General features: G+C 39.8%; 1 protein-coding gene and 2 pseudogenes across 1 annotated transcript; 1 reads left to right on the forward strand and 2 right to left on the reverse strand.

The window, feature by feature from the left end:
• Window positions 1-1,270: 1,270 nt before the first annotated feature.
• Window positions 1,271-1,730, forward strand: LOC129052485 (immunoglobulin heavy variable 3-72-like; annotated as a pseudogene).
• Window positions 1,731-14,739: 13,009 nt separating this feature from the next.
• On the reverse strand, window positions 14,740-15,606 carry LOC129047382 (HEAT repeat-containing protein 5B-like). Its single transcript, XM_054543005.2, has 2 exons — window positions 15,499-15,606; window positions 14,740-14,996 (listed from the first exon to the last, which is right to left on the reverse strand). The coding sequence occupies exons 1-2, from the start codon at window positions 15,572-15,574 to the stop codon at window positions 14,755-14,757; spliced, it is 318 nt and encodes a 105-aa protein (XP_054398980.1). The 5' UTR covers window positions 15,575-15,606; the 3' UTR covers window positions 14,740-14,754.
• A 2,126-nt stretch (window positions 15,607-17,732) lies between these two features.
• Window positions 17,733-37,769, reverse strand: LOC100432278 (uncharacterized; annotated as a pseudogene).
• Between the last annotated feature and the right edge of the window lie 12,885 nt (window positions 37,770-50,654).

Below are 50,654 nucleotides of genomic sequence, written 5' to 3' on the forward strand. Positions count from 1 at the left end.
TTTAGTTTTCAGTCTCCTTTCCTCCCTTTTTCTTTCTTTCTCTCACATACACTGACAAACACACGGGGTGTTATAACTTTAATTACCTGATATATTAAAGCAAATTGATTCATTTGCAACTTGACCAGTTTAGCAGTTGTTAATGTTGTTGTAAGATTAAGAACATGTTTCTCAGCTGTGTACTTCTCTGAGCTGAGCAGCAGCTTTATTTGAAATACACAGAAACTGAAAATCCAAATATTAATCAGCAGCTTTATCAGTAAACAAATTGTGGAAAAGTCATTTATTGGAATAGTACCCATTACTACAATCAATTAATGTTGGATATGATCAACAGTGTGGTTCAATTTACAAGTACACATGATAAGTATAATGAGTCAAAGCACATACATATGACTCCAATTTATAAAATGTACAAAGTGAATACTCATTGCAAGTTACATAACGAAGATACCTAACTGACTTCTACATGGTAAGAGGAGGAAAGGTGTAGAAAGGGAAATTTCAGGAGAAAAAGAGAAAATTGTGAGGCTAACTGATTTGTTTTCACTGTGAATGGTGATGATTATGTCAATATTTGTCAAACTGAGAACATATTAGGTGAAGACTACAATTTGTCAGTATTACCTCATAAAAAATAAAAATGTATAATTTGGTAGAAAAAGATAAAGAGAGATAAAAATAATACAAGAAAAGCCATAGACTTCTGAATACACATGCGAATGAATCCTCAGTTTTTCTATATTATTTAGAAAAACACTAAGATACAGCCAAATAATATGATATCATTATATTAAGAGTATTTTGTAAACCTGCCTCAGAATTCTTGCTCTGTCCTAGAGTTAATTTAGGCAGCAGCTGGATCCAGTCCTGAGAAACACAGGCCAGACAGTGAGACTGGCTCTTACCAGATGTGAGCTCGTAGACACATCACATGGCCCCTCCATGCTTGGGAGTTTATGTTCACATTTGTAAATGAAGGAAAATTTGACTCTCACGGAGCATAATTCATGTGCATCTAAAAGTAGACATGCTAATGATAATTAATTATTTATGACATATAATCGCTCACATCCACTCTGGGACACAGCCCACTCTGAGGCATCCCTTCCAGAACTCGCTATATAGTAGGAGACATGCAAATGAGCCCCTTCCATTGCTGATGAAAACCAGCTCAGCCCTGACCCTGCAGCTCTGGGAGAGGAGCCCCAGCCCTGAGATTCCCAGGTGTTTCCATTCACAGATCAGCACTGAACACAGAGGACTCACCATGGAGTTTGGGCTGAGCTGGGTTTTCCTTGTTGCTATTTTAAAAGGTGATTCATGGAGAAATAGAGAGATTGAGTGTGAGGGGACAAGAGTGAGAGAAACAGTGGATTTGTGTGGCAGTTTCTGACCAGGGTGTCTCTGTGTTTGCAGGTGTCCAGTGTGAGGTGCAGCTGGTGGAGTCTGGGGGAGGCTTGGTCCAGCCTGGGGGGGTCTCTGAGACTCTCATGTGCAGCCTCTGGATTCACCTTCAGTGATCACTACATGAGCTGGGTCCGCCAGGCTCAAGGGAAAGGGCTAGAGTGGGTAGGTTTAATAAGAAACAAAGCTAACAGTTACACGACAGAATATGCTGCGTCTGTGAAAGGCATATTTACCATCTCAAGAGATGATTCAAAGAACACGCTGTATCTGCAAATGAGCAGCCTGAAAACCGAGGACTCGGCCGTGTATTACTGTGCTAGAGACACAGTGAGGGGAGGTCAGTGTGAGCCCAGACACAAACCTCCCTGCAGGGGCGCGCGGGGCCACCAGGGGGCGCTCGGGACCCACTGAGAAAGGGACAGGTCCCAGGAGCAGGGGCAGGGGGCGGTTTCCTTTCTCAGATGCAGGAGGCGGGTTTGTTTTTCCAGGACTCTGGAGTTTTATGAGGTAGCGATATCTTATTATTTTTACTTACGATGTATTTTTATTGATATTTGTGTTATTGTAATTTTAAAATTTATATGTAGGGATATTTTTTAAAGATACATAACTTCAAGAAATAATTCTTCCTAATTACTCTTATTCTTCTAGAGTTTTATTAACGTCTGTTGACATCAGCTACTACACAGCTATAGAGACATTAATTTACATCCTAGACATACGATTAAATACACAAACCTATGCATACATGTGTAGTCTCTTATATTTAACATTATAACAGAACAATTCTAAAATATGTCCTAAAGAATCAAACTTAATGAAAAACAAATATAAATTATTAGAGTAATCTATAATTGATTTCAATGATTCTCTATGATTCACATAAATCGATGTCTATTTGTAAGCTTAAACATAGTGTATTGGTCATTTTAAAATAGCCAAGAAATAATTTCAAATATTCTTGTCACAAAAAGTGATAGGGATTTGTGGATTTGAGGTAACATATATGTCGATTAGCTTGATTCAATTATTCCATATTGTATTCACAAATCATAACATAGCTTTGCAGGCCATAAATATATACAACCAAAATTTCTCAATTTTCAATGGAAATTTAATTATATTTGTTAATCTACCCTAGGTAATGAATTTTTCCCCCTGTCCAGATCTGATTGAATTGTCCTGAGGAACCCATCCATTCTCATGTCTCCCAAAGGCTTCAGGAAGTAGCTCCTAGATGGGTAGAATCAGGCAAACCGTGTGTGTCCACAGGTCCAGGAGCATCTCTCTCCTTGGATTAGGCCTCCTCCTCAGGATTACAGGTCTCTTCAGTTTTCTCAACATGCTGTTGTTGTACCAAATAAACACAAAAACACTTCCTTTTATTATGCTTTGGTTTAATTTTTCAAAACAACATAAAGGTGATAATTTTAACAATAAACATATTACAACCTACCATACATGAGACTCTTCCTATGATTCAAGGTTTCTTATCAGGACTTTATATGTATTACATATTTTCAATTTCTTTCTGATATGGAATGCTGATGTCTCTTTATTAAAGATTATTCTTTTATGTATTTATTTATTGTTATACTTTAAGTTCTGGGATACATGTGCAGAACGTGCAGGTTTGTTACATAGGTATACACGTGCCATGGTGGTTTGCTGCACCCATCATCCCATCAACTACATGAGATGTTTCTCCTAATGCCATCCCTCCTCTTGCCCCCCAACCCCAATAGGCCCCAGTGTCTGATGTTCCCCTCCCTGTGCCCATATGTTCTCAGTGTTCAACTCCCACTTATGAGTGAGAACATGTGGTGTTTAGTTTTCTGCTTCTGTGATAGTTTGCTGAGGATGATGGTTTCCAGCTTCATCCGTGTCCCTGCAAAGGACATGAACTCATTGTTTTTTTATGGCTACATAGTATTCCATGGCGTATATGTGCCACATTTTCTTTTTCCAGTCTAACATTGATGGGCATTTGTGTTGGTTCCAAGTCTTTGCTAATGTGTATAGTGCTGGAATAAATATACGTGTGCATGTGTCTTTACAGTAGAATGATTTATAATCCTTTGAGTATATACCCAGTAATGGGATTGCTGAGTCAAATGGTATTTCTGGTTCCAGATCCTTGAGGAATTGTCACACTGTCTTCCACAATGGTTGAACTAATTTACACTCCCACCAACAGTGTAGAAGTGTTCCTATTTCTCTACATCCTCTCCAGCATCTGTTGTTTCCTGACTTTTTAATGATCGCCATTCTAACTGGTGTGAGATGATATCTGATTGTGGTTTTGATTTGCATTAGTTTATCTCTTAAAATTAATTTTCAAAAGACCTACTGAAAACCTGGGTATTATTAGAACTTTTAGGTATAATCATTGTATTAACTTTGAGAATAAATTCAATTTATTTCACATGTTCTCAAATATCCTTTTCTCTTTAAAAGTTGTTCATAGTTGTCATATCAAACAGAATATTAGTAATTTATACTTGTGACACAGGTTAAAATATTGTGTAAATAATTTAAAGACATTTGATTAGAAAAAAGAATACATGTTCCATATATGTCCTATTTTTGTCTTCTCTATGAAATGTATGCTTTTTATTTTTTATGTTATAGATGTTACCCTTATCTTTTTGGCTTCAGGAATTTAATTTGCTAGGTATACTTGAGTGTACTTTATTAATTCATTTAATAATGTTCATATTTTATATAAGGCTTTAATATTATTTTTATTATTTGCTGAATTTTAAAGTATTTTATACATTTTTATTTCTTGTTTTATGAAATAAAATTTACATATAAGAAGAAATGCATAGATCTAAAATGTATCACTAGAGAGTTTCTGGCAAAGGTGAATACCCTTGTCCCCAACACCTAAGGTAGCTGAAGAGCAAGTCCACCCCCAACACAGGTCTTCCTCTGTGCCTGCGGTCAGCTCCTGCATGGGGAAATGTTTTTATTTCTGACACTATAGATCCATGTTTTTCTGCTTTGAACTTCACATAAATGAAATATAACATTATAGGCTTTTTTTGGTGATGGCTACTTTTGCTATATTTGAGGTGTATTCATGCTATTTGATGTACAAAATTAGATCAACATATTGTCATTTATTCAATTAATGAACTGACTCTGACATGAAACCTCAAAGTTTTCATGTATATATGGAGACAGAGAGAGAGAAAGGACAGAGATTTTATGTCTGAGTCAGCCCATTAAGTAAATAAATGACAATATATTGATCTGTTTTTCTGTTGATGCACTTTAAATTTGTTTCCAGTTTATGAATATTGTAAGCAAAGCTGTTGCAAATATCTTAACATAAGTTTTTCTATGTTCTCTCATTTTTATTGAGAAAATATGAAGTATGCATTTCTTTATTATAAGAGTAAGTTTAATTTTTTTCACTTTTATGGGATAGTTTAGATCCCACACTTAAATGAGATTGTGCAGCATTTGTCTTTCCGCGTCTGGCTTATTCCACTTAGCATCATGTCCTCCAGGCCCATCCGTGTTGTTGCAAATGTCAGAATTTCCTTCTTTTCAAAGCCGAATAAAATTCAGTTTTGTGTATACACATTTTCTTTATACATTCGTCCATTTACAGTCATTAAGTTATTTTACAAATCTACACAATTATTTATAATCTTGCAATGAACATGTCTTTGGCAAAATAATTTTATTTCCGTTGGATGTATAACACGAAGTGGGATCACCAGATTATATGATAGCTTTATTTTCAACTTACGGAGTAACCAATCCCACCACAAAATATTCCCTTTTCCCCACATTCTTGCCAACATTTGTCATCTTTTACCTTTCTGATAATAGCCATATTAACTTGTGTGAGGTGATATCACATTGTGCTTTTGATTTGAATTCCCCTGATAATGAGGAATGTTGAGAATATTTTCATTTTCTGTTAGCCATGTGTTTGGTCTTCTGAAAAAAAAATCTATCCAGGATTTTGCCCTTTTTTATCAGTTCATTCGTTATTTGCTATTGAGGTATATGGGTTATTTATACATTTGGATAGAACTTCTTGTCAGATACATAATTGCACATAGTTTTTCCTGTGCTTTGGTATTAAATTCAAAGAAATCAGTTCTGAATCAATGGGAGGAAGATTTTTTTTCCTCCAAGTCATTTATGAGTTTATGGTTTCAGTTATTATACCCATTATTAGTTGATTTCTATATGGAGTTAGAGAAGGCCTGATTTTATTTCTTTTGCATATGGATGCCTGGTTGTTACACCATTATTGAAAAGACTGTCCTTCCTCTACTGTATGTTCTTGGCACACACAATCAGGAAGAGACATAATGACAAAAGAAAATATCAGATGAATATTCCTGATGTACGTAGACCTGAAAGTCCTCAACAAAATACTAGCAAATAGAATCCAGAAGCACTTTAAAATGTGATACATCATGGTTAAGTGGGCATTGCCCCTGGGACGCAAGGCTCATTCAATATCCACAGTAACTGTGATTCACAATGTAAACAGAATAAACCCAAAAACCAGATGATTATGTCAATAGATGCTGAGAAAGCTTCTGATAGGATCCAACATCCACTCATGATAAAAACCCTAAACAGACTAGACATCAAAGAATCATACTTCAGAATAATAAGAGCTATCTATGAAAAACCCCCAGTCAACATCATACTAAATGAGCCAATTAAAACACTTGTCTTTATAAATTACCCAGTCTCAGTGGTTTCTTTACAGTGCGAGAATGAACTAAGACAGCATCCAAATAGGAAAGGAAGTCCACCCGTCTGTCTTCACTGATGATGCAATTTTATAGCTAGAAAATCCTAAAAACTCTGCCAAAATAATTGTAGAATAAACAACTTTAGTAAAGTGTCAGGATACAAAATCGATAGACAAAAATTACCAGCATTTCTATACCCCAACCACATCCAAGCTGAGAGTATAATCAAGAACATAATCCTACCCAACTTACAATATCCGCAAAGAAAATGAAATGCCTAGGAATACAGATAACAAACAAGGTGAAAAATCCCTACAAAGAGAACTACAAAACACAGCAGAAATAAATCATAAATGACAAAAATAAATGGGAAAACATTTCATGCTCATGGATTGGAAGAACCAATGTTGTAAAAATTGTCATACTGCCCAAAGGAATTCACAGATTCAAGGCTATTTACATAAAACTATCATCATCATTATTCACAGAATTAGAAAAAAAACCATTCTAAAATTTATATGGAACCAAAAAAGACCCTGAATAGCCAAAGCAATCGTAAGCAAAAAGAACAATGCTAGAGGCATCATGATACTGACCTTAAACTACACCATAACGTCTTGCTAACAAACACATCTTGGTACTGGTATGAGAGCAGACACGCAAAAAAAATAGATCAAAATAGAAAACAGAAATAAAGTTGAACACCTGCAACCATTTGATCTTTGACAAGGCTGACAAAAACAAGCAATGGGGAAAAAACTCTGTATTCAGTAAATGGTGCTGGGATAACTGGATTCTGGCAGATATGAAGAATGCAAGAGTGAAGGAGCCTGTGCAGCTTCTACCTAGATTTCAGATGTGTAGAGAGCCCTGCATGCCCAGGAAGAAGCCTGCTGCAGGAGTGGAGCCACCACTGACAGCCTCTACTAGGGCAGCACCAAAGATGGGGAGAGATGGAGTAGGAGCCCCCATTCAGAGTCCCCACAAGGGCACTTCATAGTAAAGTTGTGGGAATGTGACCACAACCCTCAAGACCCCAGAATGGTAGGGCCATGGGCAACTTGCACCCTCAGCCTAGAAAAGCTTCCAGCACTTGACTCTCACTTGTGAAGGCAGCCCCGTGGTCTGTGCCTAGCAAAGCTATAGGGATTGTCTGCCTGAGGTTTTGGGGACCCAATCCTTGTTCCATTGTGCCCTGGTTGAAGTACATAAAGTCAAGAGAGATTATTTTGTAGCGTTAGGATTTAATATCTGCAGTGCTGGGTTTTATATGTGTGTGGGGCCTGTTGGTTGTCCCTTTGGCCAATTTATCCCTTTGGGATTGGAATTATTATTTTTTATTATTATGATTATTATTATTATTATTATTATTATACTTTAGGCTCTATGGTACATGTGTGCAACGTGCAGGTAAATTACATATGTATACATGTGCCATGCTGGTGCGCTGCACCCACCAACTCGTCATCTAGCATTAGGTATATCTCCCAATGCTATCCCTCCCCACTCCCCCCACCCCACAACAGTCCCCAAGGTGTGATGTTCCCCTTCCTGTGTCCATGTGTTTTCATTGTTCAATTCCCACCTATGAGTGAGAATATGCGGTGTTTGGTTTTTTGTTCTTGCGATAGTTTACTGAGAATGATGATTTCCAATTTCATCCATGTCCCTACAAAGGACATGAACTCATCATTTTTTATGGCTGCATAGTATTCCATGGTGTATATGTGCCACATTTTCTTAATCCAGTCTAATGGTGCTGGGAAAACTGGCTAGCCATATGCAGAAAGCTGAAACTGGATCCCTTCCTTACACCTTATACAAAAATCAATTCAAGATGGATTAAAGACTTAAATGTTAGACCTAAAACCATAAAAACCCTAGAAGAAAACCTAGGCATTACCATTCAGGACATAGGCATGGGCAAGGACTTCATGTCTAAAACACCAAGAGCAACGGCAACAAAAGCCAAAATTGACAAATGGGATCTAATTAAACTAAAGAGCTTTTGCACAGCAAAGGAAACTACCATCAGAGTGAACAGGCAACCTACAAAATGGGAGAAAATTTTCGCAACCTACTCATCTGACAAAGGGCTAATATCCAGAATCTACAATGAACTCCAACAAATTTACAAGAAAAAAACAAACAACCCCATCAAAAAGTGGGCGAAGGACATGAACAGACACTTCTCAAAAGAAGACATTTATGCAGCCAAAAAACACATGAAAAAATGCTCACCATCACTGGACATCAGAGAAATGCAAATCAAAACCACAATGAGATACCATCTCACACCAGTTAGAATGGCAATCATTAAAAAGTCAGGAAACAACAGGTGCTGGAGAGGATGTGGAGAAATAGGAACACTTTTACACTGTTGGTGGGACTGTAAACTAGCTCAATCATTGTGGAAGTCAGTGTGGTGATTCCTCAGGGATCTAGAACTAGAAATTCCATTTGACCCAGCCATCCCATTACTGGGTATATACCCAAAGGACTATAAATCATGCTGCTATAAAGGGATCGGAATTATTTACCCAATGCCTGCACCATCATTGCACCTTGGAAGTAAACAACTTTCATTTTTTAAACTTGCAAGCTCACAGATGGAGGGAAATTTCCTTAAGACTCAGATGAGACTTTGGACATTTGAGTTGGAGGTTGATCAAGTTAACATTTTGTGAACTATTGAAAAAAAAAGGTGATTATATTTTGCAATGTAAGAAGAATATGAGAACTTTGGGTCCGAGAGTGCAATGATATCATTTAGGGGTTTTCCCCTCCAAATGTCATGGTGAAATGTGACCCACAATGTTGGAGGTGGGGCCAACTGGGTGGTTTTGGGTCATGAGGAGATTTTTCAGGACTGGCTTGGCATCCACCCCGTGGTAATTAGTGAATTCTTGCTGTATTAGCTACTGTGAGATTTGATTGTTCAAAAGAGTCTGGCAACCCTCCTACCCTCTCACGTCCCCCCTCCTCACCATATGATACAGCCTCCTTCCCCTTTGCCTTCCACCATGACTGTAAGCTTCCTGAGGCCCTCACAAGAAGCAGATGCTGGTGCCATGCTTCTCACACGACCTGCAGATCTGTAAGCCAAATAAGCTTCTTGTCTTTGTAAATCACTTGGCCTCAGGTATTAATCTATACCAATGTAAAATAGACTAATACACTGCCCAAAGCAATATACAGAGTCCATGCAATTTATATCAAGTAACTAATATAATTGATTACATATTTTTAAAAATCCTAAAATTCATACAGAACCAAAAAAGAGTCTGTATAGCAAAAGCAATCTTAAGCAAAAAGAACAAAGCTGGAAGTACCATATTCCCTGACTTCAAATTACACAACACAAATATAATAAGAGAGGCAGCATGGTAGTCGTAGAAAAAAATCAAGAACCCAGACATATAGCCAAATATCTACAACCAACAGTTCTTTGACAAAACTGACAAAAATATACACTGGAGAAACAACCCTCTGTTCAATAAGTAGTGCTGGGAGAATTAGATAGCCTTATGTAGAAGAATAAAATGAGACTTCAATATCATCACAGACACAAATTAACTGAATATGGATTCAATGTTTAAATTTATAAACTCATAAAAATGCTTGAAGAAAATCTAAAAAAAATCCTCTAGACATTCGCGTAAGCAAATAAAATATGACTAAGACTGACTTCAAAAGCAAATGCAATGAAAACAAAATTAGACAAACAAGATTGATTGAAACAAAGATTGTCTGCACAGGAAAAGAAATAACCAACATGGTGAAAAGACAACCTGTGAACAGTAAAAAAAAATTTGCAGTCTATTCATCAAAGGACTAATACATAGAATCTACAAGGAACTCAAATAAGTCAACAAGAAATAACAAATAACTTCATTAAAGAGTGAGCAAAAACCAGACATTTCTCAAAAGAAGACACAGACGTGGCCAAAACAAATAAGAAAACATACTCAGCATCACAAATCATCTGATAAATGTAAATTACAAACAACATGATATAGCATCTTCCACGAGTCACAATGGCTGTTATTACAAATAAAAAACAGCAGGTGTTTGCAGAGAAGCATAGGAAAAATAATGCTTTTTATATGCTTGGTGAAAATATAAATTAGTACAACCTCTATGAAATACAATACAGAAGTTTCTCAAAGAACTAATATTAGAATTACCATTTGACCCAGTAATCCCTCCCAGTGGGTATATTCCTCCCAAACTTTTATATCAGAAAAAGTCTCCTGCATTCCTATTTTTACTGCAACACTATTTTCAATAGAAAAGTCAAGTAATCTAAGTGTCAATCAGTGGATGATTAGATAGATAAAATATGATAGATGTAAATTGTGGAATACTATGCAGCCATAAAAATTGAAATTGTGTCTTTCACAGCAACATGAATAGAGTTGTAGGACATTAGCCTAAATAAAATAACTCAAAAAGATCTTCTCTTTTATAATTGGAAAGTAAACAATGGGTACACATATACATAGATAAAAAACAATAGACACTGGGAACTGCAAAAGTGGGCACGGTGAGAGGAATGTGAGGGTTAAAAAATCACCCACTGGTTCCAATGTTCACTAGTGGGCGATAGTTACACCAGAAGCCCAAACCTCACCTTTATGAAATATATTCATGTTACAAAATTGCACAGGTACACCCTGATTCTACTGCAAAAAAAAAAACAGAAATAAAACATGAACAGAACTGTTAGACTGCTAGCTAGATTTATCAACAAACAAGAAAAATGCAAAATGAGCAATTCTCTGTTTTGGAACCCTTTCTCATTTTCTGGTACGATTAGAAATTGTAGACTAATCCCTATATTCTCTTCTGAAGCCCTAGCATTAGCCATTTCTCAAAGACATGCTGGTTCCTTTTTTTTTTTTTTTTTTTTGAGACAGGGTCCAGGCTCACTGCAACCTCCACCTCCTGGGTTCAAGCGATTCTCCTGTCTCAGCCTCCCAAGTAGCTGGGATTACAGGCATGCGCCACTATGCCTGGCTAATTTTTGTATTTTTAGTAGAGACGGGGTTTCGCTATGTGGGCCAGGCTGGTCTCAAACTCCTGACCCCAAATGATCTGCCCACCTCAGCCTCCTAAAGTGCTGGAATTACAGGTGTTAGCCACCGCACCCGGTCACTGGTTTCCTTTATAGAAGAATAGTATTAAAAACTCAAATCTTGATTCTGGGTGTATTTTTTGTTAATGTGCACTCATTTCTTGTAGAAATTCTCAGGTAAAAAATCTAGGAAGTATGTGTTGTGTATTAACCCATATATACACACACATCTAAACTATTTTTATCTAATATATGTATCTATATTATGCTAAACTTGCAAATAAAATGACATGTCCACTCTAAGTTAATACCACATGAATGTTTATCACATTCCTTCTATGCCTGTCACTAACCTTGCATTCCAACAATGAGGAACCCCATTTCCCCACACACCATCCATTCTCTTTGTAGTCCAATTCCAAGATTCCTGTGGAGTGTAACCAGATGTGTAAGTTGTGCTCTTTTGTGGAAGGAACATCATCAATTGCGGTATAATGCTGATGTGCAGTTTCTTTTTTCTTTAATCTTATTGCCAACACCATTTCTGAATCTACTTAGTACCTCTTTTGAATTCATACATTTGTAATGGAATTAGATATTTTCTATATTATCTGCATTCCATCCTGGAATTCCTAATCACCTATTTTTTAAAAAATTTCTTTTGAAGTAAGATTGTATTAGTCAGGGTTCCCTAGAGGGGCAGAACAAACAGGATATATATACACACACAGGATACACACACATACACACACACACGGAGTTTATTAAGGAGTATTAACTCATATGATCACAAGGTCCCACAACAGGACATCTGCAAGCTGAGGAGCATGGAAGGCAGTCCGAGTCCCAAAGCTGAAGAACTTGGAGTCCCATGTTCGAGATGAGGAAGCATCCAGCATGGGAGAAAGATGTAGGCTGGAAGGCTAAGCCAGTCTAATCTTTTCATGTTCTTCTGTTTTTTTTGGTTTTTTTTTTCCTCTGGCCACACTGGCAGCTAATTAGATTGTACCACCCAGATTAAGAGTGTGTCTGCCTTTTTCAGCCCACTGGCTCAAAGGTGAATCTCCTTTGGCAACACCCTCACAGACCCACCCGGGATCAATACTTTGCACCCTTCAATCTAATCAAGTTGACACTCAGTATTTAGCATTACAAGTGCACCGCATCGACTTGAAACCATACACATCTCCTGAGATTATATATAATCTTCAAATAAAGACAATAATAAAGTCATAATTACACTTAATATAATACAACTTTATTCGTACAACTGGAAATGCATCAATCCCCAATCCAAATGCTATTACGTATGGTCCACTCCCTCAAGGACACAGCCAGGATCATCCTATGACTTGGTGTCTAGAAGACTCATGCACTTTTAATTTTGCCTCCAATATTAGACTCCACTTTATCACATGCAGACAGCGCAGAATATTTTAAGACATTGATGTCTTATGCCGAAAAATTCAACAGTACATAAAATTGCCTTCCCACCACAGCCAGTGGTTACTACTGAACAAGGATCTGCCATCCCCTAAGGAGGTGCTATAGTGGATGGTGTGCACTATTAGTAGCTATGGAAATTGATCCATTGTGGCAAATGACAGCATCTTTCTTTTATAACATTAAGCCGTATTATATTGTATACACACACCACATTGTCTTTATTCATTTGTGTATGTGCTGACCATCAGATAGTTCCCATATCTTGGCTGTTATTAATAGTGTTTCAATAAACATAGGATGCAGATATCTTTACAAGGTGGTAATTTCATCTACTTGGGTATACTCCCAGAAACAGGATTTCTGGTCATATAAAATCTCCAGTTTTAATTAATTTAGGAGGCTTTATATTGCTTTCCATAATTGTGGAAATGTAGAATTGTATAGCCATTATGAAAAACAGTTTTGGTTTTGAGTTATGATCCATAAACAGTGTTTGCTTATGGCTGTCAATGAGAGTTTCTACTAAATATGATGGAAGGCCAGGAAGGATTCTCCCTTAAAGCTTGGATGGATTATGAATTTACCTCTTATTTCCTAAAAGCAAAACATTGGAAGCATACATGATGGAGGCTGTTGGCAGGTTTCAGGATGATCTCATAAGAGGAGAATCTGTTGGATAAAAATGTTGGGTTTTCAGTCATAGACACATCTACGCTCAATATGAAATGATGAAGTCAAGTTAGGATCTAGAACATGTTCACTTGAAGCAACAGCATATTCTCAAAGGAACTTATTGCTGCATCACAAGGGCGATGAACTTCTGAAACCAGTAAAGTGTGAGTGCACAGTAAGTGATAAAGTTATCATGTTTACATGAAGTTTGTTTAATGTGCCGAGGGCTGGTACAGATTAATCTTACACAAATATATGCAATATGTTTTTGCATGCATAGATATCTAGAGGATAATCCTCTTAGCAAAACTTCTTCAGGTTACAGAAATCTGTGTAAGTTGTAGATCTCATGGGGAACTTTCTCTTTATAAATACTGGTCTGTTTTTCAAGTCAGGAAAAATGATCTCTGTTGGAGTAGGCTTCCAATTGTGTAGACTTCTGAATTGCTTCTTGAGTTGTAACAAATGAACCAAAAAATTTGACTAACTGGAGTTTTGAACTCCTGACCTCAAGTGATCCACCCGCCTCAGCCTCCCAAAGTGCTGGGAGGTAATTACAGGCATGAGCCACCGCACCCATCCTGTCTCTTTTAAAAATATGTATGTGAGCTCTGCTGCTTCTTATACACAATGAAATAACCCAAAAGGCATTTTCAATTCATAGATGTCAATATTGTTAACACATACAATTTGTCTTCAGATATTTAAAAAATGACTGGGTGATGAAGAGACAACAAACTATAGGATAAGGAATCTGTTGCTCTATCACATCTCAATTTCTCTGGGTCTCTTCAACTATGAAATGAAGTTACTGGGTCTGATGGTCTCTTTGTAAATTCCCTATAATGTCAGATTCAGGGGATACATGGTGTAAAAAGTTTACAAAAGATAAAAAATAATGAGATAAAAATTGTTTCCATAATAAACAATTTTCACCTTTTCAAAAATACCTAATAGCACTTCTGAAATTTGAGAGTTTGAAATCTACCAGGGCATTCCTGAATTCTGATACTCTCCATGGCTGGGGACAGCAAAGCTCACTTTATTTATATGCCTTAAAATTTTACCATTTCCTTTCCACTGAAATGCTAAAATCCAGGACAATGTACTGAGAAAACCTAAGTAACTGCCATCATTATCCTTTGGGAAAATGATTAAATAGACAGACACACAGATCAATCTATCTTGTGGACCACCTTCTTCAACTTATCTTCCCAATAGGAATCAGAAGATGAATAGTATGCAGAGGGGACAGAAAACTAAGATGAAAGGCAAGACAACTTTACATAAATAAATGGCATATTCTAAAGCACGCTATATCCATCGCAGTAAAATACCTCATAGCAGTAAAATATCTCAAGCTGTAAAAATGCTTTGGGGAAAAGAAGTGCTGATTTTAAATTTACTTGTAGGGTTTCAAAGTTTAGCAGAACATGTCAAGGCAAGATCAAAGTGAGCCTGGTCTGCATTCTCACACAAATTGATGATTCGACACAGGCAATCGGCAGCAAATACTCGAGTGGCCCAGCGAGGGGCCACAAAGGGCTTTGATTTATCTTCTTCACCTAACGTGGTAAACATGGTATCATCATCCATCTCATCTTTCTTTTCAGCTTCTTCATCTTTTCCACTACTTAAGATAGTTGCAGTACTCATATCTGTAACAAGAATAAGGAATATTATGACAACTTCACATAAGCAAAAATGATCCTTTAAAAACAGTTATTAATATTAAAATTTTTTTAATTTTAAAAAAAGACTAAATTCTTACTTGCTGGAAAACAGTAAAACTAGCAGAATTTTTTTTAAACAATCAAAAGCCAGGGAGAAGATAACATAAATATGTAAACTACATTTACATATTTCCATAGTTTTACAGACTATGTCATACTCTAGAGTAACTTGGGATTTTTATACATGAAAATTTAGTTTGAACATCCAACAAATTTTGAAATACATTCTCCCAACAATATAAAAAAGCTCATTTGTTTATAACATAATTTAACTTTCAACATTTTGACAGGGATTTGTAGATCCAAAGTTATTACTTTTAAATATAAGCTCAAATTTACATGTGTGTATCTTTATACATATATCTATATGTATATATCAGAAGTAAAACAATTTCCACTATTTTAAGAACACACATTAAATACTTACCACTAGAAGCTGCCAGGACATCTTTACAAAGCATTAGCCAATGAGAAAGTTTTTCTACTGCCAGCGAAGAAAGCATATGTCCCAAAGTGTCATGAATATCAGAACATAATTTTCTGTTTCCCAGTCTAGCATTCCAAAAAGAAGTCCCTCAAGAGCAGTTTCTGTTATATTAAAACCTTGGTGCCGGCAATGGATATCACTTCAAGAACTAACCCCAGGTGCAAAAAGATTGACATCCGAAAGGTAATTTTTACAAATGAATTTGTATGGGATTTTGGTGTACGCTATAGGTAATAATAATGATAAAGACCAAGTCTTACATATAAATTCACAATAGCCACAAAACCAGCTAGCTATATACAATTTAACTATGGCCTCTAGTTTACATATCTTTGGGATTATAATTTAATCTGGCAATTAGAGTAAAACCTTGAACTGTAAAACTGATTATTCTGAGATATTGTAAACAAATCTCAGGGAACGCTCAATAAATATTTGATTCTAATAAGAAAAAGTGTGGGACAGAGATACACTGCTAAATATATTTAACAAACTAAAAAACTTGTATTTGTTAGAAGAATAAATTGAAACTTATTCAGTCTTATAGTTCAGATTTTAAAATTTTTATAAAGCCAGAACACAAACTCTAAGTGGACTGTACCCTAAGAGTTCATTTAAAAATTGGGAAAATCCAAGGCCGGGCGCAGCGGCTCATGCCTGTAATCCCAGCACTTTGGGAGGCTGAGGCGGGTGGATCACCTGAGATCAGGAGTTCAAAACCAGCCTGGTCAACATGGCAAAACCCCGTCTCTACTAAAAATACAAAAATTAGCTGGGCATGGTGGCGGGTGTCTGTAATCCCAGCTACTCAGAAGGCTGAGGCAGGAGAATCGCTTGAACCCAGGAGGCAGATGTTGCAGCGAGCCGAGACTGTGCCATTGCACTCCAGCCTGGACCACAAGAGTGAAACTCCATCAGGCACGGTGGCTCATGCCTGTAATCCCAGCACGTTGGGAGGCCAAGGTGGGAGGTTCACAAGGTCAGGATTTCAAGACCAGCCTGGCCAAGATGGTGAAATCCTGCCTCTACTAAAAATACAAAAATTAGCCGGGTGCAGTGGCAGGTGCCTGTAATTCGAGCCACTGGGGAGGCTGAGGCAGGAGAATCGCTTGAATCTGGGAGGTGAAGGTTGTAGTGAGCCAAGATCATACCACTGCACTCCAGCCTGGGTGACAGAGACTCTGTCTCAAAAATAAATAAATAAATAAATAAATAAATAAATAAATAAATAAATAAAAATTGGGAAAATCCAAAGAGTAACAACAACCAAAAAGTAATGTTGTCATGAAATTGTGGTTACATTTCTTGCTTCATCGGAAAATCTTTTCATTCTTGTAAACAGCAGTGGTATATAACTGGTGGCTTTAAGAATGAGTGTTATTACGCCCTCTGAAGTCTAGAGCCCACTGAACCCTAAAGGGAGTATAATAGAGGAATGGAGTTGAAAGGTAACTATTTTTGTTGTGTCACCCCAAATACAGAATAAGGGGAGGTTTGAAGAAAATAGCCATAGTGAGTGAAATTCTAAAACAATAGAAAAAGTTAAGTGAAAGGGTTCCAAGAAAAGAGAACATTAGGAAGAGATTAGGCACAGAGACTTTTTTTTCACTTAGCAGTAGATAGTGAATATTTTCCCATTTCAGTAATTATACTTCTATAGTATGAATGTTAACGGCTATGCAGCAAACCAATAAATTAAGGGAAAATTAATTGATTAATCACTGAGGACAAATTCCTTAAAAGAAAATTAATTGATTAGAGGACGAATTCCTTAAGAGGGAATTTCTAGGTCAAAGGGTAAGCACATTTTGAAAACTTCAAGGACATAGTGCTAAAAAACCCTCCAGAAAATGTGTATGACTCTACATTTCTATCTGTAGTACAAGAAATATCTATTCCTACTTTTCCCAACACTGGTTATAATTATTATTTTTAATCTTGATCAGTTTTATAGAAGAAAAATGCTATTTTATGATTATAGTAACTTGCAATTGTTAAATCACTGGAGGTTAAAGATATTTGTTATTTCTTCTTTATAAAATGTGCTCTAGTGGTTTTTACAAGATGCAAAAACGAATTAATATTGCAGGCCTGAGACTACCTTAGTAAGACTTAATTGCAAGGTTAGCCCTTGGCTAGCGTCTGGGAATTGGGTTTCTAGAGGTTTCCCACCATTAATTCCCTGATAAAAGTGGCTCGCTGTACCTAAACTGTGGCTTCTGCTGAACATCTGCTTTCCTTCTGAGTCCGAACTTTTTGGTATGTGCCAGGCAGGCAATGCCTATGGGATCAGCCCCCAATAAAAACGTTGGGCATTAAGTCTTTAATAAGCTTCTCTGGGAGAATACATTACACGCATGCTGTCACAATCCATTGCTGGGTTGCAATCTCTATGACTCCATGGGGACAGGGCTCTGGGGAGCTTGTGCCTGGTTTCCTCTAACTTCTTCCTACACACCTTTTCTTCCTTTTGTCATAATAAACACAGCCAGGAAAATGCCTATACACTGAGTCCACCCAGGAAATCATCAAACCTGGGGGTGATCTTGGGGACTTCAAACATACTCATTTGTAAAAGCTTTAAACACTTTTATATTTTATTAAATACATATGTTAGTAAATAAAATTAGTTAATAAAAATATATTTTGTAAATATTTTTCCCTATCTTAGCTGTCTTTCTGTTTTTCTTTTCTTTTCTTTTCTTTTCTTTTTTTAAAGAGACAGGATCTCACTATGTTGCCCAGGTTGGACTTGAACTCCTGGGCTCAAGTGATCTGTCTCAGCCTTCCAAGTAGTCTCAATTTTGTTTATGGCAACTGACATTTAGAAGTTCTGAAAATTTATATGTATTCAGAGAGGTCTGTAACTACTTTTGGTGATGTTTTCTCTCCAAAAAACAGTAATGTCTACTGTTAGATTTTTATAATACACTTCTTTAATATTCTACAATACTGTATATGTCTGCTAATAAAGTTCTTATGCTATGCTAAAATTGAAGTTATTCTTGTATCTTGCTTCTTTGTATCCACGCAGCTTCTAGGCATTAGAAAACTTTTATAAGTAAAAATTTTCCTTCATAATGGGGGAAATATCTCTGTCAATTAAACTTTTAAAAAGTTTCCAAAGCACCTACATTTAGATATCAGAAGACCAGCTAGGAATTTAAGCTATACCTAAAACCCTCCAAAAAAGCAGAAAGAACTAAAGGAAGCAAAGATCAACCTTTTGCTACCAAACATCTACTGACATTTCATAGTTTTATTGGCTACTTTGGTCTTACCTTCTTAGAGGAAAAATTACATCACAAGAGGCTAACTACCATCCAGAACTGGAAACCTTCAAGTGCCCCTAAAACATCCTCAAGAAATGGCAGAAATATTCTGATACTAAATATTATTCAGTTTTTTTAAGCTGCAAATAATTTTTTTCTAAATCCAGTTGCTCACACCCACCTTTTTACTTATTTATTTACTTACTTCCTTACTTTAGGAGACATGGTCTTACTCTACCACCCAGACTGGAGCACAGGGGCATGACCATAGCTCACTGTAAACTTGAACCCTTGGACTCAAGTGATCCTCCCGCTTCAGCCTCCTGAGTAGCTAGGACTACAGGTACACAACACTATGCCCAACTTGCAAACATTTTTAAAAAGCAAAATGCAAAATTATCAAGAATACCAAATTGGAATGTTAAAAGTGGTAATGGTTTTATTTCAAAGAATAAGACATCTGGCCACAGTTCAACACAAAAATGTTTGATAAATAGTACTTATTTGAAATGTACAATTATTTAAACATAAAAGAATATTGACCAATAATATAACTTACTGGCACTACTGCTCTCTTTGTCCCCTGCATTTTTTGCCAGGCTCATGGCATATTCACATACTTCCGCTGCTTCTCTTTGTGCAAGTAGCCGAAGACATGCCACAGCTGCTCGTCGAAGTAACAAATGGGAACCACGTAAGTGAACCTGTAAATCATAACAATGTTAGGCAATTTCTCTTTAAAAAGCTGTAATTCTTTAATCTTATTTGCCTAATGAATATATATATGAATATATATATTTATATATGAATGAATGATATATATACAAAAATATATATATATATTATGAATATATATATATTTTTTTGTTTTTGAGACAGAGTTTTGCTCTTGTTGCCCAGGCTGGACTACAGTGGCATGATCTCACTGCAACCTCCACCTTCTGGTTTCAAGCGATTCTCCTGCCTCAGCCTTGCAAATAGCTGAGATGACAGGCACGCACCACCACACCTGGCTAATTTTTGTAATTTTAGTAGAGACGGAGTTTTGTGCCATATTGGCTAGGCTGGTCTCGAACTCATGACCTGAAGTGATCCACCCGCCTTGGCCTCCCAGAGTGCTGGGTTAACAGGCATGAGCCACTGCACCCTGCTGATTAGTGCCTTTTATATGACCAGTGCCACTTAGAAATACAGTCAAATCCACTGAAAGAAGTTAAATAGTGCTGGGTGCTAAGGAATTTCTCTCTCAACCCTCCTTTTTATTTTTATTTTTATTTTATTATTATTATTTTTTTAAATGGAGTCTCACTCTATCACCCAGGCTGGAGTGCAGTGATGCAATCTCAGCTCCTCGCAACCTCTGCCTCCCGGGTTCAAGCAATTTCCTGCCTCAGCCTGCTGAGTAGCTGGGATGACAGGCACGCACCACCACACCTGGCTAATGTTTTATATTTTTAGTAGAGATGGGGTTTTGTACCATGTTGGCCAGGCTGGTCTCAAACTCCTGACCTCAAGTGATCCACCTGCCTCGGCCTCCCAAAGTGCTGAGTTAACAGGTGTGAGCCACCATGCCTGGCTTATTAGGGCCTCTTATATGACCAGTGTCACTTATAAATACAGTCAAATCTGCTGAAAGAAGTTAAATAATGCTGGGTGCTAAGGGATTTCTCTCTCAACCCTGCTTTTTTTTTTTGAGATGGAGTCTCGCTCTGTCACCCAGGCTGGAGTGCAGTGATGCGATCTCAGCTCATCGCAACCTCTGCCTCCCGGGTTCAAGCAATTCTCCTGCCTCAGCCTCCCGAGTAGCTGGGATGACAAGCACGCACCACCACACCTGGCTAATTTTTGTATTTTTGGTAGAGACAGGGTTTTGTACCATGTTGGCCAGGCTGGTCTCGAACTCATGACCTGAAGTGATCCACCCGCCTCGGCCTCCCAAAGTGCTGGGTTAACAGGCGTGAGCCACTGCGCCCGGCTGATTAGTGCCTTTTATATGACCAGTGCCACTTAGAAATACTCTGGAGACCACGGAAAGGAGTTAAATCACCCTGGATGCTAAGGAATTTCTCTCTCAACCCTGCCTTTAATTCACAGTTTCCAGATGAGGCCATTGAAGCTCGTAGATTTTATTTCTATCACCCCCAAGTCTCTGGGGCTTGATTTCCCGGCCTCTAACAGGTGGGTACGCAAGCTGCCTCCTGTCCTTCTAGACCAGAATGCATCGATTTTTCCATCGGTTTAATCAGCTAAGAGACCTGCAGAGAGGAACGGTTAAGGATACTGCACCCCCACACCCTGTTTGTTATTTGAGGTGGGTTTTCTCCATGCTCCCTCAGTTCAACCTTCTCCCAGCTCTTTCAGTGGGATTGCTGTGTTGAAAGAAAACCTTCATGCTGAGGCACTTAGTATAAAAGTGAAACTCCATTTCAACAGGGTGGGCGTCCTAAGACGTGCTTGTCAACACTTTGCTCTTAGGGGCCCCGGAGGGCTCATGGGGAGGGGAAGACCCCTGAGGGAGTGAAACCTCTCCTCAGGCCACAAAATTGTCCCACTAAGACACCCCTAAGACACTCTTTTTTTGTCTGTTTTTGAGACACAGTTTCACTCTTTTTGCCCAGCCTGGAGTGCAATGGTGCAATCTTGGTTCGCTGCAACCTCCACCTCCCGGTTTCAAGCGATCCTCCTGCCTGGGCCTGCCGAGTAGCTGGCATTACAGGTGTGTGCCACCACACCCAGCTAATTTTTTTGTATATTTAGTAGAGACGGGGTTTCACCATGTTGGCTACGTTGGTCTTTTTTGTTTTTTTTTTTTGAGATGGAGTCTCACTCTGTTGCCCAGGCTGGAGTGCAATGGCGCAATCTTGGCTCACTGCAACCTCCACCTTCCGGGTTCAAGCGATCCTCCTGTCTGGGCCTCCCGAGTAGCTGGGATTACAGGCATTTGCCACCACGTCCGGCAAATTTTTTTGTGTATTTAGTAGAGACGGGGTTTCACCATGTTCGCTAGGGCTGGTCTTTTTTTTTTTTTTTTTTTTTTTTTGATATGGAGTCTCGCTCTGTTGCCCAGGCTGGAGTGTAGTGGTGCAATCTCGGCTCACCGCAGCCTTGAACTCCTGGGGGGTCAAGCAATCCTTCTGCCTCAGCCTACTGAGTACCTGGGACTACAGGCATGTGCCACCACACCCAGCTACTTTTTTTGTATATTTAGTAGAGATGGGGTTTCACCATGTTGGCCAGGCTGGTCTTTTTTTTTTTTTTTGAGATGGAGTCTCACTCTGTTGCCCAGGCTGGAATGCAGTGGTGCAATCTTGGCTCACTGCAGCCTCGAACTCCTGGGGGTCAAGCAATCATCCTGCTTCAGCCTACTGAGTACCTGGGATTACAGACGTGTGCCACCACGCCTGGCTAATTTTTTTGTATATTTAATAGAGACGGGGTTTCACCATATTGGCCAGGCTGGTCTTTTTTTTTTTTTTTTTTTTTCTGAGATGGAGTCTCGCTCTGTTGCCCAGGCTGGAGTGCAGTGGTGCAATCTTGGTTTGCTGCAACCTCCACCTCCCGGGTTCACGCGATCCTTCTGCTTGGGCCTCCCGAGTAGCTGGGATTACAGGTGTGTGCCACCACACCCAGCTAATTTTTTTGTATATTTAATAGAGACGGGGTTTCACCATGTTGGCTAGGCTGGTCTTTTTTTTTCTTTTTTTTTTTTGAGATGGAGTCTCACTCTGTTGCCCAGGCTGGAGTGCAGTGGTGCAATCTCGGCTCACTGCAGCCTCGAACTCCTTGGGTCAAGCAATCCTCCTGCCTCAGCCTACTGAGTACCTAGGACTACAGGTGTGTGTGTGAGTGTGTGTGTGTGTGTGTGTGTGTTTTGAGAGACAGAGTCTCACTATGTTGCTCAGACTGGTCTCAAACTCCTGGCCTTAAGCAATCCTTACTCCTTGGCCTCCCAGAGTGTTGGAATTCAAGGTGTGAGCCACCACACCCGGTCCCTAAGGCACCCAATCAGCCAAGAAACGAACTCTCCAAATTCCAGGCAAGAAACACCAGCATTTGTGGCTGTTCTTTGCCTTTACAAATTGTTCAGGACTCTGGCATTTTGCTACAAAATTACATCTGGAGGCGTTTGGTGTTCAATTCTCTCGGATTGGACAAAGCAAATAAAAGCACTCACCTAGGTCGTCTGCCATTTCTTTTTCTTTCCTTTTCTTTTTTTTTTTTTTAGACAGGGTCTCGTTCTGTCACCCAGGCTGGAGTGCACTGGTGCAATCTCGGCTCACTGCAAGCTCCGCCTCCTGGGTTCAAGCCATTCTCCTGCGTCAGCCTCCCGAGTAGCTGGGACTACAGGTGCCTGCCACCACGCCCAGCTAATTTTTTGTACTTTTAGTAGAGACGGGGTTTCACCATGTTAGCCAGGATGGTCTTGATCTCCTGACCTCATGATCCTCCCGCCTCGGCCTCCCAAAGTGCTGGGATGACAGGCATGAGCCACTGCACCCGGCTGGTCGTCTGCCATTTCTAAAGACGGCCATCTGTGCTAAGCAAGATCGTCAAGATTGGAAAATAAAACCAGGAAAGAAATTTGCGTGAGGATGCCAGGAGTTTTCACAGAGAGAGGCAAGAGGATGATATCACAACACTCACGTCTGTAATAAACATAGACACACCCACATGTGTTCTGGACAGTGGAAGGTGGTGACGTAATTAAGGCTACATGTATCAGCATTTATAATTAATTATGTTTACATAATTAAGGCTGGATGTATCAGCCTTTCCCCCATGTGGGATATCTTTCCTGGAGGGACAGAGCAAATACAAGGATATTAACAGCTAGCCTGTCAACTCCAACTCAAACACTCCTAAGACAGAAAACAGCATTAGCTTCCTTTTGTTTTGTTTTGTTTTTAAATCGCATTATTTGCTGGGTGCGGCGGCTCACGTCTTTGCTGTCATCGCTGCAGTTTGGGAGGCCGAGGTGGGTGGATCACCTGATGTCAGGAGTTCAAGACCAGCCTGGCCGACATGGTGAAACCCCGTCTCTACTAAAAATACAAAAATTAGCCAGGCGTGGTGGCAGATGCCTATAACCTCAGCTACTTGGGAGGCTGGGGCAGGGTAATCGCTTGAACCCGGGAGATGGAAGTTGCAGTGAGCCGAGATCAAGCCACTGCACTCCAGCCTGGATGACAAGAGTGAAACTCTGTCTCAGAAAAAAAAAAAAAAAAAAAAGCCAAACAAAAAACAACAAAAAACAAGGCTGGGCGCGGTGGCTCACGCCTGTAATCCCAGCACTTTGGGAGGCCGAGGCAGGTGGATCACAAGGTCAGGAGATTGAGACCATCCTGGCTAACACAATGAAACCCCATCTCTATAGAAATACAAAAATTAGCTGGGAATGGTGGCGGGCACCTGTAGTCCCAGCTACTCGGGAGGCTGAGGCAGGAGAGTCACTTGAACCTTGGAGACGGAGGTTGCAGTGAGCCGAGATCGAGCCACTGCACTCCAGCCTGGGTGACAGAGTAAAACTCTGTCTCAAAACAAAACAAAACAAAACAAAATCGTATTATTATTTACCAGCTTCACCACGTACACTTCTAAAAACCATTAATGCACGTCCCTTTTCCAAACAAAAATGGGAGGCATGGGGGCCTGGGAAGAAGATTTAAATAATTCACTACAAAAACAAATTAAGTACGGTGAGAGTTCCTTAAATCCCACTCATGCCTCATTACTTTAATTATTATTTTTAATCCTCCGCTCAGACGATGGTCACAGGGTAATTGCCACCCATCAGCGTCAGAATCGCTCCCACGTCTAAAAGCCTCCACTCTTCACGTGGAGAGAATTTGATGGCGTTTTTCAATTTTATGATAATGGCACTTTTGCAAAGCATTGGTAATAAAGTGGTAATCTCCAACATAAAAAGAATTAGCTTTAACTCTTTCAGGCCTGGAGGCGTAGGGGCTGCATGGACTTGTGAAATGCGGCTTGATCTAAAGAAATTCTATTAAGAATTCAACATGGCACATGTATACATACGTAACAAACCTGCACATTGTGCACATGTACCCTAAAACTTAAAGTATAATAATAATAAAATTTAAAAAAAAAGAAATTTTATTAAAGAATGGATACGGTGACCCTTGCAGTGTCTCAGGCCTGTAGTCCCAGCACTTTGGGAGGCCGAGGCAGGTGGATCACCTGACGTCAGGAGTTCGAGACCAGCCTGGCCAACGTGGTGAAATGCCTTCTCTACTGAAAATACAAAAATTAGCCGGGCATGGTGGTGGGCGCCTGTAATCCCAGCTACTGGGGAGGCTGAGGCAGGAGAATTGCTTGAACCTGGGAGGTGGAGGTTGCTTGAGCTGAGATTGGGCCATGACACTCCAGCCTGGGGATCAGAGCAAGACTCCATCTCAAAACAAAAAAACTATATACAGGTGATCGTTGAACAACACTACATATATATGAAAAGCCATAGACTCGTTCCTTTTAAAAATGTTTAATTTTATGTTATGTGAAGCTCACCTCAGTGCATTTTTTACATAGAAAAATATATTAAAAATATATAATAATATAATCTATATTATATTTATTATAAATTATAATTAATATATCATAAATATATAATATATTTATATTATTTATTATATAATATATTTATATTATATATGTATATATTATATAATATTATGTATTATATAATATATAATATATTTATATTATATAATATTAATATATTTATATTATATAATATATAATGTATTTATATAATATAAATATATTTATATAATATAATATAAATATATATATTATATAATATGAATATATTTATATTATATAATATATATATTCATATTATATATTATATAATATATTCATATTATATAATATATAATATATTCATATTATATAATATATAATATATTCATATTATATAATATATAATATATTTATATTATATGTATATATTATATAATATTATGTATTATATTATATATAATATTTATTATATTAACAATCATTGTATTATTAATAATTAATGAAGAGCAATAATTAATTAATATTAATAGTTATATACTATTACATTATATATTGATATATAATATGCTATATCATATGTATGCTATATTACATATAATATGCTATATTAAATATTGTTTAATATTATTTAAATTGTATATTTAAATATATAATTTATACATATTGATATAACATATAATATAAATATATATTTATATATGACAGATGAATAATATATTATAATTAATATATAATTTTATATTATAAAATAATATATATATAGAATTATATATATTTGTCTCAGGTCTCATTTTAAAGAGGTACTTGAGAAAAATCAGTAAATATAACAAGGTGACCTTGTTTCAGTTCTGGCTCAAACAAACAAACTGTAGAAATTCATCTTTGACGTTCTAAAGCAAACCTGGGGCCAGGCGCAGTGGCTCACGCCTGTAATCCCAGCACTTTGGGAGGCCCAGGTGGGCAGATCTCCTGGGGTCATGAGTTCGAGACCAGCCTGGCCAACATGGTGAAACCCCGTTTCTACTAAAAATACAAAAATTAGCTGGGTGTGGTGGTGCATGCCTGTGATCCCAGGTACTTGGGAGGCTGAGGCAGGAGAATCACTTGAACCTGGGAGGCAGAGGTTGCAGTGAGCTGAGATTGCACCATTGCACTCCAGCCTGAGTGACAAGAGTGAAACTCCATCTCAATAAATAAATAAATAAAGCAAATCTGAACAAAGTCCCTTAAGGAATTACTGTTATTATGAAGCCTTCATAGTTAGTGTTGTGGTTATGAAATAAAACATGTTATTATCTGTTAGATTTACATCCTAAAGTAATTATAGGCTAAATGATGTAATGTCTAGAATTTGCCTCAAAATATCACAGCCTCAAAGAAACAGGTGCCTGGTAAATGATTGATGGGAGTGTTTCCAGATACTCTTCTCCCTGATTCTGGATTTGCAAATTTGCATAACAAAAGTTTAAAGCAGTGTGTGAAATTCAGGTCGACTTGCTTACTCCACAAATGGGCGTTATGTAGCAAATATATGATTTTGCATTCATTGGAAGCAGTTATGATTCTTTAAAAAATGGAAAATTGCAAGGGTTGGTGAGGAGGAGGACGATGTAGAGAAATTGGACACTTCATATATTGTCTACTATTTTTGAAAAGATCTTTTCGGCTGGGACCGGTGGCTCACACCTGCAATCCAAGCACTTTGGGAGGCCAAGGCTGGTGGATCACCAGGTCAAGAGTTCGAGACCACCCTGGCCAACGTGGTGAAACTCCATCTCTACTAAAAATACAAAAATTAGCTGGGTGTGGTGGCACGCACCTGTAATCCTAGCTACTCAGGAGGCTGAGGCAGGAGAATCACTTGAACCCAGGAGGTGGAGGTTGCAGTGAGCTGAGATCACACCACTGCACTCCAGCCTGGGTGACAGAGCGAGAATCCATCTCAAAAAAATAAATAAGTAAAAATAAAAATAAAGGAAAGGATCCTTTCTAGGGTGTAGCACTAGAGATCTTTGACTTAACAATCAGTAAAAATAAGAATTAAAACAATACACATCACTTGAGCCCAGGAGTTCGGGACCAGCATGGACAACAGAGCAAGACCCCATCTGTCCAAAAGTTACAAAAATTAGTTTGGCGTGGTGGCACTCACCTGTAGTCTCAGCTACTTGGGAGGCTGAAATGGGAGGATCGCTTGAGCCCAGGAGGTCGAGGCTGCAGTGAGCCATGATTGCACCACTGCACTCCAGCCTGGGCAGCACAGTGAGACTGATTGCAGTGGGGAAATAGGAACACTTTTTTTTTTTTTTTTTTTTTGAGTCAGTCTCGCTCTGTCACCCAGGCTGGAGTGCAGTGGTGCAATCTCGGCTCACTGCAAGCTCCACCTCCTGGTTTCACGCCATTCTCCTGCCTTAGCCTCCCAAGTAGCTGGGACTACAGGCACCCGCCACCACGCCCAGCTAATTTTTTGTATTTTTTAGTAGAGATAGGGTTTCACCGTGTTAGCCAGGATGGTCTTGATCTCCTGACCTCATGATCCACCGGCCTCAGCCTCCCAAAGTACTGGGATTACAGGCATGAGCCACCATGCCTGGCGAAATAGGAACACTTTTACACTGTTGGTGGGAGTGTAAATTAGTTCAACCATGTGGAAGACAGTGTGGTGATTCCTCAAGGATCTAGAACCAGAAATACCATTTGATCCAGCAATCCCATGACTGGGTACACACCCAAAGGATTATAAATCATTCTACTATAAAGACACATGCACATGTATGTTTACTGCAGCACTATTCACAATAGCAAAGACTTGGAACCAACCCAAATGCCCATCAATGATAGACTGGATAAAGAAAGTGTGGCACATATACACAATGGAATACTATGCAGCCATAAAAAAGGATGAGTTCATGTCCTTTGCAGAGACATGGATAAAGCTGGAAACTATCATCCTCAGCAAACTAACACAGGAACAGAAAACCAAACACTGCATGTTCTCACTCATAAGTGGGATTCAAACAGTGAGACCACATGGACACATGGTGGGTAACATCACACACCGGGGCCTGTTGGGGCGTTGGGGACTAGGGGAAGGAGAGCATTAGGACAAATACCTCATGCATATGGGGCTTAAAACCTAGATGATGGGTTGATAGGTGCAGCAAACCACCATGGCACATGTATACCTGTGTAACTAACCTGCACGTTCTGCACAGGTATCCCTGAACTTAAAGTAAAATTTAAAAAATAAGAAATTATTGCACTGCCTGGCACGTTGGCTCACGCCTGTAATCCCAGCACTTTGGGAGGCCAAGGTGGGCAGATAACCTGAGGTCAGGTGTTCCAGACCAGCCTGACCAACATGGAGATACAACATCTCTACTAAAAATACAAAATTAGACGGGCGTGGTGGCAGGTGCCTGTAGTCCCAGCTACTCAGTAGGCTGAGGCCAGAGAATTGCTTGAACCTGGGAGGCAGAGGTTGCAGTGAGCTGAGATTGCACCATTGCACCCCAGCCTGGGCAACAAGAGCGAAACTCCGTCTCAACAAAGAAAAAAAAAAAAAGATTGCAATGGCAAATTTATGGTATGTATATTTTACCAGAATAGAAAAAGTAGTTCATGAAGGTGTTTTAAAATGTTTAAGAAATAGTATCTCCTACTGCACTCCAGCCTGGGCAACAGAGCAAGACTCCGTCTCCAAAAAAAAAAAAAAAAAGGAAAAAAATAGCATCTCCTAAATGGTACCATGAATCCTCTCACATATTTCTTCTAGCCCCATCTTTTTCTTTCTCAAATATGTTCTCGTGAATTGGGAGACAGAACTGCCATTTCCACACCTCATTTGACCCCATCCCTGAATGTTTACTAAGGCATCCTTGTTCAACAGCACCCACTCCACTTCCCCTGTCCTTCTGTTTCTGTCCTGTGTTCTGTGCAGACACCACTCCAGGCCTGGGATCAAGCTTTTCTCTAACTACAGTTCCTCTGAGCAGCCAGGATGCATGGGGCCTGAGCGGCCGGGATGGATGGGGCCTGGCTTAGAACTGATGCTTCCGTTGCAGAGAAAGGGAGAAGGTCCCATCTGGTATCTGACTGAGATGTCTGGGCAACAAGAGAGGCAAGCATTAGGGATCACATTCAGCCCAGGGAATGTGGCCAGGATACACAGATAGATAGATGATAAATAGGTAGATAGATGATAGACTGATGATAGATAGATAGATACATGACAGACAGATACATAGATACATATATAGATTGATGATAGTTAGGTTGATGATTAATAGACTCGTGATAGATAGATAATAGATGAGATCAATCGAAAGTTAGATGACAGATGAGAATAGATAGATAGATAATGGATAGATAGATACACAGAGAGTAGATAGATGAATAGATAGATCTATAGATACATAGATGATAGATAGAATATAGAAGATAGATTGATGATTAATAGACTAATGATAGATAGATAATAGATGAGATCAATCGATAGTTAGATGATAGATGAGAATAAATAGATGATAGAGAAATAGGTCGATAAATAGATAATGGATAGACAGATACATAGATAGTAGATGAATGGATGGATCTATAGATACATAGATAATAGATAGGTAGATAGAAGACAGAAGATAGACAGATGAATGATTTATAGAAAGACTGATGATACATAGGTAGATAGATAGATACATACATGATAGATGATAATGCATGCAGTCAATAGAATATAGAAGATGGATGGATAGATAGATGATAGATTACATAGATAGATAGATGATAGATGATATATAGATACATAGACAGATAAATAGATGATAGATAGATATATGATAGATAGATGATAGATACATAGATGATAGATGATAGACAAAAAGATGATAGAAAAACAGAAAGATGATAGATGATAGACAGACAGATAGATAGATACATAGATGGATGGATGGGTAGATAGATAAATAGATAGATACATAGATGGATGGATGGATAGATAGATACATAGACGGTACATGGATGGATGGATAGATAGATAGATAGATAGATAGATAGATAGATAGATAGATAAATAGACAGATAGACAGATACATAGATAGATATCAATGTGAGGTGGGTTGGACCCCAGGAGGGGAGGGATGAGAGGGAATTCAGAGTTGAGACAGGTGGCAGGGCCAGATGAGCCTCTCAAGGGCCTGGGGTGCCCAACTGAGGAAGGGTGTGGGCTCCAGAGGGAGAAGTGGGGTCCAGGAAGTAATGAGGCCAGTCTGGAAGCCAGCAGAACAGAGACACAGGGACAGATCCAGGCCCAGAGCTGGGAGTCAGTGACCAGTTCCCAAAACAGTGAGGCTTGGGGACATAGTGAGGCCAGAAGTCAGAGCTGACGCTGTGGAATTTCCAGTGTGGGGATGCCGCAGGCCAGACTGTGTGTGGGCAGTGGGTTCAATGGAGGACTCCCCAAAACATATGTCCACCTGGATCCTGGGAAAGTGACCTTATTTGGAAACAGGGTCTTTGCAGATGTAATTAGGTGAAGGATCTTGAGATGAGATCATCCTGGAGTAGGGTGGGCCCTAATCTAAAGACAGGCATCCTTCTAAGAGACAGAAGAGGAGACAGTCACAGAGGAGAAGGCCACGTAGAGATGGAGGCAGAGACTGGAGTGATGTGGCCACAAGCCCAGGGATGCCTGGAGCCCCCAGGAGCTGGGAGAGGCAGGAAGGATCCTCCCCTAGAGCCTCCAGAAGGAACTGAACACAATCATAGTGGACCCAATACTGGCATTCCTGGAGTCCAGAAGTCCTCCCTGTCTCTCCTCCATCTCCACGTGGCCTTCTCCTCCGTGTCTGTGTCTCCTCTTCTGTCTCTTAGAAAGACACTTGTCATTGCATTTAGGATCCACCTTACTTCAGGATGATCTCATGTTGAAATCCTTAACTAACTGCATCTGCAGAAACCCTATTTCCAGATAAGGTCCTGTTCACAGGCTATGAGACTGAGGATGTATATACAGTTTTTAGGAGGACCACAGTTCAGGACACAGAGAGATTAAATTTTTCTTGTTTGATCCCTTGGTTTTTGGCATTTTGTGACAGCATCCCCAGGAAACCCTTACAATATCTAAACCTTTTGCTGCTTCCAAGGGCTCGTCTCTCCGTTCCCTTCTGGTATCTGCCTCATCCCCTTGCCTCCCGAGTCCACCCTCATGGATCAGAGAGCAGGGAGTCAGGGCTCACGGCCTCAAGAGAGACACCCCCAAGCAAGGCAAATCCAATTCCCCACAGAGCCCGTTTTCCAACCCATTACATTGCAGGTGCCAGTTTGTGGCGAAAACATCCAGAACAGGTTTAGGCAGGAAGAGACGCAGTGTCTCAGCCCATCAGCCTACGGGAAGAAAGGCTGCTTGCAGCTGACCGTCTCATCTCTGCCTGCTTTTCTCACTGTGGGTTAAATTGCCACAGTGTCCGGAACCCGCTTACTCTGCCAACCCATCAGCAGTGATATGAGCTCACAGGAGCCTGTGGTTTCATGCCCACACCCTTGAAATAGGTGCCCAAACTGCCATGCCCAAGATGTAGACGGGTAAGCTCCATTTTACACCCCAAAGTCTCATTTTTTGAAGACCCCCCCTCAACAAGGATTAGAATCGTTATATTTCCTGCACAAACCAGACATTAAAAAAAGAAGAAGAAAAAAACACCAAAATGGCTCTTACTGATGAGTGGAGAAATTCAAAATCTAAAGCAGCCCCTTTTAAAGTCAGTGGTGCCAAAGGTATGAAAATGCAAAATCCTTTCCAGAATTACACACACACACACACACACACACACACACACACTTCTCTAGGGATGTCGTTACAGGCTCATAAAAAGTCAAATTGCCATTCCTGGAGTGCTCCAATAATTTATATGTATCATTTGTTGTAGCGTCGGCACGTTGGCCCGCTGACCTGACCACCTACGTACACGCAGAGACGCACGTCGGAGCCATGGAACCTGCCTGCCACACTGTCTTAGGAAGACAGGAATTTGAAATCAGAGCCGAGTTCCAAAGCCCAGTATCAATGTGGGTTTCTGGGTGAAAACACAAAACTGAATGAATGCCTTCTCAAGATGCCAGCTCCAAAGTTTAAAACCCACTCATCTTCTAGCTGGCCCAAGAAGCACCTAATGATAAATATATATTTATCAAGGTGGTATATTTTCTGACTCTTACTGTCATCATGGAAAAATAATCTTGACGACATCTTGGAAAAGACGGAGTTAATTTTGCTGAGGTTGACTTGGGTATCTGGAGATAAGACTCCTTTTCAACGCCACAGTTCCAATCCAGGAAAAAGGCAGTGTGGAGACGGGGAGGTCATTTACATGTCTCCCTCCCCTGTTAGAAGGTTTTTTTTTTTTTTTTTTTTTCCCATGAGGACGCCAAAGTTCAGGAGAAGTTGGTAACACAGTGAAACATTCATACCTCTGCAAAGCCCAGGTCTTTAGCGTGTGTGGCTGCTTCATAACTTTGCAACTGTTTGACCCGGCCTTTTTAACGACTGGCTACAAAACCCATGCTAATTAGTGGCGGCAGGGACCAGGCCCCACGTCTGGCCTCCCCACATTCCGGGGTGAGCCCGTGACTGCTAAGCAGTGGGTGCATCCAGCCCTACACACGCTGCTCACACTTTGCTGCAAACCCCAGGTTTATCCCAAAGTAATTTGTCTTTGCACCTCGGAGCAGCCAAGGGCAAAAGTGGGTTAAAACAAGAGCGGTATTAAAGTAATTTTCCCATGGACGGGGAAGCAACCAAAGGTCCTCATGGTGGATGTCGCAAATCGGTGCTTCTATGTAGAAATGGTCTATGTACATGTCTGTGTAGAAATGGTCATTTTTTTCCTTGAAAAATTAAATCTCAGAGCATTAGTTAACTTCTGCAATGAGCCCTCATGCCTCATTCTTATTTTTTTCAGTTATAAAAGGGTAGGAAACCTACATTAAACTGTGTTGTGTGTCCATGTGTGTCTTGAGTGCATGTGCTGTGTTCATCATGTGTTTGTGCATGTGTCTCTTGTGTGTTGTGTGTCTGTGGAGCGTGTTGTGTGTGTGTCTGTTGTGTGTTGTGTATGTGTGTGTCTGTTGAGTGTTGTGTATAGATGTGTGTGTCTTGTATATATGATGTGTTTGTGTGTCTCTTGTGTGTTGTGTGTCTGTTGAGCATGTTGTGTGTGTCTGTTGTGTGTCTGTTGAGTGTGTTGTGTATAGATCTGTGTGTCTTGTATATATGATGTGTTTGTGTGTGTGTTTGTTGAATGTGTGTTGTATATTAGTGTCTGTCTGTTGATCCCGTGTGTGGTATTGTGTATATACATGTGTGTTCTCTATAGACCTTGTGTCTTGAGTGTGTCTTGTGTGTGTGTCTGTTAAGCATGTGTGGTATTGTGTATATGCATGTGTGTTGTGTATAGAAGTGTCTTGAGTGTGGGTTGTGTGTGTGTGTGTCTGTTGATCGTGTGTGGCATTATTTATATATACATGTGTGTCGTGTTGTCGTGTATAGATGTTGTCTTGAGTGTGTGTGTGTGTATATGTTTGTGTCTGACTGTGTGTTGTATATGCATGCGTGTGTCTGTTGAGCGTGCTGTGTTGTGTCTATACATGTACGTTGTCTAAAGATGTGTGTGTGTCTTGAGTGTCTGTGTTGTGTATGGATCTGTGTGTGCACCTCTGGGTGCATCCAGCCCTACACAAACGGCTCACACTATGATGCAAACCCCAGGTTTATCCCAAAGTAATTTGTCTTTGCACCTCGGACCAGCCAAGGGCGAAAGTGGGTTAAAACAAGAGCGGTATTGGCCGGGTGAAGTGGCTCACACCTGTAATCCCAACACTTTGGGAGGCCGAAGCGGGCGGATCACGATGTTAGGAGATCGAGACCATCCTGGCTAACACAGTGAAACCGCATCTCTACTAAAAATACAAAAAATTAGCCGGGCGTGGTGGCGGGCGCCTGTAGTCCCAGCTACTCAGGAGGCTGAGGCAGGAGAATGGCGTGAACCTGGGAGGCAGAGCTTGCAGTGAGCCGAGATCACACCACTGCACTCCAGCCTGGACGACAAAGCGAGACTCCGTCTCAAAAACAAAAAAAAACAAAAAAAAAACAAGAGCGGTATTAAAGCAATTTTCCCATGAAGGGGGAAGCAAACAAAAGTCCTCATGATGGACATTGCAAATCGGTGCTTCTATGTAGAAATGGTCTATGTACATGTCTGTGTAGAAATGGTCATTTTTTCCTTGAAAAATTAAATCTCAGAGCATTAGTTAACTTCTGCAATGAGCCCTCACGCCTCATTCTTCTTTCAGGATCCCGCATCCATCCCTTCCCTGGCAGACCTGGCCCTGGAAGGACCTCTCCAGCTCCAAATGCTGCAAACTCTCCCACCACCGATGGCCTCTTTAATATCCAAATGGGAAGGTGAGAACAATCTTCCATCCCACACATACTCCTCCTGCAGTATCTCCCCAGGTTTTGTGGGGTGGGTGGGCAGCAGGGAGCCAGTCATATCTTAAGTAAAGGGGTCCAGAGCCATGTTTGTGACAGGCAAGCCCACCTCTGCAACTGCCCAGACGTTGCAACACTTCCCAGACGTTGACCTCCACGGTGATGGAGCTGCCAAGCTGGCAAGCAGGATTCACACCTAGCAGCTTTGCAAAGTGCTGGGTTAATGTATTTTTCATGATATATGGTTTGTTTTTGTTTTTGTTGTTTTTGAGACAGAGTCTTGCTCTGTCACTCAACCTGCAGAGTGCAGTGGTGCAGTCTCAGCTCACTGCAGCCTCTACCCTCTGAGTTCCAGCGATTCTCCTGCCTCGGCCTCCTGAGTAGCTGGGATTACAGGCCTCCACCACCATGCCCAGCTAATTTTTGTATTTTTAGTAGAGATGGGGTTTCGCCACGTTGGCCAGGCTGGTCTGGAACTCTTGACCTCTGGTGATCCGCCCGCCTCAGCCTCCCAAAGTGCTGGGATTACGGGTGTGAGCCACCGCATCTGGCCCATGATATATGTGTTTGTTTGTTTGTTTTGAGATGGAGTCTCACTCTGTCACCCAGGCTGGAATGCAGGGGCGTGATCTAGGCTCACTGTAAGCTCCTCCTCCCTGGTTCACGCCATTCTCCTGCCTCAGCCTCCTGAGTAGCTGGGACTACAGGCACCCGCCACCATGCCCGGCTAATTTTTTTTGTATTTTTAGTAGAGACGGGGTTTCACCATGTTAGCCAGGCTGGTCTTGATCTCCTGACTTCATGATCTGCCCGCCTCGGCCTCCCAAAGTGCTGGGATTACAGGCTTGAGCACCCGCGCCCGGCCTATGTGTTTTTAAGGAGGCCGGCCTGGGTGTAGTTTTCCTTGTTGAAATGTGTCTCTAAGCAGGTTCCTAGCTCCTGGACTTTCTGGGGCAGGGTCTCCACCCTGTCCCTGGGCAGCTCAGGGGCTGACCCGGAAACCGTGAATTCAGCATGCTCAGCAAAGCCTGCAAAGCCATCCTCTTCTGAACAAAGTTCAGACTTCAATTCCCCTGTTCTCAGATGTCAGGCATAGAGCAGAGTCTTGTTAACCAAGGTCACACTATTTCATACTGAATTGTTACAAATTAGTACTTATTCATCCTGCGTAACTGCAACTTTGTATTTTTAACCAATAGCTCTTCATTTCTTCCTGCTGATGATCGGGGTATATCCATAGATAATCATCACATTGGCCGGGCACGGTGGCTCATACATGTAATCCCAGCACTTTGGGAGGCCGAGGCAGGCGGATCACGAGGTCAGGAGATTGAGACCATCCTGGCTAAAACGGTGAAACCCTGTCTCTACTAAAAATACAAAAAATTAGGTGGACATGGTGGTGGGTGCCTGTAGTCCCAGCTACTGTGGAGGCTGAGGCAGGAGAATGGCGTGAACCCGGGAGGCGGAGCTTGCAGTGAGCCGAGATTGCCCCACTGCACTCCAGCCTGGGCAACAGAGCGACAGAGCGAGACTCTGTCTCAAAAAAAAAAAAAAAAAAAAAAAAAGTCTGCCAAGGAGTTTTGCTTCACCCATGAAAGGAAGAAAATGGTCCAGGTAAAACAGCCATCGGGATGTAACAAAAAATTGTCAACGATCACACCCTATAGAGGTGGCTGATTTGATACAACAGCCAGTGAACTTTTTGACGACAAATATTGCAGACTGCAAGAGACACTTCTTGTTCACGGAAATAGAAATAAAGCATGGTGTCTGCACCCGGCTTTCTGCTGTAAGCTGAAGTATTTCATGGCAGCAGGAATTGGGCAACCCACCGTTTACACTCCATCCTTTGAAACTGGGCTGAGTGGGGTGGCGACCTGCCTTTGGGGAGAAAAGCAAATTTTATTTAAGCCCCTGAATGAGGAGAGGGTTGGCCAGGCGCAGTGGCTCACGCCTGTAATCCTAGCACTTTGGGAGGCTGAGGTGGGTGGATCATTTGAGGTCAGGAGTTCGAGACCAGCCTGGCCAGCATGATGAAACCCCGTCTCTACTGAAAATACAAAATTAACCAGGCGTGGTGGCACACGCCTGTAATCCCAGCTACTGGGGAGGCTGAGGCAGGAGAATCGCTTGAACCCGGGAGGCAGAGTTTGCAGTGAGCCAAGATCATGCCATTGCACTCCAGCCTGGGTGACAAGAGCGAAACTCTGTCTCAAAAAAAAAAATAAAAATAAAAATAAAGAGTTGATCTCCTAGGAATGGACAGCACAGTGGTGATTACCAGAAGCTGTGGAAGGGAGGGAGAAAGAAGGGATGGAAAGAAGTTGGTCCACGTGTACAAAGTTACAATTAAATAGGAGTAAATTACATAGTTTCATTTCTCTGCAGGGTGACAATATTTAACAAGAATATATCGTATATTACAAAATAGTCCAAAGAGAGGATTTTCTTGGAGGGAAGTGTGGGAAGGGGGCGAGGGATAAAAGACAACAAATTTGATACAATGTATACTGCTCGGGTGTTGGGCGCACCACGTTCTCACAAATCTCCATTGAATAACTTACTCATGTAACCAAATACCACCTGTACTCCAATAACTTATGGTAAAATAAAGTTTTTTAAAAAAGATACATATTGCAGGGCATGGTGGCTCACGCCTGTAATCCCAGCACTTTGTGAGGCTGAGGCAGGTGGATCACTTGAGGTCAGGAGTTCGAGACCAGCCTGACCAGCATGATGAAACCCTGTCTCTACTGAAAATACAAAATTAACTAGGCGTGGTGGCACATGCCTGTAATCCCAGCTACTTGGGAGGCTGAGGCAGGAGAATCGCTTGAACCTGGGAGGCGGAGGTTGCAGTGAGCCAAGATCATGCCATTGCACTCCAGCCTGGGTGACAAGAGCGAAACTCTGTCTCAAAAAAAAAAAAAAAAAAAAACGCATATTCCTTAGCCACTGGAAAATGAGATTTCTGAGCAGCTGGATCTGATAATTACCATGAGGTGTCGTTACATGATATACACGTGCTTGGAAGCATTATATTATATGTCATAAATGTGTACAATCATTATGGAGTTTTTTTCTTGAGACAGGGTCTTGCTCTGTTGCCTAAGCTGGAGTGTGCAGTGATGCAATCACGGCTCAGTGCAGCCTCAACCTCCCGGACTCAAACCATCCTTCCACCTCAGCCTCCCCAGTAGCTGGAAATACAGGTCTGCACCAGTAGGTCCAGCTAACTTTTGTACTTTTTTTTTAAGAGATGGGATCTTGCTATGTTGCCCAGGCTGGTCTTGAACTTCTGGCCTTGTGATTCTCCCACCTCAGCCTCCCAAAGTGCTGGGATTACAAGCGTGAGCCACTGCGCCTGATCCGAACAATGATTCTTAAAAATAAAATAAAACTTTAGAAAAGAAGAAAATCTAATGGTGGTTTTTGTCTTTTCATTGGCTCTGTGTTACTTTGTAGCTGCAATTTTTCTTTCCTTCATTAAGTCAGCTCCAAATCTGCCAACTCAAGTGAAGGGTGAGTGAGTTTTCTGTGTATCTTCTTGGCATGGGGTGGTGAGTGTGTGTACGTGTGTGTGTGTGTGTGTGTGTGTGTGTGTATTTGTATGTCCAGGGTTCCTCCACATCCCTGCAGAGACTTGGGGCTCCTTAATATCCATATAATTTCTATTTTGACCAGAAAGAGGAAAAGTCAACGTTTTGGAAACTCCAAACTCCACCAGGGGCTTGGCTGAAACAGGTGTGTGTCGTTTCTCCAACCAGCCAGCTCACCTGCGAATCTCAGAACTTATGTTAATGAGAGTTGCCTGCCCACAGCTCTTCTACGAATAATGTTTTTGTATGTAAAGGAGAAGCAAAAACATTTTTTGACCTCTTGGAGCATGAAAATCAATAAGAAGTTGATAAAGCAAAGTCTGTGCCTGCTGAAAATAAAACAAGTGTGGTTTGTTTACCCACCGAAGCCTTCACGTTGTCAGGCCTGCATCGAGATGATTTATAGACCAACACCCCACGAAATCATTTAAAGCAAATTAGATTCCTAGGACAATCCTCTCTAATATGACAAGCTGATAGAGGCTGACAGGTAACTAGGTTGTTCAGGATGGCAAGCCAGTCCCAGAAATTCTGATTAAATTAAAATATTAATGGTACCGCCGGGAGAGGAAGATTGAGTTGAGGTGGGCGAATTCTGTATGAGGACTGAGGTGCAAACACCACGTCACAGTCGCTGTGCTGGAAGCAGAAGCCTGGGGGTGCCAGGGGAAGTTACCTTTGCTAAACCCGAAAGCAGGGCCTGCATTGCAATGAACTGTGTGGTGCTGGGGGCAGGGTGGGGACAACGCACCAGCCAGGCTCAGAAGGGAACACGGAGCTTCCCTAATCACCTCCTCTCTCCTGCAGCTGCAAAGGTGATGGCCGCAGACCCTCGTCTCTGCAGCTCTTAATTCCCCAGTAGCCTCTCCCGTGCCCTCTGCAAATGCCCGTTTGCAGGACCCAGTCTGAAATTGAGCCTCCAGCACCATGACTGTGTACAGACTCTCTAGGAAACTGTCTTCTGCCGGCTGGATGAAAGCTTATTGCTGTGTGTGTGTAGTGTGTGTGTGTGGTTTTGTTTTTTCCCTGCAGAGAAAAACGCAAAGAATCTTGCAGGAAAAGGAGATTCCTGAGCAGTGTACATTTGCTTCCCTTTCTTTCTTTTCTTTTTCTTTCTTTCTTTCTTTCTCCCTTTCTTTCTTTCTCTTTTCTTTCTCCTTCCTTCCTTCTTCCTTTCTTTCTCTCTCTCCTTCCTTCTTTCTCCTTCCTTCCTTCTTCCTTTCTTTCTCTCTCTCCTTCCTTCTTTCTTTCTCTCTCTCTTTCTTCTTTATTTCTCTCTCCTTCCTTCCTTCTTTCTTCCTTTCTTTCTCTCTCTCCTTCCTTCCTTCTTTCTTTCTCTCTCCTTCTTTCTTTCTCTCCTTCCTTCCATTTTTCCTTCCTTCCCTTTCTTTCTTTCTTTCTCTCTTTCTTTCTTTCTCTCTCCTTCCTTCCTTTTATCTCTCTCTCTTTCTTTCCTTCCTTCCTTCCTTTTCTCTTTCTTTCTTTCTTTGAGACACAGTCTGGCTCAGTCGCCCAGGCTGCAGTGCAGTGGTATGATCTCGGCTCACTGCAACCTCTGCCTCCCAGGTTCAAGCAATTCTCCTGCCTCAGCCTGCCGAGTAGCTGGGATTACAGGCCTGAGCCACCACACCTGGCTGATTTTTGTACTTTGAGTAGAGACGGGGTTTCACCATGTTGGCCAGGGTGGTCTCGAACTCCAGACCTCAAATGATCCACCTGCTTCGGCCTCCCCAAGTGCTGGGATCACAGGCATGAGCTGCCTCTGCACCTGGCCTTGCTCATTCACTTCTACACCATTTGTGACAGTGAAGTGATTCCCGTCTGGGCCCCTGTTCTGCAAGATTCTGAGGATGGAATTGGCAAAGACTACGGAGAAAGTTCTACCCATGACATCCCACGTTCTACTAAACCGGAGTGACTTTTGGCATCAATTAAAAAACAAACAAGCCAGGTGCAGTGGCTCACGCCTGTAGTCCCAGCACTTTGGGAGGCTGAGGCAGGTGGATCACCTGAGGTCAGGAGTTTGATACCAGCCTGGCCAACATGGTGAAACCCCATCTCTATTAAAAATACAAAATTAGCCAGGCATGGTGGTGCGTGCCTGTAATCATGGCTACTTGGGAGGCCGAAACAGGAGAATTGCTTGCACCTGGGAGGTGGAGGTTGCAGTGAGCCAAGATTGTGCCACTGCACTCCAGCCTGGGCAACAGAGCCAGACTCTGTCAAAACAAAAAAAAGAAAGAAAGAAGAGAGAGAAAGAAAGAAAGAAAGAAGAAAGAAAGAGAAGAGAGAAGAAGGAAAGAAGGAAGGAAAGAAACAAAGAGGAAGGAAGGAGAAAGAAAGAAAAAGAAAGAAAGAAAGAGGAAGGAGGGAAGGAAGGAAAAGAAAGAAAAAGAAGAAAGAAAGGAAGAAAGAAAGAAGGAAAGCAAAGGAAAGAAAGAGGAAGGAAGGAGGAAAGAAGGAAAGAAAAGAAAGAGGAAGGGAGGACGGAAGGAAGAAAGAAGGAAAGAAAGAAAGGAAGGAAGAAAGAAGGAAAGAAAGAAAGGAAGGAAGGAGGAAAGAAGGAAAGAAAAAAGAGGAAGGGAGGATGGAAGGAAGAAAGAAAGAAGGAAATAAAGAAAGGAAGGAAGGAAAAAAGAAAGAAAGAAGGAAAGAAAGGAAGGAACAAAGGAAAAGAAAGAAGAAAGAAAGAAAGAAGGAAAGAAAGAAAGAAAAAAAAGAAAGAAAGAAAAAGAGAAAGGAAGGAAGGAAGAAAGAAAGAAAGAGAAAGAAAGAAAGAAAGAAAGAAAAAGGAAGGAAGGAAGGAAGGAAGGAAGGAAGGAAAAAGTAAGTTAAGTCCTCAACAGCTTAGGAAAGCTTTGGTTGCCCAGACAGGGAAATGAATAAACGGTTCAGAGTTGGGTGGTTGGGTGGGGCGGGGGGCGCTTATGTTTCTCAGGAAGCAACTCCCCAAAAGCAAATTAGATCCTTAAAATACTGAAACTCTCTCCAAAAAAAAAGAAAAAGAGGAAGCAGACAGCGTTTTGGAGGCCCGGCTCCCAGAGGGGAGCTCTTGGTGGTGTTCAGAAGGAGTTTGTGTTTGCTTCCAGTGTAGACTTTTACAACCTTAAGGCTACAAATTACAGACCCAGGAAAGGGCACCAGCTCTGCTGCAAGAGTATTACACAGACAACTGGTTTTTGTTTTTGTTTTTGAAACTGGGTTCATTTTTATCTTTGAGAATGTGAGCAAAGTGACTCATATGTGCAGAATCACTGAGGGTTTGAGCCAAGTGACGCGTATCTGCAGAATCACTGACATCCTGCATTCCAGGGTGACCCTTGGCTGGACAGACTCAGGGACAGGGAGGCAGCCAGAGCAGACAGGCCCTGTCAGTCACCGCGGCCACCACTGCCCGGGGCTCTGGAGTCCTAGCCCAGGCCGAGGCTGCTGGCCACTTTCATCCCAGGAGAGGTGGATGTCAGGAGTGAGTTTTACGGTGGGAACAGCTTGACGTGACCGTCTCAGAGCTCGGCTGTTCCCAGGCTGACTCCATCTCAGGTTTCTTGCATTCATGACTGGTGTCCTAAAAATTCAGAAAGTGTTTCTTGTAAGAGGAAGAGAGAGAAACCCCACTCAGGGAAACTCTAGAGGGTCCACTGGGTGTGACTTTCCCTACACAGGGCTGCCCCAGCCACACACATCACCCGATGGGGCCAGAAATCCTGTTTACACCTCACTCTTTGCTCTAAAATAAAATCATGTTGGTCCAGGCTGTGGGAAGCCCAAAGTGTTTTGTTACAAAATAAATGGATTTTATTTTGTTTTTGCTATTACTGTAAGATCTTGATCTAGAAAAGGAGACATGAAGCATGTAAATATATACATAATTATAAACATGGACATATATTTACATATCAATATGAACATGCATTTATCTATTAAACACAAATATACATTTTATATATTAAATAAAAATATACATTTTATATGTTAAATACAAATATACATTTTCTCTATTAAATATGAATGTATATTTATATATTAAGTATGAATATACAATTCATATATTAATACAAATATACGTATGCATTAAATATAAAAATGTATTATACATTAAATATAATTTATATATTAAATATAAGTTTGTATACATTAATATAAACATGCTTTATATATTAAAAATAAACATTACATATATTAAATATGAACATATCTCATATATTAAATATATTTTATATATTATATATTATATACGGTATATATTATATATAATATATAAGGCATATATAACCTTATATATTAAATATAAACATCTTTTATATATTAAAGATAATAATACATTTGGTACATTAAATAAAAACATTGTATATATTTAATATAAACATGTATACATTAAACATAAACATTTTATACGTTAAATATAAACATATATCTTACATATAAAATATAAACATATCTTATATATTAAATATAAACATATATTTTGGACATTATAATAATATATTTGGTACATTAAATATAAACATTGTATACATTAAATATAAACATCTTTTATACATCAAACATAAACATTTTATACATTAAATGTAAACATATATTATATATTAAATATAAACATCTTTTATACATTAAATATAAGAATACATTTGGTACATTTAATGTATACAATATATTAAATACAGACATTTTAGACATTAAATATAAGCATATATTCAGCACATTAAATGTAAACATATTTTGTACATTAAATATAAATACTGTATATGTTAAATATAAATATGTATTTTCTATATTAAACATAAATATATATTCTCTACATTAAATATAAACATATTTTCTATATTAAATATAAACATGTATTTTGCATAGTAAATATAACTATACATTTTCTATATTAAATATTAACATGTATTTTGTATATTAAACATAAGCATATATTTCCCATATTAAATATAAACATATATTTTATATGTCAAATATAAATATATATTTTATATATTAAATATAAATATATATTTCCTGTATTAAATATACACATATATATGTTAAATATAAATATATTTTTTCCATATGAAATGTAAACATATTTTAAACATTAAATATAAATATACATCTTAGATATGGCCCATGTTGGAATGTGTAATAGATTGAGTATATAATGTCTATTCAATATAAAATTTATATTTATATATGCAGTAATGATTCAAGTTGATTGTAGTTAAGAAAAACAAGCTCCAAATTCGAGAGAAATATGTAAGAAGAGAGACAGGAAGAAAAAATAATGAGGCAGGTAAATGCAACAGACAATTCGAGACCCACAAGTGCAGAGCAGGCTTCCCAGACCCGGGTAATGTCTCCTGGGCTGATAGGAAGCCCTCAACCCCCCAAGTCCTTCTCAGCCATAAACCGCCTGAGCACAGAGCCACAGGGACCGTGTTGGGGCTGGGCCTCCCGACTTCAGTTCCTCTCATTCTGTGCGGAAGGAAAAATGATTCAGAATCTACAGAGATTTAGATGTGTGTAGATGTGGACAGAGAAGTCCGGGCACGATGGTTCACTGCCCAAGAAGACAGTGAGTCCCCGGAGGAATAGAAGAATATACATCATGCTAATATATGTCATCCCAGTACTTTGGGAGGCCGAGGCGGGTGGATCACTTGAGGTCAAGAGTTCGAGACCAGCCTGGCCAACATGGTGAAACCCCGTCTCTACTAAAAATACAGAAATTAGTTGGCCGTGGGGGTGGATGCCTGTGATCCCAGATACTCGGGAGACAGAGGCAGGATGAACTGCTTGAACCTGGGAGGAGGAGGTTGCAGTGAGCTGAGATCATGCCATTGCACTCCAGCCTGGGGGACAGAGCAAGATCCCGTCTCAAAGAAAAAAGAAAAAAAGAAAGCAGTTGTGAGTGCCAAGTTCTCTCTGGATTTTCAGGAGGCCAGTTCTCCAGTCCACGGTGGCCTGGGAGGACAGGGGTTCCTGAGGGTGAACAGAGCCTGCGTCCGGTCAGGTAGGATCGCATGTCCCTGAGGTTCAGAACCCAGGAGCATGGGGAGGGTCCGGGGGGTTCCTGCTGCACGGAGGGAAGACCCTCTTTCCACAGGGGCCCCGGAGAGCGAGAGGAAGGAGGAGGGCAGGTCAGTGAGTGTGACGGGCTCACAGTGGAGAGGGAAGCAGAAAGAAGTGTTCCCACAACAAGACACACACAGTGTCCACGCTGAAGCTACAGAGAGGACCTCTCCACCTGTGTCTGCCGCAAAGCAGTGGGGCGTCTTCTGGCAGCCCAGAGTCACCTCCAGATCCCACCTGCCCCACGTTTCCTGCGGGGACTGCCTGTCTTCCTAATACACTCTCTTCTGACCAGAGTCTTCCAGACAAATCACCGTTTGCTATATATATATATATATTTTAATAGCTAACATCTTACACTGATATATTTATATTATATATAAATATTTTTGTACTTTATGTTTATGCTATATATACAGATGTAGTTAGCTATTTATGTTATATATAATATAAACATGATGTGTATTCTTATATTCCTCTGGGGACTCACTGTCTTCTTAATACACTGTCTTCTGACCAAATTCTTCCAGACAAATCAGCTGTTGCTATATATATATATATATATATATATAATTGCATATATTATATATTAACTATATATTATATATTATATGTTATATATTAATTACATATTATATATTAACTATATAATATATATTACATATTACATATTATATATATTATATTATCATGCTATATCTTATATATTATATATGTTATATATGTATATATATTATATATACACATATACACATACATACACCCATATGTATATTTTAATAGCTAATATCTTACACTGGTATATTTATATTACATATGATTATATACAAATATTTTTGTACTTTATGTTTATGCTATATATACAGATGTAATTAGTTGTTTATGTTATATGTAATATAAACATTATGTATATTCTTATTTTCCTGTGAGGACCCACTGTCTTCTTAATACACTGTCTTCTGACCAAAGTCTTCCAGACAAATCAGCTGTTACTATATATATAATATTTATATACACATATACACATACATACACACATATGTATATTTTAATAGCTAATATCTTACACTGATATATTATATTACATATAGTTATATACTAATATTTTTGTACTTTATGTTTATACTATATATACAGATGTGGTTAGGTATTTATGTTATATATAATATATTAACATGATATATATTCTTATATTCTTCTGGGGACTCACTGTCTTCTTAATACACTGTCTTCTGACCAGAATATTCCAGACAAATCACCAGTTGCTATATATATATATTTTTTAATAGCTAATATCTTACACTGAGATATTTATATTACATATAGTTATATACAAATATTTTTGTACTTTTGTTTATACTATACATGCAAATGTAGTTAGCTATTTATGTTTTATATAATATATCATCATGATGTATATTCTTATATTCCTCTGGGGATTCACAGTCTTCTTAATACACTGTCTTCTGACCAAACTCTTCCAGACAAATCAGCTGTTGCAATATATATATTTATTTTTTAATAGCTAATATCTTACACTGTGGCTCACGCCTGTAATCCCAGCACTTTGGGAGGCTGAGGCGGATGGATCACCTGAGGTCAGGAGTTTGAGACCATCCTGGCTAACACAGTGAAACCCCATCTCTACTAAAAATACAAAAATTAGCTGGGTGTGGTGGCACATGCCTGTAATCCCAGCTACTGGGGAGGCTGAGGCAGGAGAATCGCTTGAACCCGGGAGGCAGAGGTTGCAGTGAGCTGAGATCGTGTCGCTGCACTCCAGCCTGGGCGACAGAGCGAGACTCCATCTCACACACACACAAAATCTTACACTGATGTATTTATATTACGTGTAGCTGTATATAAATATTTTTGTACTTTTTTCTATGTACTTATATTCTCTATATTATAAAACATTATATAAAATTATACATGTATAATAAAATGTTACATAAAAATTTTAATACAATACCATTTTGTTACATATATTTCTAAATTTAATATGATGAAATTTTATATATAATAATGTATAACATTTCTAAATTTATTATAATACAATGATATATAATTATTTTCTATTGTAATTATACATAAGGTAATTTATTATAAATAAAATTTTATATAATCTACATTTATTATAATAAAATTTTATTACATATAACACATTTCTAAATTTAATACAATAAAATACTATGTATAATAATTTATAACATTTTAAAATGTATTATATAATTTTATTATACAATTATTTTATACATAATTATATATAGTATATAATTGTATTTATAGAAATATAATTATGCATATACAATATATACTTTTATTTTTACATAGTATATATACATAATTATGTATTAACAAATATAATAATATCAATTTTATATACTTATTTACATTAAGTTATATATTATATAAATGATGTTATATGTTATGTGTATGTTACATATATTTTTGCTTAATATATTAAATTTAATCTATAAAATTATGTATTACAATAAAAGTGTATTTTACATATACACTACATATAACTTTATTTATATAAAAATATAAAAGTCATATGGTTAAGTTAACAAAATATATTTATATCAATCTATTCATATAAAATATACACAATGCATATTTATATAAATACAAAATATATAAAACTTTTACCAATAGGATGCAAAGAGTTGCTGACCGTCTGCACAAATCCTGAACCTCTGGAAACAGAATAAAATCTTACCTCCCAGTCCACTCTGAAAGGAACAGTAAATTAGCCCCGAACCCCAAACCCATCCTAAGGGGAGATGGGGGAGTTGGGATGGACGCGTTGACCAGTGAGGACTTTCCTTTGCTGGTTTTGAGGTGTCTTAGCCCAGAAGCTAAGACGGGAAGTGATTCTGGAGCAGATGAGCTGATCACAAGCCTGAGCCAAGAATCCATGGAGCTCATAAGTAGCAGAAGCCGGGACCCTGTGCAAATCCTTCTGAAATATCCCCCGTTTACTGGGCTCCTAGGGGTGGGGAAGAAAAATTCCCTGACATTTCGGCCTCAGGGAAAGAGAGAGACAACCCACTGGCCGGAAGCCTCTCCTATTTTTCAGGAGACAGCTGAGGCATCACCCTTTCCCAAATGACGGTAATTTTCAGAGTGGTTCGCTTTTTGGAGAGACATTTCTGCCCTGGAGATCCATACATATTGAACCCAAACGAATATTTTTTAATTAAAAAAATTAAACATTAGAAAGTTCAATATTGAGGCAGCTACGAGTTTGAGTTCCTCATTTTTCCTCCATGCATGTTGCCAAATCTGTATTGCATTTAGTAACTACTTATGTGTCTAATGTGTATAAGGTTACACAATGTTTTCTTCTTTTTCTGCTCCTCAGGGTCAGAATGTGAAATAAAAGTTTTGGAAAGAAAAAACACTCTTGTCTGTTTGTGCAAAAATAAAAAACTCCCATATTTTAAGAATATTTTAAAATAAATACAAATTGTGTGTGTGGGGGGGTTGCTTATAAGAATTCTTCATATCCTAAATCAAAGATAGATCTTGTTATTAACCAGAAAACAAAATGTGTGTGTATAAATGTACAACACTCTTATACTCACACAAACACAGGCACACATGCACACACACACATTCACGCACTCACTGATGTACTCACACAAACACAGGCATTCACGTATAAATACACACATAAGTGTGTATTTATAGAAATGTAATTATGCATATACAATATATAATTTTATTTTTACATAGTATATATACATAATTATGTGCTAAAAAATATAATAAGACCAATTTTATTATATACTTATTTACATAAAGTTATATATTATATAAATGATGTTATATGGCATGTATATATCACATATAACTTTGCTTAGTATATAAAATTTAATCTATAAAATTATGTATTACAAATAAAAGTATATTTTACATATATACTATATATAACTTTATTATTTATATGAACTATAAAAATCATGTTTATATTAATAAAATATATTTATTTATATCAATATATTAATATAAAGTATACACAATGCATACTTATATAAAATTTTTTAATTAAAAAATATTCGTTTGGGTTCAATATGTATGGATCGCCAGGGCAGAAACGTCTCTTCAAAAGGTGAACCGTTCTCAAAGTCACCGTCATTTTGGAAAGGGTGATGCCCCACCTGTTTTCTGAGAAGCAGCAGAGGCGTATGGCCAGTGGGGTGTCTCTCTCTTTCCCTGAGGCCGAAATGTCAGGGAATTTTTCTTCCCCATCCCTGGGAGCTCTGTAAACCGGGGATATTTCAGAAGGATTTGCACAGGTCCCGGCTTCTGTTGTAAATGAGCTCCATGGATTCTTGGCTCAGGCTTGTGATCAGCTCACCTGCTCCAGAATCACTGACACAAATGCAACCACACACTTACACAAACGCACATCAACACAAAGAATCACAAAACACACTCATAGAAACACATGGACACACAAAGACATGCACACTCACACAAACACAGGGACACACAGACAAACACAATTACAAAAATGTGTGGTTTTTTGCACGCGTGGGTGCACACGCACATTGACATTCTCACAAAGCACACACACGTATACATACAAAGACACTCATAAACAGAATCATGAAAACACTCTCATATAAACACGTGGATGGCTACTCACCCACATAGACAATCACATATGTCATACACACTCATACACACACTCAGAATCACACAAGCACACACAAACACATAAATACAGTCACACACTCGTGCAAACACAGTCACAAAAACACTCACATAATCACGTGGACACACAAACATAAAAATTCACACACTGGGGCCACGCAAGGTGGCTCACGCCTGTACTCCCAGAACTTTGGGAGGCCGAGGCAGGCGGATTACTTGAGGTCGGGAGTTCCAGACCAGCCTGGCCAACATGGTGAAACCCAGTCTCTACTCAAAAATACAAAAATTAGCCAGATGTGGTGGTGTATGCCTGTAGTCCCAGCTACTCAGGAGGCTGAGGCAGGAGAATCATTTGAACCTGGGAGGCAGAGGTTGCAGTGAGCCAAGATCATGCCACTGCACTCCAGCCTGGGCGACAGAGCGAGACTCCGTATAAAAAAAGAAAAATTAGCCAGATGTGGTGGTGGGTGCCTGTAATCCCAGGTACTCAGGAGGCTGAGGCAGAAGAATCGTTTGAACCCGGGAGGCGGAGGTTGCTGTGAGCTGAGATTGTGCCTTTGCACTCCAGTATGGGTGACAGAGCGAGGCTCCATCTCAAAAAAAAAAAAAAGAATTTATACATTGCCATACAGATTCACACACATACACTCATATTCACAAACACACAAATACAATAAACGCAGGGGCACACACAAACACCATCACAAAAACACACTTCCATAAAACACAGGAATGCACGCTCACACAGAAACATGCATGGAAACACACGTTGTCTTACAGACTCACAGACACACTCATCATCACATAAACAGGCACACACAGCCACACAAGCACACACCCACACCCACATCAACACACACACTCCCACACGGCACCCACACGCTCACACACACAGGTAGAACAGGCCTGCATTACCTGATAACGCAGTTAAATCAGACGTGATGCTGCCTGCCGAGGAGACCTGGAGGCTTCCCATGAATGGGCTTTCGGACAAGAAGTCTCTGGGTGCATTTGGTGACACCCCAGGCAGTGGGGGAGACGTCCAGGCTGGAAGGCCAGCCACAGCCAGCTCTGCCCAAGGATGCCACGTCCATTTGCTTCACTAGGATATGCACCCTGGAAACCCAGGTTCCTGCCTCTCCAGGAAACCCCACTGAGGTCAGCACATCCCCCAGGTTTAGAAGGGGTCTCTGGGTGCATTTGGTGACACCCCAGGTGGGGGAGGACATCCAGGCTGGAAGGCCAGCCACAGCCAGCTCTGCCCAAGGACGCCACGTCCATTTGCTTCAGTAGGATCTGCATCCTGTAAACCCTGGTTCCTGCCTCTCCAGGACACCCCACTGAGGTCAGCACACTCCCCAGGTTTAGAAGGGGTCTCTCGGTGAAATTTGGTAACACCCCAGGCAGAAGGGGGGACGCCACAGCCAGCTCTGCCCGCGGATGCCATGTCCATTTGCTTCAGTAGGATCTGCACCTTGG

This window comes from Pongo abelii, chromosome 23 (assembly GCF_028885655.2).
Source record: "Pongo abelii isolate AG06213 chromosome 23, NHGRI_mPonAbe1-v2.0_pri, whole genome shotgun sequence".
Classification (NCBI taxonomy): domain Eukaryota; kingdom Metazoa; phylum Chordata; class Mammalia; order Primates; family Hominidae; genus Pongo; species Pongo abelii.

What these genes read in the sequence shown, in the direction of transcription:
- LOC129047382 (XM_054543005.2), bottom strand. Translation starts at nt 15,574, where the DNA reads ATGCTTTCTTCGCTGGCAGTAGAAAAACTTTCTCATTGGCTAATGCTT. An exon ending in TGTCCTGGCAGCTTCTAGTG is followed by an intron (nt 14,997 to 15,498) that starts GTAAGTATTTAA and finishes TTCTTGTTACAG; the next exon opens with ATATGAGTACTGCAACTATC.